The 72,089-nt window shown below is 38.5% G+C and overlaps 1 protein-coding gene across 13 annotated transcripts; it reads left to right on the forward strand.

Annotated features, from left to right (window-relative positions):
- The first annotated feature begins 6,433 nt into the window (after nt 1-6,433).
- NAB1 (NGFI-A binding protein 1) lies at nt 6,434-53,707 on the forward strand. Of its 13 annotated transcripts, none has more exons than XM_031651421.1 (10): nt 6,434-7,667; nt 7,838-8,003; nt 8,359-8,456; nt 21,373-22,210; nt 31,625-31,758; nt 34,391-34,442; nt 45,073-45,162; nt 46,826-46,988; nt 48,568-48,684; nt 51,184-53,707. In XM_031651421.1, exons 4-10 carry the CDS (start codon nt 21,392-21,394, stop codon nt 51,270-51,272), a joined length of 1,464 nt encoding a protein of 487 aa, XP_031507281.1. In that variant the 5' UTR covers nt 6,434-7,667; nt 7,838-8,003; nt 8,359-8,456; nt 21,373-21,391; the 3' UTR covers nt 51,273-53,707. The 13 variants fall into 13 exon arrangements, with proteins under 13 accessions (XP_031507281.1, XP_031507282.1, XP_031507283.1 ...); XM_031651422.1 differs by having other exon boundaries at nt 6,434-6,630; nt 7,539-8,003; XM_031651423.1 differs by having other exon boundaries at nt 6,434-6,630; nt 7,593-8,003.
- Nucleotides 53,708-72,089: the final 18,382 nt, after the last annotated feature.

Below are 72,089 nucleotides of genomic sequence, written 5' to 3' on the forward strand. Positions count from 1 at the left end.
TATGCTTGCAAAATGCCACCTTTTAAGTAAGTAACCTGCCTATTTTTGACCTTAGCATCAAAACTCCTATCCATCCATAGTATGTGAGTGGGAGTGGAAGGAGACAATGAGCCAGCCACACAGAGGGGCCTTGTGTAACTGCTTGGTGCTCAGAGGATCTGGACAGAAGCATCTGGGCAGCCTGCCACAGGAAACTTCACAGCAATGTCAACAGTCCTGACGAAAACGAACCTTGACTATTGGGCAAACTGAGAGGGTGGAAGGACAGGAATGAGCATCACTTGAAATCTACTGATGCTGGAAAAGATACTGTAAAGCAAAATTTAAAACCAAAAAGTAGTTAATAAATTTAGGCCCCTTCTACTGTATGGGTCTAAAAGAGAGCCATCACTGGTGGTTTGATACCTGGGGAAAGGGTGAAGGCAGCTTTGAGTGGAGATGATCAAGGCAGGTCTGGAGCCCACACTTGGGAGATGCTTGCATCTGCAAAATGAAGAAAGAAACTGCAGTCTCAGAGAAAGGGGGCTCTGCTATCCTCCCCTAAGGAACCATAGCAGCAGATGGGTCTCAAGCAGCACTGGACCAGTTTGGCACATGGTGGGCCAGTTTTCTGCAGCTAAACAGGGACTGGAACAAACAAACAGGGCATCAGAGGTGGCCCAGATGCCAGTTCTGTCATTGGGTGTGAAAGCCCAGTGAACGTCACATTTTGAACTGCAAAAGCTCTGGGACTGCATAGGTCCCCGGAACAGGAGGATCCTCAAGAAGATATAAAGAGATACATGCTTGAACGATTAATCAGGAAAAAAAGACTATTTGTGACATCAGATTTAAAGCCGTTCAAGCCAACTCTGTATCTATAAATATATATAAAATCAATATTAACACATTCAATTTTTTTGTAGCTAGTTGGGTGATAAGGCAACTCAGGATTGTATCTGAATCAGCATGGTGAAAGTATTTGGTGTGGTGGGGTATCTATGTCTTGAGGGTCCACCATGTGTCAGATGGTATACCCTCAAGACATGTAGTTATATAGGACAGATGACATACTAAGTGCTTGACACCTACTTTTTAGCTCCCAGTTTTTGTTGACCTCCTGGTTTTTGTTGCCCTCTGCAAACAAGTGGATAAATACATACAATTTTGTTTTCATTTTTATTTGTAAACTGCTTTTGAAGCAGAACCTTTGTTAAAAAACATTTTCTTCCTGATTTTCAAAGTAATGCAGGTTTAATGTTGTGTTTTTGTTTTTGTTTTTGTTTTTTTTAATACAGAGTCTCACTCTGTCACCCAGGCTGGAGTGCAATGGCATGATCTCGACTCACTGCAACCTCCGCCTCCTGGGTTCAAGTGATTCTCCTGCCTCAGCCTCCCAAGCAGCCAGGACTAAACATGCCACCATGCCTGGCTAAGTTTTTGTATTTTTAGTAGAGACGGGGCTTCACTGTGTTAGCCAGGATGGTCTCCATCTCCTGACCTCGTGATCCACCTACCTCGGCCTCCCAAAGTCCTAGGATTACAGGCGTGAGCCACCGCGCCTGGCCGAAATGTTTAAAAATTGAAAAAAGCATAAAGAAGAAAATAAAAATTATCTATAATACCATCACCTAGAGATAATTACTGCTAACATTTAGTAAATTTCCTTCCATGTTTATTTAGGTATAGAGATTACAGGTTGTTTTGCTCTGTTCTATTTTTACCCATAACATTATGAGCATTTCCCAATATTATTAAATATTAATTGAATATATTCCATCATATAGATGTAATACAACTTATTTAACCAATACATTATTTTTGATTTTTTCCATTTCACAAATAATGTTGTAATAAAAATGTATAAACTTAAATGTGTACAAACTTAGCATAATATCTTAGAAGTGAATTTGTTGGCTGAAATCATATAGACATGTTGAAACTCTTGGTTCGACTTGCCAAACTGCTGTTCTAAAGGTTGTTTATTTTTTTTACCAGCAATGATGAGCCCCTAACCTCTGCAACACTGTGATTATTTGGAACAGTTTATTTAAGGAATATAATTTATAGTTGGAAAAAACCCTTACTCTGCCACTATGAGAAATTATTATAGTAAGGAATGAAAAAATACAATAGATAGAAAACTTTAAAGTTCTTGACTACCACGTATTATTGCCAGTCCTGGGTAAGCTGAGTCATGATGTATACGTCCAGGTACACAACAATATAATTCAAACTGTAAAGATGTAACTTTGCAATTATATGCAAACAGAACTACGTTTGATTTATCTGTATTTCAGTAGTTTAAAAGTCTCTCATTGTAGGATACATGCATTGTCCTTTCAAAGTATCCGCTCCTAGAAGGCAGTGTTGAGTAATTTGTTGTGACAGTTCGCCAACTCATCAATATTAACACATTCAATTTTTTTTTTTTTTTTTTTTTTTGGGTAGCTAGATGGGTGATATGGCAACTCAGAATGATATCTGAATCAGCATGGTAAAGTATTTGGTGTGCTGGCGTAGTTTTTGAACCCATTCTCCTTTTCTTTCCTTTTCCTGACACTTACCTCTTGCAATCCAAGCGAAGAGAGAAGACTGGCTGCTGTTTCTCTGTCCCTTCTCCCTGCAGATCTGTCCCAACTACTCCATCCCAACACTCCCATCTGTCCCATGTCAAGAGGCTGGTGTAGAGGAGTTTATGTGAGGACGATCTCTTCTTTGCCCCCTCTGCCTTTTCTTTCCATTTCTTTTTCAGGGGAGCCCTGCACTTGGTACTTTTTCTTTGGCTTTTCACTTCTCCCAAAATAGTTATGTCTACTTTAGTCACTTTTCATAAGTACAGACACATCTTCTGTAATCTCCATTCTCTTTCCCCACTTCCTTCCAATTCTTGCCCATTTGCTTTAAGAAGGGCTCCCTTCCTTAACATGCCCTCTTCCTATTTCCTTGCTCCTTTCATGAAAAAGCCAACATCTTGGCTGACAAGTCACACACCTTTGTCAAGGAAACAAACAAAATCCTCCATCCACCCTCATGTAGAGTGCTTCACAGGGGTACTCCAGCTGCTGAGTCCTTTGGCTGCAGTCCTTTGACCTAGAAGAAGAGAGAAGCCCAGAGACTGAGCTGGGAGAGTGGGCACAGACTTGACATTGATCTCAGCAAACTGGGTGGAGAAGGGCAAAGCCAAAGCTGGGACTGTGAGGAACAAGGTGGCCAAGAATGCAGTGTGCAGTGGAAGACGGTTTGAATACATTCCAGAGATGGGGAGCAGAGGACTTTAACCTACTCTCCACCCTGGCTTGTGTTGTTAACAGACAATTATTAATGGCCAGGAATGAGCGGACAGTAGCCAGTGTGGCTGAGGCCTAAAACGGTGTTACAGATTAGTTAACTATACAAGTCCTGCACAGTGGATGCTGGGAGAAAAGGGAAGGAGTGGGAAGAGAAGATAGAGTTGCAGAGTTTTAACCACTGTTGCCAAAGATAGGGGATAGAAGAGAAAGAAAAACAAGGCTCTAATCCTTAAAAAATTTCCCAAATTTCTCTTAAGAAAGTCTTTTCAAAAGTTTCCGTTTACATTTCTTCTGTCTTAAACACAAATTTTAACCATAATTACTATTCAGTCAATTAAATGCTTGGTTGTACTTACTGCCTAATATATTTTTCTACTCTTTCTATAAGCAATGTGTAGTATAAATTTCCTTATCTATAGAAATCAATTGGATTAGATAATTTCTAGGATCCCACCTAATCCCCCAAAGTTTATAATATGATATTTTCACTTGTATTTTATAAGCACTGGTAGCCCATCCTGGGAATCTAACCATCTTGGGTTTTTTGTTGTTGTTGTTTGTTTTTTCTTACAACAGAGATTGCATTATAAGTTCAAAATAACCAACTTATAAAGAAATAAACAACTGGAAACTAAACTAGTTGCATGTTGAATTTCTGCAAGGTATTTGAATATATTTTGAACACACAAAAGAAGATGAACTAGGTAAATTTTATAATCCTTTATACCTTAAAATTCTATAGTATCTTGTAATAAAATACAATGGATGAAGGTTTGCTTATTTTTCAGAAAAGCAGATATTTTTAAAGTTGTGGCTCTTGAAATTATGAGTTATTATATATTCCTATTAACTTGTCTTTAAGAAACTTATTTATAACCTGTATATATTTTAAAATATTCAAATTTCCATGCATTTACAAGTTTATTTAGTCTACAATACACTTCCAAAGCTTTGAATTTCATATTGCAAAATAAGGGAAATTTTAATTATATTCTGGTAATATGAATATCGTACATGACTCAGTTAATTGTAGGGCTACCACCACACAGAGTGGAAAATTTGTTAAGTATAGAATTGTTCTGAGGCAATAATAGGCAAGAATTATATTGTATCTTAGATCTTGTAGGTCATAAGCCATAATGTTATTCTTCCTCTCCTCTAAGAACATTTTAAATCTATTCTTTTGTTTGGAATTACTGAAGCATTTTAAAGCAAGAAATCTTTCCAAAAGTAATAAATTAATGCTCTTTCAGTGAGATTTTCATTCAAAAGTCAAAATCACTACCAACTTCCTACATTTTTTTTCCGCTGAAAACTTTTTTTTAGTTTCACAAAGTGGAAATGTTTTTTTTTTTAAATTTGTCAAAAGAATCCCCTATTTTTGCAAATGCTAAAATAATGCACTAATCATTGAAGCAGTTTTCATAACAATTTCTTAAAACCCCTTTTAAACATATATTTACTGAATTCAATAGAAGTATAAGGCATAGTTGCTCTTTCCAAGGGGGCCTTACTGTATACTTAGGATAAATATAAATTAAGTAAAAATGCATAAATAACTATGAGCCTTCCATGTGGTACAAAAGAGAAGTGGAATGGGAGTTAGGGAAAGCAGAAGCTACAGAGGAAGGTGGAGCTCACGGTGATCTTCAAGGAAGTTAAACTGGACCTTTAAAGATGGGAGAAACACTTGTGTCAGTGTTTCTGAAACCTCCAGCACTGACTTGGCTGCTTAGAGCTATTTGTGTAATGGTCCAGACATAGGCTGTGGGACAGAGCTCTTGGCCTCAAAGCCTGGCTCTCCCATGTTACCTAAACAGGTTATTTTAGTACCCCACATTTCAGTTTCCTCAGTTCTACCAGAGAATGAAGTGAATAATACTGCATACTTTATAGCGCTGTTACGAGGATGAGATAAATTAGTACCGATAAAGTGCTACAGCACTTATTAGGCACTCAATACATGTTAGTTATTATTTTCTTGCACCACGAAAATAGCATTTACCCTTGGGAGGTGAGCTTGAACCCAGGAGTTCGAGACCAGTCTGGCTAACATGGTGAAACCCCGTTTCTATAAAAAACACAAAAATTAGCCGGGCATGGTGGTGTGCCTATAGTCTCAGCTATTTAGTAGACTGAAGTGGGAAGATCATTGGAGCCTGGGAGGTTGAGGCTGCAGTGAAAGCCGTGATTGTGCCACTGTACTCTAGCCTGGGTGACAGAGTGAGACCCTGTCTCAAAAACAAAAACAAATAAACAAAGAGTTTACTTAATAGTTCTCATTTTAAAATTAAGGGTTTTTGCTCAAGGAGATCTATTTAAAAGGTATTTTGAGATCATTGTTCTAAATGCATAATGAATCTAATTTGCCTCAATAGAAGAAAACCATAAAAACAAATACAAGGAAAACAGTGCTATTAAATTCTAGCTATATACTGAGGCCTGCCAAAGGCTCTGAGCTGAAGCCTGTTTCCTCGTTGTAAAAAAAAAAAAAACAGAATTCACCAAGTATTAGAGGGATTACAGACATACTGGCACCAATTTAAATTTCCTCCTTCAAAGGACTGAAAGAATTGAAAAGGGAATAGCTTGTTTCAGTATGTGGTTTACTGCTATTTAATGTCAACGTTCATCTTCCATATCGAATCATCTCAGCATGCTTCTGTGCTTTGACAGAGTCATCAGAGGACAAAGTGAAGGAGCAGTGTTCATTTACCATTGACTGGTCTTGTGTTCAAAGGTGTGTCATATATACTGATTGTATATTTTCAGTGGCATACGTTATATTCTATTTTCCATGAATTTCAACTTCCATTCAGAAGCAGAAAGAAATTATTCCTTTTCTTTAATTTTTAAACCTGAGAGCAGCCATAAAAAAAGAACGAGTTCATGTCTTTTGTGGGAACATGGATGGAGCTGGAGGCTGTTACCCTTAGCAAACTAACCCAGGAACAGAAAATCAAATACCTCAGGCTCTCACTTACAAGTGGGAGCTGAATAATAAGAACTCATGGACATGAAGAAGGAAACAACAGACACCGGGGTCTACTTGAGTGTGAGGGGTGGGAGGAGGGAGAGGGGGAGAGAAGACAACTATTGGGTAGTGGGCTTAATACCGGGGTGATGAAATAATCAGTACAATGAGCCCCAGTGACGTGTTTACCTATGTAACAAACCACATGTGCCCCTCAACCTAAAATAAAAGTTAAACAACAACAACTTGAGAGGGGAAATCTGGTTTTCTGAGAAGGGAAATACATCTGGTGATCTGGCTGTGTCCTGTGACACACTCCACAGTACGGATTAAAATTATGAACAGGCCTGTAAAATAAGCTTCTCCCAAATCTACTCCTAACAGGTAAAAAACAAAAACCAAGTCAACGACCTGAAAGAAGGCTTTCAAATTTTTAAAAAAGTGTTTTCAAAATTTCAAACTGTACAAGTGATATTTATTTAAGCCATCAGAAGTAGCTCTGTCTTGCCCTTACTTTTATAGATAAGGAATAAGCCTGGGATGATATTTGCAAGAGAGAGAGCTAAGAATAAACACATGAATAATAGATAAAAAACAGAATTTGATATATTTCTCAGGCCACTTTCCAAATGGTGTTAAAAATTCAGAATCTGGTGTATTTATTAACACTTTGTCATTTATTTAAAAAGAAATTCTGTACCTGAAAATCTAATATGAATTACTTTACAACATTCTAAAATTACTTCACAATTTATACACTGCTTCAAAATATATTCTAACTCTTAATATTTTATTGAAAATGTTATATATTTAATCAGAAGTAGGTATCACATATTTTAGACACTTCTATTAGGAAATACAATTCATGCTAATAACATCTACAAAATACAAAAACTGTTATTCATGTTTTCCATTTCATTTATTCAACAAATATTTATTAAGTGACTAGTATGCGTCAGCCAGTGTTCTAGCCACTGAAGCTACAGCAGTTAATAAAATGCCATAGCTAATAAAAAATTCTGCCTTCTTGGAAATTACATCCATGTCCTTTAGGCTCTTATTGAAATGTAACATGAAACGTGATTTTCCATTTATAAGAAAATTATTTTTATTTTACTGTGATTTGCATTAGGAGTATTACAAAAATAATGTAGTCTCATTCCTCAGTAATTCGTTTTTATATTCATCTTTTAGAGTGCATGAAAAGATAATAAAAACTATAAACAGAGACAAAACATTTTCCTTTGTCTTTTAGACTTCCCTTTGTTCTCCTTATTTTCACTGTTTTATAGCAAAGCCCTGGGGGCAGGGAACCATCCATGACTTACTTGTCTTTGTGTTCCAAGCATCCAGCCCTAAACCTGGCACATTCTTGATGCTCAACAAGCTGTACTGAAAAAATGAGTAACTTCAATGTACAGGTATTTATAATAAAATCACACCAGGAGAAACCAAAACTATTGCATGGACGTTTAACAAAAGATATCCAAAGTGGTCTGAATGGGAACTATTTGTGTTACCACATTCTTACACCTGTCTGGGATGCCTCCAAGAACACACTGAAGCCTTGAAACTGTTTGATCTCTTCCAGAGGGCCTTCAGAGGATAATCAGACACCATAATTGTTACCTTCCAGGATGGAATGTGCATCTCTTTGCTTTCCTCTAACAAATCCTCAGGGCGTGGGAGTGGGAGAAGACTGTGTGTGTGCTGGAGTCCAGAGGAGGTATTAGGGATGGCATGAATGACAAAAACTGGTAAGGTAGAAAAAAAGAATCCATCGTCTGACTTGTCTCACATACAGGCGATGCTTCAGTTCTTTTTGAGCTACCATATTGACTACAGTGTTGTCATATAAATATATGGAATTGGATGCTTAAAAGCTTAAAATTTTATCTTTCCTTCATTTTCCTTCCTCCCACCACTTCCCCCAGCACCATAGGGCGTTTAAGGCAAAGTAAAGTGGGCCAAAAATGCCATTCTTAATGTGGGAAGAATACACTATCTAAATGTGCCCAGAAAACAAACAAGGATAGATTCCACTGTTTAACTGTAGAAATCAGTTACAAGTCAGAAGAAAAAGTTATCTGCCCTGACACATTTCCTTTTCAGCATCATGTTCAGCCAGACACAGACAAGCTTGGGAAGAGGATTTAATGTTGTTTCTTCCAACTCTGGAAACAATTCCACTTGAAGGCTCAATAGTTCAGGTAAGACTACTAATTTTGTAACTCATGAATCAGTGATTATACATCTTTATGGAAAAAAGTTCTTTTTCTCTAGCTGTTCAGAACCAACAATGTTTGCAAAACATCAAGATTCCAGAGAGGAATTAGAAGAGAATTTTGCAGATTTCGTTGCCTGAACATTACCTTCCCCACCAGCCAAGAAATTGGCTCAATCTTCTTTAACATAACCACCTTTCTCTTTAGTAGAACAGGATCCACAGCTGCAAAAACCGCGACAATTAGGGAGACTAAGAGAAACTTCCAGCAGTGATTTCTGCAGTTGAAGAATTTCAGGAATTAAGCAGACTTACTCTTTTGAAATATCAACTCAACTACTCCAGACAAAACCTGTCACTAACATTGAAAAGATTTAACTTTAATTATATATATACCATTGTGGCATTACTCATTTCTATAACATGATTTCGCAAAAAAAAAAAAAAAAAAAAAAGAGGTTCTGTACTTTATTAAAGTCTTTTTCTTTCAATATCATCATCATCCTATCCATTGCTGCAACATAAAGATGTGGTTTGAAGAATTTCCCATCTCAAAGAATGCCTTGTATCCCCATCAGCGAAGTAGGCACACTCTGGGAGGCCAGCCAGGATGTGGGAATGGCCTCCTATAAAACTGAATTTTTATGTGTATGTTAAAATGGGATTCTACCTGTGTTTGCAGTAGTTTTATATTAACGAATGCTCTCTAATCTTCAAGAACACAATGCTAAAATTCTTTAATTTTTCCATTTTTTGCAAAGAATGGAAATATCGATTTAAAAAATAGACTTCCAAAAATTTTTTGGCAATAGCTTAAGTACTTTTTTTTTTTTTTTGAGACGGAGTTTCGCTCTTGTTGCCCAAGCTGGAGTGCAATGGCACAATCTCGGCTCACTGCAACCTCTGCCTCCCGGGTTCAAGCGATTCTCCTGCCTCAGTCTCCCGAGTAGCTGGGATTTCAGGCATGCGCCACCACGCCCGGCTAGTTTTGTATTTTTTGTAGAGAAGGGATTTCACCACGTTGGCCAGGCTGGTGTCGAACTCCTGACCTCAGGTGATCCGCCCGCCTCGGTCTCCCAAAGTGCTGGGATTACAGGCGTGAGCCCTGGCCAGCTTAAGTACATTTTTGAAGGTGCTTTAATACTCCAGTTAGCAAAGTTTATGCAAACCAAAAAATTCTATATTGTGCCTTGGGAACTCTAATTTAACACACACTAGCACTATACTAGCGCCGTAGTTTTTCTACACCGTGGACACAGAAAACATTAAACAATAAAATAAAAGGCAGATTTTCAGGAGGTTAAAAAGGCTGGAATTAAGTTACCCGGCTAGCTCGACAGTTGTCAAAGGTGTACTTCGGACTCTCTGGTTCTATTCCTCCCTCCTCCTCCGGTCCCAATGCCAGGGCGGAGGTGAGGAGGGGGCATGATGGGCGAGGCAGAGATGCTCTCCCAGCCGCCGGTTCTTCCAGCGCCGCGCACCTGCCGCCCCTTCCTCTGTGCGGTCGCTGCCACTCTCCCGCCGGATGCCTCGCCCCCGGGGCAGGGGCGCACCTGGACCACCTGCCTCCCCGCCTCCGCCCCGAGCTTGCGGGGGCGAGGGGAGCCCGGCGCGGTTTTTTTTTTTTTTTTTTTTTTTTTTAAAGTCAGCCTCCTAGGGGATGTTGGATTTGGCGGGTGTGCTCTTTGAAATACTATATCGGGAACCTCACACATAATTTTTTTTTTTTAATTGCAAATCTTCCCAGTTCACTCCGCAGCTGGAGAGCAGGCCCGAGGCGGCGTCCCCCACCCGTCTCCCTCCTGGTCGTCCCCTCCCCGCGCCCGGAGCGGGACTCGCGGGAGCCGCCCACTCCCGGCGCCCACTTGGTTCCTCCCAGCTGCCGTGTGAATGGGCCGCCCTCCGGATTCCGCGGAGGGGGCGGCGGGAAGGGGCCGAGCCCCGGGCCCAGCGGCCGCCCCCGCCCCCGCCCGGCGGCGGCCCACGCCGGGATCTGCGTCACTCGGCCGCGCGTGGGCGGGAGCCGGAGCGGCGAATGTAGCAAGAGCGGAATCTCCCAATGTGACAGCGCGGGGTGGGGGAGTGGAGGCGGCGGAGGCGGGCGGGGGAGGGGGAGGAGGGTGCAGCCCGCGCGGGGAAGGCAGGGTAGGGGAAAGCAGGGGAGGGGAGGGCAGGGCGCGGCGGGGGAGGCGCTGCCGCCGCCGCCGCCCGCGCGCCGCAGCCCGGAGGAGCCGCCGCCGCGGCCAAGCGAGCGCCGTCGGGGCGGGTGGGCGGGAAGAAGCGGCGGGCCCGAGCTAGCGGGGGGAGCGGAGAGAGCGCGCCCACCACCTTCCCTTCCCCCCTCGATGGGAGCGGGGGCGTCCCGGCTCCTGCAGCCGCCAGAGGAGGGACAGCCGGGGGCCGTCGCTTCGGAGTTGGGGCTGAGCAGTCCTCGGGGAGAGCGCGCCAAGACCGCTGCAGCCGCTGGCTGAGTACGTACCGAAGCGGACGGTCGCCACTCCCGGTCCGCCAAGTGCGGGACGCTTTCGCGGCAGAGCGGCCGCGGGCGAACTTGGGGCGGCGGAGTCGCGGGGCCGCGCGGGCACTTTGGGGGCGGTGTCCGGGGAGTGGGCTCCGCGCGGCCGCCGCCGGAAGGAGAGGGCGGCCCCGGGCTTGTGTGGGCGATTCCCGGAGACATTCGGTGTGCCAGGGCCGCGGGGAGCGCGGCCCTGACTCGTGCATTTTCCCTCCGAGAAAGCTTGGGGTGCCGAGTCCGTTCTGCTAAGGGGGCTGGGGGCGTCTCGCGGCGCTCGGAGGAACCGTGGGGCGCTGTGGGGGTGTGCGATGTGGGTTGTGAGCGCCAGCCCCAGAGTTTTGCAGTCGCCTTTGTCAGGGCGGTCTTTTTGTTTGTTTACTTTATAAAAGTGCTGCACTTACCGTCTCGATTTTCTTCTTGGGTATCCTCCCCTTCCGAATGTAGTTTTCTTTTTAAAAGCGGAAGGAGAGTTTTGCATGGAAGAGGCTTACAGAAACTTGGCACTGAGGTGCAGGGAAGCGAGAAACTCTTTGTGCCTCTAAGGCCGATGAGGAATTTGCAAACATGTGGGACGTACAAGCCTTGGATGCAGAGGTGTGTGTGTGACCTTATCATGGAGAAACCCTGAAAATACTGTCCAATCTTTGTGGTCTGCAAGCTCAGAGTTTCCAAAGCTTGAGTTAGGAAACGACACTTCTGATGAGCCTGAATGTTGAAGGATATTGGGGAAAGGGATAGTTGAGATGGAATATGCATTTGTAGATGCTGCAGACCAAGTTTTGCAGCAAGTGATCGGGAGGAATCGTAGAGTTGCATGTACTTACCCCTCGCTTCCTGAGATTCGGGAGGCACCGAAAATTTTGGGATGGCTGTTAATTTAAAATTTCATCTGAAAGAGTCGATTTGGAGTAACTTGTCACTACCAGTTGGTTTGCCAGTGACGTGTCTGCCAACTCAAGGAGTGCAAAGATCAGAAGCTGAAAGAGGAATTCTCAGATCTTGTTTAAAAATATTTTGGCAGTTTTAATAGATAATATGAGATTGCATAGGAACAGAGGAACCGAATTTAAAATAGATTAGTCACGTAGGAAATGCTTAGCTGTTGTTAAAGTATTCACGCAATGACTTACCTTCCTAGGTTTTCACTTTTTTGAAAATTTTTCCCTGAACAACATACTCAATTATGATATTTCATAATCTGTGTATTATGAGAAGTATGAGAAGAGAAGATGCATAGGATTTGCTTTTTCTGTTTTGGGTGGAAGTTGAGCTTTTCCTGAAGACCTGAAAGAGCTGCTTCTGATCTAATCTGAGTGCAAGTAAAAGTGGCTCTTAGATGAAAGGCTATCTTTTTCTCCTCCATATTTGTGTCCTTTAAGACATTTAATACTATCCTTTCATTTTTAAAAATATATTTTGTCATCGGTATTAACATACAAATAAGAATTTTCATGAGACTTTGTAGATGGCTGCCTAGGTCAGCCTTTTTTATCCCTGATTTGGTATTAGATATTGGAACATTAGGTCTTGAAAGAAAATTTCAAGGAACTTCTGGAAGAAGCGTTCTTGTTTCAATTTTATTATTTTTGCCATTTTGCACTAAAGTTAATATGCCGTTTCGCTATTAAAAAAATTTTTTTTCTTGGCTCTGATGGTCTCCTGTTACTTGTGAAGGTATCAGTAATAATAGTAATAATGAAAACGTTGAGGCACTGTAGATTTTTATTTTATTCTGCCTGCTAATTATGAATGTAATTCAAATGACAAATTCTTAGGATTACTATGGCTGTTACAAGGACGTTTAGTAAGCTTATATGTCTCGTAAATAACTTGGTCTATCTAATAAATACTTTATCTCATTTCAAAATTATTAATTCAATTGAGCAATCTCTTTTTTGTAAGTGGCAAATAACATCCACTGTCGTATGAGAAAGTTAATAGATGTTTATTCTCCTTAGAGAAACAGTGAAAGCATTAGGTATTTTCATCACGCTATAGCTAAGAGCCTATTGGTTTATTAAATATTTGGGGGGTTTGCACCGTGGATGCTTCTTTGAAAGAAAAAAATTATAAAGTGGGGGACATCTTTGACGAATTTGTTAATGAACTTTAAATATTTAAAGTTCTGGTTGGATGAAAACAGAAGTATGTCAGTTTCTAAAGAAAATATAGACACGGGGTCTCACTATGTTGCCCAGGTTGGCCTCAAACTCCTGGGCCAGGGGATTAGCCCACCTTAGCCTCCGAAGTTATGTCAGGTTTCATTGGCCTAAGACTTAGGACTCATTTCTTCCATTATAACAAGCCTGGAGCTGTTTTTTGTGAGTGCTATTTATGTGCATTTTTGGAAATGAAATCTTTGTAAAATTTACCTTTAAATGCAAAGCTGTGTTTTGGATGGAAGTGACCATTTTATAATATGTTTTGAACAGTTTAAGATCATGCTAATGTGTAATCAACCCATCTATGCATATTTCATTGTGGAATTTGCTAAACATATTATAGCATAAATAATACCCACTTGAGCATAATAGAAGGTTACTAGCCCCTTTGCTTCGAATTTATTTTTATCTTACCTGCTTGTTTTATCCTTTTCAACAATAGAATGGTACAGTTACTATATTAAATGCAAATTCCCTTTCTGATCTGATATGTTCAATAAGTCATACAACAGAATATACTCCTTAAACTTAATAATGGAACAAGTGGGAAATTTGAGAAGTTGATGCTTGGAAAAAATAGTGATCCTCGTCTTGTGAGAAATCGCAAAGCTAAAACATACCATTAAGCTTTCAAAGAGTTTGTCATTTCTCACTACATTGTATTTAGGGGTGACCCATTAATTTGCATAGTATATTAATTTAATGATTTTTACAGAGAAACTTCTGAAAAGGTGAAAAAACTTATAAATATTGCCTGCATACTCTGTACTCAGTGGGTAATTAATGTTTGTTAAATGACTTGATGGTAGGTTGGTTGAGGATTTCCAGCCATTATATGAAATGCTAGTATTTGCTTATTGTTATTATAGTTAAATGAATACATAGTTATTTAGCAAAATAAATCTGGTTTAGTTTTTTCTGATTTTGGCAAGTAAATTTAATCTCACACTGAAAATTTTTATTAAAATTTTAAGGTGTCTCTAAATTTTTTTTTTTTTTTTTTTTTTTTTGGGCGGGTCGGCTCACAGGCTGGAGTGCAGTGGCCCGATCTCGGCTGCGGCTGCAAGCTCCGCTGAGTCCGCCATTCTCCTGCTTCAACCTCTCCCGAGTAGCTGGGACTACAGGCGCCACGCCACCAGCCCGGCTAGTTTTTTTGTATTTTAGTAGAGCGGGTTTCCTGCGGTGTGCATGGGATGGTCTGATCTCTTGTTGACCCCGTGTGATCAGCGTCTCGGCCTCCCAAAGTGCTGGGATTACAGGCTTGAGCCACTGCGCCCGGCTCTAAAATTGTTTTCCAACTTCATTCGGAGTTTAGAAACAAATCAGTAAGAGATGACATTTTAAGTTTCCCAAATTACCCTCAATTCACTAGAAGGTATATATTTAATTCATAGCTAAGGTCCAAAAGTGTCTTGATTTATATGGTACACCGCTTACTAATATGTGCCTAGGTAAATCATTTGGAACTTGAAACACACATGGGAGTTAGTACTTAGGCCAACCTTGCAATCTTAAGTAACCCATAAAGTGTAGCTGAACTCCATTTAATCATTTTAGCTTGAGTTCTGGGTTCTAGGATGAGAATAAAAGCAAAAATAATTAATTGCATAGAGCAAGCTTGTCCAACCTGAGGCCTGTGGTTGCACGCAGCCCAGGAGGGCTTTGAATGCGGCCCAATGCAAATGCGTAAACTTTTTTAAAACATTATGAGGCTTTTTTGCCATTTTTTTTTAAAAGCTCATCAGCTATCATTAGTGTATTTTTTGTGTGGCCCAAGACAATTCCTCTTCCAATGTGGCTCAGGGAAGCCAAAAGATTGGACACCCCTGACATAGAGGCTCATCCTTCCCTGAGTCAGATTCTTGCTTTTTATAAACCTTTTCAGTTTCAGCCTCTGGTGTACCCATTTCACCCTTCTCCTTCTCCCAGGCCCCTGTACGTTCAAGCTATACTCTCCTAAACTTGGACTACTTCAGAGGCTCTAAGTGTAGTCTTTCTGTCCTCAGATTTCCTATTTTCATTGTCCCCATTTCCCATCTCAATATTTCATTAACGTGCATCAGATCTTGTCTAGATGTTAAGAGGAAAACAATCTGGTGGAACTAATTTACCTTAATCTGTAAATGACTCATGAGCTCTTAACTCTTTCCAAGGTTTTTCACATTTTTTGTAAGTCTGTAAGAGGTTGCTATTGACTCAGATAATTTTAAAGTAAAAATTGCAGGCTGCGTTGGGGGAAGGACTTTCTAGTCTTCTGCATAAATAAGTCAAGCCTTACTAGGATTTTGCCCTTGGTTTCTTCCCACTCCTGGAGGCGTGTGCATATGTGTATTGCTATATATGTTTGTGTATGTGTATATAATAATGATTCCCATAGCATGGAGGGGAGAAGATGCAAGAACAGTGATTATAAATCCCTTTGACTATATGGATTATTAATGAGATAGATATTTGATGATGATTTACACCGTGTTTATAGGAACAGAGAAGCAAAGACCTAGGATCTCATGACTGAACTTGAATTCTTAAAAGGCAGGTGTTGGGGCCGGACTTGATCCATGATGTATAACACTAACCACTTGTAGTTCCTGTATTGGGAGAGCATCTTTTGCTTTCTTGGGAGAATAGCCATGTTATAGGAGTGCACCATATAGCTTTTTAAGAAAGAACAAGTATTAAGGATGAGAGAATGAAAAGGGTTGTAGCTAAAGTAACAGGATGCCCTGTTACTGGATTGGCAATTCATTGAGATACCGGTTTACACAGATGGCCTCCGTTTTGGAATATGAAAGGTTGCTGATCAGATTCTGACTCAGACATTGGGTTTCATTGCACAGCAACCTTTCCAGAGATGTTATTTATCATAGAAACTTTGCTAGGAATAAAGGGGGACAAAAGAGTAATGAAACCTAATTCTGCCCTCGGGGTGCTTATAACCTAACAGTGACTTGTTCTGCAGAGCCAGGCAGGTTGACTTCCTTGGGCCATGACTCCTTCACAGCTGCACAGCATTTACCACATCATGTAAGTCTCTGCTGCTTGTCTTTCTCCTTGCTGTTAACTGACTCTCCATGAAGAGCTGTCTTTCCTCTGTTCCCCGGAACTGGCTTAGTTCATGGTGTATTTGAATAAGTTCAAAATATAAGAGAGAGAGACAAAGTGTTGTGGAGTTGGGAGAAGGGCGAGGACAGTGGCAGCCAGGGGTAGTGGGAAGGACATTTTGGGAAAGGCTGTGGAGGTTGGAGGGAGAGAGGATACCTGGCACAGGAGCAGGGAAGTGGAATGCATATTTGAGGAACGCCTAATGTATCTGCTTGGAACAAGTATATGGGCATGTTAAGAAACAGAGAAAGGCTGGAAAGAGATAGGCTTGGGTCTGGGATGCCTATATGAGTAGTTTGGATTTCTTTATGCACTAGTGGAGAAGTTTGCAACTTTGTAAACTTAGCATTGCAGTGCGGGATCTATTGAAGGTGAAGGAGCTTTTTTCAAAGTTGAATCTGGTGCTTTTGAGGCAGAGAAAGAAGTGGTGTAGCCTAAGGACATGTAGATTTGAGGAAGAAAGAACCAAAAGCAAAAACGGAATCCAAACTTACTTAAATCCTGGAAACTGAAAGACTCGCGGTGCAACTGAAAGAACTAAGAGAGTTGGAAAGAAGTGGACTTGGGAATCTGGAAGAGGGGAAGAAAATGAGAGAATGTACTTGCTTTCAGACACATCAGATTTGAGGTGTTGACAGTGCCCAGGTGGAACGCCAAATTACGGTTTAGAAGAACAATTTGGGCTGATGGTTCTGAACTTTTCAGGTGTGAGGATAGCTTTTTAAATAAATAATAGCAAATATTCATGACTACTTTTATTATTTGTTTTTTGAGAGTACATATAAAGACAAAACAAAACTTCAGTTACACTTTTAAGTGGGTTTTATTTTACTACATAACAGAAGTGTCTATTTACCTTCATTTGCAAAGTAGACGTGTGTGAGGCATCTTTTTCACTCAGCAGTCAGTGCTTTGTGTGCATTTGGATTTGAGAACACTTGGAGCCACTCCATGGCCCTGGTCCAAGCTACAAATACAGATTTGGAGGTCATCTGCCTATAGGGATAATTAAAGCCTGGAAATGGGTGAGATCATCAAAAGAAAATTATGGGCACACAATAGAAAAGAGATGCAATATTAAAATTTGGAGAATTCTTAGAATATAATGAGAGAAAGAAGGAAAAACAAATAATGCAGCATTACCAAAGTAAGGCGAAGAGCATCTCAAGGAGTGATACCATGTATCAGAGAGATTAATGAGAGAGAGGCCCAGAGTTTGGATAGAATGGTGAGCCCAGAAAACAAGCTGGCCTGAGTCAGGTTCGAAGGAATGGTTCTTCTTTTCCCTAGTGACAAAGGCCTCTGTCCTATCAAAAAATCCTCACATCTCAGCTTGGAGACTGTTAGGGAAATTTTGTTTTCCATAGCAAAATAGCAGTTGACCAGTACTTTGTGGGCCAGACTAGCTCCTTCCTTCACTTAGCACAGTTGGAATCTGGCAGGTGACTGATGCTACCCTGTAAGGAGCCAAAGTGAGTTTTTAAAAAAGTTTTGTAACAAATGATTACTGTGTAAAAGATCAGTGAATAACAACAACAAATGGTCTTAATGCATTGTTTAATTCCTCTTCCCCTGACATCATTGGGATTCTTTTCATTGGACTGAGCAGGGGGAGGAACATTTAAGCTAGTGGAAGTAGAAGTTTGCTGTACATTGGCAGCAAGGCCTCAGAGTTTACTTTTGAATGCAGTTAACTGGTTTCTCTTAACTGGAATTCGTTGAAAAATCAGACTCAGAGTGGTCGTTCCAGGATATCTTGAAAAGGTCAGGTAACAGTAGTTTTCAGCTGAGTAGATTTACAATACTATAAGCTACCTGTATGTAACATGTTAAGGACCCATTTTATATTTACTTCAGGTTGGAGGGATACAGGTAGAAGCTTTCTTTTGACTTATTTGACCTTCATGTTGAAGCATTAATGGTTACACATTTTGTGAAAACAGAAAATCTCTTAAAAGTTTTCTTTCAAATCACATCAAGTTAATGTATGAAGGGGTGGGTGTTTAAATTACCACAGCAGGCTTTGGAAGGAAACTGAAACATTCTCTTAAAGCAAAAGCTTAGTAGGAAAACTCCTTTCCCAGTAGTAAGTGTGGGCCTCTAGAAAGCCTCCAGGACCAAATCGGTTACTTAGTTATCTTGCATCTGTTATCTTGGCTTTGGAAATGTACACTTGGTCCTATCAGTCTTTATGGAGATATTATATTCATAACTTCTTTCTTACCCATACAGAGGGCTTTCCCTTAAGAACTAGGGGGTTTCATTTTTTTTAAATCGGTAAAGATGAAAAAGGATAAAACTTGAAAATTGTTTTCTAAAATCATTGCCTTATCTCAGAAGAACAAAATATAAGCTTGGGTGTTTTCGTTCTTAAGTTTCTCTTTTGTATTTGTCTAACATAGATATTTTTTTCTTATTGCTCATAAAAAGATTAAAAAGTATTTTTCTAGATTTCCTCATGTAATCTCTTCTCTATTCCATAATGTGAGAAGTACATATGGTGAGTTAATTGATCACCGTGTAAACCTTGCAAAGTTACAGTCCTCTTATTTAAAAAAAAAAAAAGGCTGTGTGTGTACTACTGGGAAGCCCCATGTCTTGGAACTTCTGTGTCTTACACAGTCTATTTTGATCATGTGTATGTATATACACGTCCTTTTTTTTTTTTTTTTTTTTTTTTGTATTCTTGCATCGAAAGCCTGTGGAGGAATTGCATGAGGTATATGATAGGAAAGTAAGTTTCCTTTCTTCCACTTCCAACACTTTATAGCAGGCCTTCTATTTGGTATAGTGTAGTTTAATATAGCCCTAAACTTGGGTCTGTAACTCCTGAAAGCTCTGTTGTTGTGAGTTAGTGCCCAGGTGGATGACAGACTCTCCCTGGAGTGGAAGGACACGCAGAGCCTCCTTTAGGTGATTTAGAAGATGCAAGAACGTTTTTTTATCAAGAGTACTGAGGTGGCATGAATGTGAAGGTTGACCTAAAGAATTACCTGGATCATCACAGGACCTGTAGGAGTTTGTGGTGCCTGGAGGATTTATTAAGTAGGAATCTTGTGCAGTTTGTCAGATTTGCCTAATCATGGGAGTCTCCTGAGATGCATCTCAGGCACCTGGGAAACTGTATTTTTCAAAAGCACCCCAAGTGATTTCCTGGATGTTAGTAGAAGCTACTGGGCCCTAATTCAGCCTTTGTTGTCTTTTGGGAAGTCATCAGGTAACCTGGTTATGCCCATACTCGCCCTTGCAAAGAAAGAGACATAAAATTTGAGGAAGTCAAAACAGATTGTGGATGACACACAGGTTCCAGGAGATAGGGCTTCCAGTAGTCAGTGCTTAGAGTGGTAGGGACACCTATTCTCCTGGCTTGGAGTGGCTGAGACTAGAATTTTGTGTAGCATTCTGATTGGTGGCAAAAAACAAAAGTCCCAAGTTCGGTGACTTCTTGGCTTCCAGGGATGTCCCCGTTAACTGTTACTGCATACTGTCAGAGTTGAGAGTGGGCCTTCCATTTTTCTCTGATGCACATGTTCTTTTAGCCTTCTGTTATTTTCTCCATAGAGGGCTACAGGGTACTTTTAATCCTAAGGGTGCGTTTGATTACAAGTTTATTTGTTTCTCTTAAATGGAAGTACTTGGCCAACTCCTCTTTGTATGTGGGAGGTCTCCAGGCAACTGTGAACAACTTTTAAAGGCTGCTAAGAGGTCAAGAAGTACTTTGCTGAGTCTTGTTCTGTCTCTTTAAAAACAGACTTCTTTGTCTTGCTTGAGCTCTAAAAGTATGTTTCGTCTTTGACTCTGTCTTAGGCTTTCTGCTGCTGCTTTGGAGGGATCACCCACCCTCCTTATTTTATCCTACAGCCCTCTCCCTAATACATAGTTAGATTCTAGTCTATTATTTTGCATGCAGGGCCATTCTACATAAGCATTCTACCCTGTGCCATGTGCGAGTGCCATGTGTTTGAAAGGGAATCCCATCATCCTTATTTTTCTGTGTCCCTAATGCCTGTTAGATTTCTGAACTCTCAGATGTAATCTCATAGTCACCTGTAACTCTCCTTAAACCACAGAGTGCAAATAAACGGTAACTGTTTTCTTCATCAATAAATGTCAATAAAGGGAAACTTCCTTCCTCACTTAGATCTAAGTGATCACCAAGTCTTTTCACTTACTTGTTTGACTTTTCTCTACCTCTTCTTTCTTGATTCCTAAATATACCACCTTCTATTTCTCACCTCCAATTCATACTGAAAGCTATCTTCCTCTGCCTGCCAGACTCATCTTGCTCATTTTTTCTCTATAAAATGGGAATAACTGGCCGGGTGCGGTGGCTCAAGCCTGTAATCCCAGCACTTTGGGAGGCCGAGATGGGCGGATCACGAGGTCAGGAGATTGAGACCATCCTGGCGAACACGGTGAAACCCCGTCTCTACTAAAAAATACAAAAAAACTAGCCGGGCGAGGTGGCAGGCGCCTGTAGTCCCAGCTACTCGGGAGGCTGAGGCAGGAGAATGGCGTAAACCCGGGAGGCGGAGCTTGCAGTGAGCTGAGATCCGGCCACTGCACTCCAGCCTGGGCGACAGAGCCAGACTCCATCTCAAAAAAAAAAAATAAAAAATAAAATAAAAAAATAAAATGGGAATAACTGTACCTGTGTCACAGGGCCCTTGTGAGAATTAAGACATGTGTAATGTAAAGTGTTTATTGTATTGCTTGGTGCAAAATAAGTATTCAGCAAATGGTAGCATCCTCTGCTTCTTACCTCCTGCTAAATTTGATTGTCTTTCACTCCACCTGCGTCCATACCTTGGCAGTAGCAAAGTATGTAGCCAAAAATACGGGACATGGAACCCTTGGTTTGAGCCTTGGTTTGAACCTCCAGATTCCCGCTTACCAGTTATTCTCTTTTGGGAAAATACGTCAGTTTAGTTACTGACCTATAAGATTGTTAGGAGTGCAGAATGAGATAAAGTATGTAGAGAGAATGCTGCCTTCACAGGCAGTCACGATGCAGATGCTTCTTGTTTTTGTTCTTAAAACCTGTAGTCTAACCTATTTGGTATAAGAAGTTTGAAGCAAGTATGATGAGTTTTTACTTTTTTTTTTTTTTTTTTTTTTGGCAGGTTAAACCCATCCAGAGTAATGGCTGCGGCCTTACCCAGGACCCTGGGGGAGTTGCAGCTGTATAGAATATTACAAAAAGCCAATCTACTTTCTTATTTCGATGCCTTTATCCAACAAGGTGGTGATGATGTCCAGCAACTCTGTGAAGCAGGAGAAGAGGAGTTTTTGGAAATCATGGCACTCGTGGGCATGGCTAGCAAGCCCCTTCATGTTAGAAGGCTGCAGAAGGCTTTGAGAGACTGGGTCACAAACCCTGGGCTTTTCAATCAGCCGCTGACTTCCCTTCCTGTCAGTAGCATACCCATCTATAAATTACCAGAGGGATCACCGACATGGCTGGGAATATCCTGCAGTAGTTATGAAAGGAGTAGCAATGCCCGGGAACCTCATTTAAAAATCCCCAAATGTGCTGCTACCACCTGTGTGCAGAGCTTGGGACAGGGGAAGTCAGATGTGGTCGGGAGCCTAGCACTGCAGAGTGTTGGTGAGTCCAGACTCTGGCAAGGGCACCATGCCACCGAGAGTGAGCACAGCCTCTCCCCGGCAGACCTGGGCTCCCCCGCGTCCCCAAAGGAGAGCAGCGAGGCGCTGGATGCTGCCGCTGCGCTCTCTGTGGCCGAGTGTGTGGAGCGGATGGCCCCCACACTGCCGAAAAGTGACTTGAACGAAGTGAAAGAGCTGCTAAAAACCAACAAGAAGTTGGCCAAAATGATAGGTCACATCTTTGAGATGAACGATGATGATCCACACAAAGAGGAGGAAATTCGGAAATACAGTGCAATATACGGCAGATTTGACTCAAAGAGGAAGGATGGGAAACATCTCACGCTCCATGAGGTACAAAGCCCGCGTTGTTCTTTCTCTGTGTGTGTGGCATGTTGCTAGTCATTAGAGATAAATTTGGTAATAGTTTGCCGCAAATGTGATACACTCCCTGAAAGCAGTATTAAAAACACTGAGGTGTTAGCAACACGTAGCTCTTTTGTGAAAATAGACCGTGTTTATTGTGTTAGGGGTATATTTGTATTGAACTTGAACACGTTTGAGCTTTGGAACTACAGTATGAGGTGACTTTTAGAAAAATGTCAGAATTTAAGCAGTGAAAGCATAAAGTCTTTGCAATTGAAAGGCAGTTTGTTTTTTAATTAAGAAAACTAGGTTTTAAATATAACTTTTAAAAAACATTTTTGTAGGCTTTTTTTAAAGAAAATAATTTTGTAAAAATAGCGAGAACTTAAAGCAATTCTCAGCTTGCATAGAAAACAATTTGATGAATGCTGGAAGAATTCTTGCTTTGAACATCGTTTTGGTTTGATGTTTGGCATTAAACATTTTTATCTTTATAGTAAGTACTGTAGACATAGTCTGCTTAAGTTCATGTGTGTATATATGTGTGTATAGACACAACATTTTCTGCATATAACATACATACTTTATGTGTGTGTATAAACTTTAACATTTACTCCTTTTCTTCTCGTCTATCTGGTTGACACATCATCTTTAAAACTCAGCCCAGAATAAGCTTAAGTGTTTTCTGTTATCTTTTCCTTCAGATAGAATGACCTTTCCTTTCCATTTTTATCCCTGCATATACTTCTGTCACAATAACTTCAACTTCTTATTGTACTTATTTGTGTACTGGTCTGTGCTTCACAGTATACTCTGGGTTTCTTCAAGGCAGAGATAATGTCTCCATCTTTATATTCACAGAGTCTAATGTACACAGTAAGTGCTTGGAAAATAAATGTGTTTTCAAAAATTAAAAAGACTATTTCATAGCTTATTATTATTATTATTATTATTTTGAGTTGGGGATCTCGCTCTGTCACCCAGGCTGGAGTGCAGTGAGCGCAGCCTCGACCTCCAGGGCTCAAGCAGTCCTCCCTGCTCAGCCTCTTGAGTAGCTTCAACAACAGGTGTGTGCCACCACACCCAGTTAATTTTTTTTTTTAAGTTTTTTATAGAGATGGGAGTCTCTCCATGTTGCCCAGGCTGGTCTCAAACTCCTGGGCTCAAGTGATATGACTGCCTTAGCCTCCCAAAGTGCTGGAATTACAGGTGTGAGCCACTGTACCTAGCCTGATCTTTTTAAATAAATGATTTTAGACGTGAATGTTGGAGCTTGAGATCAGATAATTGGTTAGCAGAATGACTTAAGTCATAGCCAGTCTGTGACTTGATCTATTTTGGGAGTATCCTTTGAACCAGTAGAGGAATCCACTAAAAGGGCTATATGGCTGTCATTAGTAGAAAAACAAAAGGCAAAATGTGTTGGCAATTTTAGTTTCATGCTTTAATCTAGTTTTCTTATAATTTTTAAAACATAGCAATGAAACTCAACAAAGTTGAGTCAAAAATACCTGTATTTTTATCAAAGTAAAAGTATTTCTAAAAGATTAACAAACCTAGTTAACCTGACTTTTAAAAAATCACACCCAACTTTTAAAAAATCTAAAAAGAATTATTTTACACTTAGCTTTCGCTGACGGGCTCTTTGCCTCTTTAGATAAGTAGGTACATATGGTATTTAAGTAATGAGACCGTGGGTTTCCCAAAATAAGGAAATACTCAAAATGAATGCCAGTAGGCTGAAATGTGGGGGTGGGGGCTTTGGAAGTTGTGGCTTGTGTTTTTGAAACTTAACTTAGGCCTACTTGTTACTTGTAACTCCAGTATGTGAATCTGGTCCGATAATATAGTTTAGGATAAATGTTTATGAATCAGGAAGCTTTCTTAAAACTAGTAGATATCTAAGATCTTAGAAGAAATGACAGAATCCTGAGGGAATTGAAAGAAGGTACTATTAGGTATATCTTTTAGGTATTATGAGAATTTTACTTTTTTTCTCCTGATTATTTACAATTAGCAGAAGTTTTTTTAGTTCTTCTAAGTTCCTGAGATTAAAGAATGTTGCTAGTTTGTACTCAATTTCCACATAAGGAATATATGACTTATTCTTAATTCATTGTTGGCTTCATCTCACTGTTCTGAGGGTTTTCTTCATATAAATTGTGTGGATACTGTTCTTTTAATCTTTCAAGATATAGAGCTATATGTAGGTCACTAGTGGATGAAATTCAGGAAGCTATCTATACCTGTGAGTTTTTTTCAACTGTTCAGTACATAAGATTATTTTTCTTGTAATAAGAAAAAAATATTTGTTTATATATTTATAATAACATAATTTGTTTCCAAATGTATACCATAAAGAATTATGGAATGACTTATTGTGAAGCCCCCCCCCCTTTTTTTTTTAAGCTAAAGAATCAGTGGTAGTCCTACAACCTGGCTAAGTCCGGTCTGTTATATAGGTGTCAGATTGTGAAGAGAGTGAGTTCTGAGGCTTAGAACCACTCACGTTGCTGGTGTTCAGCAGGTGCTAAGGGACAAACCCAGAAGCAATATCAGAAAAAAAGCCAGCAGGCAGCGTTGCATCTATCATAAAGGGTGTTAACAGATAGTAGGTGGTAAACTAGGCAAGCAGTGTGCCCCCAATCTTAAATCAGTGAATGGATGAGGAGAGAGCAACTAAAACTTGGGAACAGCAAGGCAATAGAGAATGTAGTAACTTGTAATACTCAGAAATGTAAGCAGGTAGATAATTTGGCATTACAGAATATTTGTCAGCAGATAGCAGCTTCTAGTCAAAGAGCTCTAGAAAGATAGGAAGGAGAAGAGGAGAATGTAGTCAGCGGTAACTGTAGACTGAGCAGAAGAAATTCTGCAGGCATTGGGGTGCTAAGCAGGTTACCAAGATAAGGACCCAGGCCTATAGAATAAACAGTGATGCCAAGCTTTGGTCAGTTTCCATTGTAGTGCTGAGAAGTCAAGGCTGAGTGTGTCAGAGGAGGCCAGCAATTTCACCTTTGAAAGAGGAGGAATGCTGAATCTGAGAACACCGTATACTTGGACACATTATTAAGTTAGCTTGTTTTATTCTGAACTCTCAATCTCAGAATTCATAGATTTCAGCATCTAACAATTGAAATGTTGGACTTTTCCTCCTGGTGATTTTTAAAAACGAATTATGGTAGTCTATTTCTTGAGTCAGTTTTGGTAAGTTACATTTTTCTAAGAATGTCCATTTCATCTAAGTTTTCAAACTTAGTGGCATAAAATTATTTATAGTTTTTTAAGACCTAATATTGGTTGTACACTTATCTCTCCTTTGCCCCAAACAACCTTGCCAAAGGTTTGCCAATTTTATTCTTTTTCAGAGATCTGCAAACTAGAGTCTGTGTGCCCAGTCTCACTCACCTCCTGGTTTTATAAATAAACTTTTATTGGCACACAGCTGGGCCTATTTATTTATGTACTGTTTGTGGCTGGTTTTGAGCTACAATGGTGAGTTAAGTAGTTGTGACACAGGCTGTTTGACCCGTAAAGCCTGAAATATTTACTCTCTGGCCTTTTACAGAAAAAACTTGCCCACCTCTGATCTTTTTGAAGAAGCCGCTGTGGGCTTAGTTGCTATTCTTGCTTGTGCTGTGCGCATGTATATATGTGTCTCCTCTTAGTTATTTTATTGTTCTTATCTAACTTAATTTGGGTGCTTAGTTCATTAATTTTTAGTCATTCTTTTTCTAATATGAGCAATTAAAGTATAAATTTTCACTATGTATTGATTCAGTGTTATTCCCAAAGTTTTGTTATGAGGTTATTATTTTTCTATTTTAATTTTATGATTTATTTTCTGACCATGAGTTATTTAAAAGTGTTTCTTTATTTCCAAATATGAGTAATTTTTTTCCTTAATTATTTTTCCTAATGATTTCTGACTTAATTACATTGAGGGCAACAGTACATGGTTTGTGTGATGCCAACCCTTTAAAATTTGTTGAGAGTTTAGTTATGGTTCACTTTGTGGTCTGTGTTTTTTACGTTTGGAAATGATATCTTAAGCGGTTGTTAGTAGAGTGTTCTGTATGTGTCTGTTCTAACAAGCTTACTAACTCTGTTCTTCAAATCTTAGGTTCTTAACTATTTTGTCTGCTTGCTCTGTCAGTAAAAAAAGAGTTGTGTGCTAAACTTTTACTGTGATTGTAGCGTCTGTTTCTCTTTGTATCATGCAGTAATCTTATCTTTAATAATGAATTTTGCTTTAAAAAGCTGTTTTCTTTAATGTTAATATAAATACCTGAGTTCTCTTTTTGTTAGTCATTGCCTATTATTGCCTATTACATCTTTACATCTCTTTTTTTTTTTTTTTTTTGGAGACAGGATTCACTTTGTCACCCAAGCTGGAGTGCAGTGGTGAGATCACAGCTCACTGTATCCTCGACCTCCCAGGCTTAGGTGTTTCTCCCACTCAGCCTCCTAGGTAGCTGGGACCACAGGCATGTGCCACCACACCTAGCTAATTCCTCCCTCCCTCCCTCTCTCTCTCTCTCTCTCTTTCTCTCTCTCTGTCTCTCCCCCCCATCTCTCTCTCTCTCTCTCTCTTTCTCTCTCTCTCTCCCCCCTTCTCTCTCTCTCTCTGTTTCTCTCTTTCTCTCTCTCCCCTTCTCTCTCTCTCTCTCTCTCTGTTTCTCTCTTTCTCTCTTCTCTCATTCTCTCTTTCTTTCTTTGTCTCTCTTTTTGTAGGGACGGGGTTTCCGTGTTGCCCAGGCTGTTCTCGAATTCCTGGGCTCAAGCGATCTATCTGCTTCAGCCTCCCAAAGTGTTGGGATTACAGGCGTGAGCCACCATACCTGGCCTGTTGCTTATTATATCTTTATGTCATCCTTTTATTTTCAGCCTTTCTAATCCATGTTTTATATATATCTTTTATAAATACTGATCAGTTGGATTTTAAAGAACCCAGTCAGACATTCTTTGTTTTTTAACTGGAACATGTGGTCCATTTACATTTATTATATGACTAATATTTTGGATTTTTTCCCATTATTTTATTTGTATCTCCCCTCTAGCCCTGATATACTTTAGTTTTTTTTCTGAGAGGGGCCAGTAATGGTACCCTAGCCTTCCCAGTGCTGGAAAAGAAAGTCCTGATTGCCTTTTGAGCCTCCCTAACACACAGTTGTTCACAGTGTTTTTGTGCCAACAGTACTTAAAGTCACAATCATTTAATTGTTGGAGATTATAATTTTAACAACCTGTAAAGAAAGTTTTTTTAGGAATCAGTAAATCACTCTTTTTAAGAATAAAGATAAGTGTAGTGAGGCCACTTTTTAAGTCCAGTTATAAAAGATAGAAAGCTAACTTTAAGAGGCCGTGCGTGGTGGGTCACACCTGTAATCCCGGCACTTTGGGAAGCCAAGGTGGGCGAATTGCTTGAGGTCAGGAGTTCGAGACCAGCCTGGCCAACATGATGTAACCCCGTCTGTACTAAAAGTACAAAAAAATTATCCGGGCATGGTGGTGCATGCCTGTAGTCCCAGCAATTTGGGAGGCTGAAACAGGAGAATCGCTTGAACCCGGGAGACTGAGTCCGCACCACTGCATTCCAGCCTGGGTGACAGAGTGAGACTCCATCTCAAAAACAAAAAGGAAGCAAACTTTGAGAAATCTTTCAGATAAAGAAATGAGTGGAATTTTGGTGTTTTGGGCCACAAAAAGAGGAAATGGAGGAAATAAGTAAACCAGGAAGGGAGAATATCTTGTTACTTTATCCTTTAAACAAAATTAGATTATTGGCATTCAGAAAAAGCTAACAGTGCTGCAGCAAGTGACGAGTTGTTTGGGAATATTTTCATTTTTCTTTTGTAATTATATCATAATCGTTATTGATTTCATTATTAGCAACTAGGGAGCATGAAATCTAGGTAACACTGACAGAACACATGTTTTTAAGGGAGAGTTATTGATTTGTTCATTATTAGCAACTAGGGAGCATGAAATCTGGGTAACACTGACAGAACACATGTTTTTAAGGGAGAGTTATTGATTTGTTCATTATTAGCAACTAGGGAGCATGAAATCTGGGTAACACTGACAGAACACATGTTTTTAAGGGAGAGGCTTCATGAATCAGCTTTTTATTACAACTCGGGGGTGAGCTAGAGTTATTTCTCCAGCCTCAGTTTTTTACCAGGTTCCCTGAGGGCCTGGAGTTTAGTCTACTTCTTTGGTTTGTGGGAGCCTGAATTCAGTGACAATGAATGCATTGTGTTTATTTTTCTTGGTTTCTGGAAAGGTAATAGAAGGAATACTAGAATATTGTTTTCAATTTGTGTTGAAAAGTTACTTGCTGTGGTTGTGCATAAGCTAGTACCTCTGAAACGTTGTCAGTTAAAACACCTTACTGAAAATCAAGCGTTTCCTTAGTAATGTAGATTTATTAATATGAAAAAGAAATTGCTACATAAAAAGGTATTTGAGAATCCTCTTCAAGGTCATTTAGCTACTGCCATGCTGAAACTGAAGTTGATTTGTTTTGAAAATCATTATTTAAAGTATACATTTCACTTTTAACTCCAATAACATTGTGCCTTTCAAAGGCACTTAGGGGAGGAATTTATCTATTGATGACTCTTTAGGAGGAGGGGAGAAGGCTGAAAATAAATTCTTCCTTCAATTATGCTTTCATATTCAGCTATGGGTTTAAAATAGGAAACTTGGGTTTATTATTATAACTTGCTGTCAGTGGCCAAATTAATTGTTTCAGAACAATATAAATTACAGTTATAAATTTGGGGAGGAGGATGTTAGATGTCTACATCATACCATATACCATAACACATTCTAGATGGTTTAAAAACTTAGGTGGGAAAAGTAAAACGATTAGACTAAATTATGGAACATTTATATATTATTAGAGTAGAAAGAGTTTTTCTGTGCCTGTCACCCACAGCATAGAAACTGTATGGCTGATGACAAACTTTAAAAAAAAAAAATCCCATTACATATGATGAAGAGTTGACGCTGTCAATAAAGAATTCCTGAAGTTCTAAGAGAACAAAACATTGTAATGAGTCAAAGATGTAAGAAAAAACTTTAGTTTCATAGTCAAAGAGATGCAAATTATAACCAAATGCTGTTTTAGAAATGTAAAATTGGTAAAGTTTTAAAAAGATAATAACTAGTGTTGGTCAAGATTGTAGGAAATGTACTCATGATATAATCGTTGTAACAGCGTTATGATTTAGAGCAACTTCTCTGAGGGTAGTTTGGTGGAATGTATAAATTTCTTAAAATTTAGTATACCCTGTGACCTAACAGGTCTATTTGTAGGAATGTATTGCAAAGAAATAGTTGGATATGTGTGCAAAGGTGCACATTTAAGAATCTCTTATGCAGCTTTTTTTAAAATAGTACATGGAAAACTGGAGGTAGTTCGATGTCCAGGGCGATGGTAGTTTAAATAATATATTGCTGTTTTCTACAGTGGAATATTGTATGTGTGGGTAGTAAAAGTGATATTATAAAGGATTTTTCAATTCATTCATCAGTCAACAGATTTATATTGAACTTCCAACCCATGCCAGATGCTAATGTAAACAAGCCGTGTCTCTGCCTTAATACATTGGTAGAAATAAAAAATATACTGAAAAAAGTAGATTACAAATTTGTATGTACATATATATTTAATGTTTATAAGTACACCGAAATATTGGAATAATGTATATTAGAATATCGTCATTCTGGATGGAAAGATTGCATGCTATTTATTTTTGTTTTCAAAAATTTTAAGTAAGAAAAATTATTCTAAATAAAGATGAGATGCCTGGCTGGGAGAAAGGGTGACTACAGTAGTCCCCTCTTATCTGTGAGGGACACATTCCAAGACCCCCAGCAGGATGCCTGAAACTGCAAATGGTACCAAACCTCATATACATTGTTCGTCTCTATACATGCATACCTATGATAAAATTTAACTTATAAATTAGACACAGCAAGAGATTAACAACAATAACTGTTAATAATAATAAAGTAGGACAATTAGAACAATATGCCAGCATTACTGCTCTTGCACTTTGGGGCCACCGTTGAGTAAAATAAGGATAACTGGAACATGAGCACTGAGATATCAGAAGAGTCCATCTGATGACTGAGATGGCCACCAAGTGACTGACGGCCAGGAGTGTAGACAGTGTAGACAGTGTAGATGTACTAGACAAAGGGATGATTCATCACTCGGACGAGACAGAGTGAGATGGCACACAGTTTAAAACTTACGAATTGTTTATTTGTATAATTTTTCATTTAATATTTTTGGGTCACAGTTGACCACAGGTAACTGAAACCTCAGACAGCAAAACTGTGGGTAAGGGGGTACTGCTGTACCTGATTTCTTATGAAAAGGAAACAAGAACTAACACTAACCACAACCTTGTGCCAGGTGTGTCTCCTCATCTATTCTTGTTAGAGCCTTTTGGGATAGTGATATTATCCCATTTTGCCTCTCAGAATACCAAATACCAAGCCTCTCAAAAGTTTTGCATGTCCAGAGTCATAGCTGGTAAATGATGGAGCAGGACTCTTCTCAGGTCTGTCTGCCATCACGTCCCATTTTCTTTTTGCTAATCATCGTGCCTTGGTTAAGTTCATCTTTTGCATATTAAAAAAATTTGATATACCTCTTGACAATTTCCTGTATCTATTTATATTGACAAAATTATGTGAAAAATTTTCTACTTTGTTAAACAATTAAGATTTTGTGTTTATGATAACAGAATTTTAGTACAAAGTGTTTGGTCAACTAGCAACTCTATATTGGCAATATTTAATAATTATTGAATTATGAAAGCGTGGTAGAATTAGATGGATCTTAGAGATTAGTCCAAGACCTTGATTTTCCAATATAGCCCTAGTACGTGATAACTCTATTTTTTACTAAGTGATTTGATAAATGTTTAAAATCATATGGTCTTGATTCCTTTTTAAGAATTTTCATGTCAGTTCTTAAAAAATCTGTCAGACTATCTGCATTGATTTTTGGTTAGAGAAGTGGTGTCAGCAAATCCTGTATTCTGATATTTTGGGTTTTTTTTATAAGCAAGATGCAGAATATTTTTCACTTTTTATTTTCCTTGTTGTCTATAAACTCTCCTACCTAACCAAAAAAAGCATATAAATAAATAAAATCAAGATGACTATCATGATTAATTTGGGCTCTGTGAGATGGCAGATTGGTTGATTTTCTTCAGAAATTTGGCATTAGGAATAATTAGGAATAAATACTACTCTGATTTTTATGAATTATGATTTCATTATATAATGGTGTGACATTCTTATATTTTAAGTGAAATCTTTTGCATTTTGATGAAATTAAAATGTTCTTAATTTTGAAACTCTGTTTTGGATGTCCAGCTCACTGTTAATGAAGCAGCTGCTCAACTCTGTGTGAAGGATAATGCCCTGCTGACAAGAAGAGATGAGCTTTTTGCCTTGGCTCGGCAGATTTCTCGAGAAGTCACCTATAAATATACTTACAGAACCACCAAGTAAGTATTTAACTAACTGTCAATATTTTTCCGTTGCTTGATAGAAGTAGAGTTTGAAACACTTGTTGATAGAATAAGCATTTCTGAAAAAGTAGAAGTATGATTATTGTTCTAGGAAACTAAACGATGCAGTGACTTTTGAAAACATTGCTAAGGTGATTTTTGTTGTTTAATCCTCCTCTTTCTCTTTTAAAAGGCATCATTCTCTGGGTTACTATAGCATTGTTCTGGTAGTGGTTTTAGACATTCGTCTCTCACACACACACACTTTGGTTTTGAGCGTGATGAGGGGATTTAGTCAGCATTATAGATGTATTTGTACGCCTGCTAACTACATGAACTTGTTGAACTCTGAGGAAATAGAATGGTCCTTTTTGCAAGGTGTTTGCAATCTGATGAGATTAGCTGGACATGTAAAACTACTCTATTGACTAATATCAAGGGAAAATTGAAAGATACTTCTATTACTAGCAAATGGGTTATGGAACACAAGTTTGAAATTTAAAAAACGTGATGTTAGAAAGCAATGGTGGTTTCAAAATTTAATGTAAACACAGCATATTTTTCTTCACCTTATCCTTACTTGAGCCATAAGCATTTTCTACAGGATAGGACCATTTGATTTTGTTCACTTGATTCCACACAGACCCCGATTTCCAGCCCACATTGTGTTGTGCCTGCCACTGCCTCTCTGGATGCAGATGACCACTGCATTAGAGTAACTCTAAGTTTTTGTTGAAAAGTCACATTCTGAGCACCCTCTGCAGCCCTAATAAATCACATTCTTTGGGGATGGATCCCTGGAATCTGAACTTTCACAAGCATCCCAGAGCATTCTTGTGTATCCTAAGTTTGAAAACCAGCACTATAGGCATTTGCCATCATTACCATTATTTTTCCTAACTCACAGCAGTTTTATTTTCTGCCCTACGTCAGTACCTACGTATTTATAACTGACAAGTGAAATCATGTAGACTAAATGAACAGGGTAGGAATATACAGCACATTCTATGGGATTATTTATGAGGTTTTTTTTTTTGGAGTTGGATAATCAAGAGCTGATTCACTGATTTTTAATTTTCTTCATTGTATTATACACCATTTTCTTTCTGAGTATTTAAATAATTTTCTTTAATCAAAGTGATACATGTCCACAATTTAAGAAGTCATACAATACGTAAGGCTTTCAGTGAAACTCGACGATTCCTGTGCTCTGCCTTCCCGCTTCTCAGTTCCACGTTCCAGAGGCAACTGCCTTCAGTGATTTTTAGCTGTTTCTTCTAGTAGTTACCTTCACCTTTCTTTTTTTTTTCTTTTTCTTTATTTTTTTGAGATGGAGTCTTGCTCTGTTGCCAGGCTGGAGTGCAATAGCTCAATCTCAGCTCACTACAACCTCCACCTCCTGGGTTCAAGTGATTCTCTTGTCTCAGCCTCCCAGGTAGCTGGGACTACAGGTGTGCACCACCATGCCCAGCTAATTTTTGTATTTTTAGTAGAGACGGGGTTTCACCATGTTGGCCAGGATGGTCTCCATCTCTTGACCTTGTAATCCGCCCACCTCAGCCTCCCAAAGTGCTGGAATTACAGGCATGAGCCACCGTGCCGGGCCTAATCTATCCTTTTAAAGTTAAATGTACTTTAAAATATATTAACACTTTTACATAATTTAGAAGCCACCTTGGACTCCTAAGGTGCCCTCATTATTTTTTACGACTGCATGGTATTGAATTGTGTGGATGTGCCGTGATTCATTTAGCCCCACACCCTATTGATGGCTACTGGGGTGGTGTCTAGTCTTTCACTGTAAATAATACAATAAATAACATCATACATTGTATGTTTTGTTGATTCTGAGGTGTACTTTTTCACATTTTGACATATTTTATATTGAAGTATAATGTAGTTGATGGCTTGTCGTAGTCTAATTTCATAGTGGTACATGAAATGATTATGTGTCTTACCATTGATGGAACATCATTTTATATATGTATAGGTACCTCTGGGATACGTTTTCCCAGCAGAGAAATTGCTGGGTCAGGGTAAATACATCTGTAGTTTCTGTAGATAGACAAAATGCATTTTAATCTCATGTAGCCATAAACATACATCTTAAATGGTCATTTTAGTCATTTTATCGTAAATTATTCCTACTGAACCATAAAGGGATATCCTCCTTGATTTTTTTTTTCATTATGTGATGATCATTAAATATTTATTAAGTGCTAGGTTGGGCACAGTGGCTCATGCCTGTAATCCCAGCAATTTGGGAGGCTGAGGTGGGAGGATCATTTGAGCCTAGGACTTTGTGGCTAGTCTGGGTAACACAGCGAGACCCCGTCTTAAAAAAAAAAAAAATTATTGAGTGGCTTTCATACCAAAGCCAGAGGTGGGGAGTTCTTAGGTAGTGGCCTTTTAAAATGTATAATTGTATCTGTACATTCCCCTAGTGCTAATTTGGAAATGATGAAAGATATTTTCTTCATTATTTTAATGTTCATTATGAATATGTCATTTCTGGTGTTGGAGTTTCAGGGTATATATTTTGGTGGAAGATTATAGGCTGAGATGCCTTTGGAATAAAATCTGTTACTTTCTCAAGTTTTTGGTTTTTTCCCTCTCCCCTTTCCCTTAGGTCAAAATGTGGAGAAAGAGATGAATTATCCCCAAAGAGAATTAAAGTGGAGGTATGGTCATATGTTACATTTTCTTATGCTAATAATGTTTGTTTTTGTTTTAAGATCAAGCAAAATCTTAACTAGCTCAGACAAAACAAAAAAGATGGTCCCATAAACTGGTGAAAAATGGCTTTCAATCTTTAAAAAATATAGAATTTTGTAACTTTGAAATACAATATTTACAGTAATTTGAATTAGCAGACCAAGGAAAATTTTTTTAAACTTTTTTTTCTTGTAGAGATGTGGTCTCGCTATGTTGCCCAGGCTGGTCCTGCACTCGAACTCCTGGGTTCAAGTGATCTTCCTTCCTTGGCCTCCCAAAGCTCTGGGATTACAGGTGTCAACCACCATGCCCAATCCAAGGAAATTCTTAAATTTGGTGACTAGTCCAGTCAGTTTATCAAAGGTTGATTTGTAGTTGGTGTTTCTTACAGATTTAAAACTTTACTGGTTAAACCATTCCTTTTATAGTCTTCTTTACATCATTAGTCATCAAATACAGAGGAGCTAACTTTTCGTTTCTTTATATTAACTATCTAAGGGAAATGATAATTTAGTAACTATAAATTACAGAGACTTTAACTAAAGCCTCTTTTAGAGGGTCACGGTTGAGCCTGCTCTTTTGATTTTAGATTTGCAAGTGGTAAGATGGGAGTTAAGAAAAGCATACTTTTCTTAGGACTCTCAGAACTATAGAATGGTTTCAGAACTATTATTTCTTACAAATACTTTTTTAAAAGTCTAGGTCGCAGCAGAGTGGAAATCTGGTCAGGCGGCTCCTTTCTTTCTTTCTTTTTCTTTTAGGCAGGAGATGGAGATCAGTGTTCTCTTAACCATCCTATTATTTAATTTCAAGTTAAAGCAAATGGCTTATATTTGACCACCCTAAATTTCTATAATCAGTTATATCTACAGAGTATATATTTGTATGGCAGTAATCCTTTATTCATACCTAAGCCAGAGTTATCTTATAAAAACATAAATCCCTTTCTTTCTTAAATCTTTTCAGTGACTTTCTACTGTACCTGGAATAAAATCTAAGCTTTTTTTTTTTTAAGGATCTAAGACCCCACATGCTCTGACTGCAGCTTGCATCTCCTACCTTGTCTGCTGCCACACTCTCCATTCTTACTGTGTTCCAGCCACACTGACTGACTTTCTGTTCCTGAACTTGCCAAACTCATTTATGCCTCAACACTCACTATTTTCCCCCTACCTAGACTTCTATTTCTTTAGATGGCTTCAAGTTACAGCTGTGTTTCCCCTGACTTCCCTGCCTCTCTTTCTAAAGGGGAACCCTCTCCCCATAATCACACTCAGGCTTATTCTCCTGGTTTGTTTTCTTAGCATTTGCCAGTATTTGAAACTATTAGATACTTGTTTTAAATTTATTATCAGTCTGCCCCATTGGATGAGAATAGATCTCTTATCTGTGAATCTGCTGCTGTATACTTAGAGTTTATAACTGTCTTGCACCTAATAGGCATTTAATAAAATCTATAGAATGAATAATGAATGGCTGCAGATAAGCATCTTTGACTTAACACTTTATCCTAAAGCAGTGGCTCTCAAGGAAGAAAAGTATTTTGTCAAAAACAAAAAGCCACATTAAAAAAAGAAATGTGGGCTAGGTATGGTGGCTCACACCTATAATCCCAACACTTTAGGAGGCCAAGACAGAAGGATTGCTTGAGCTCAGGAGGTCGAGACCAGCCTGGGCAACATGGGGAGACCCCGTCTCTACCGAAAAAAAATAAAAAATAAACTACTTATATTTGTAACCTACCTCACTGTTAGCTCTGGAGTAATGTTTAAGATGGTTAACTCAGAAAATGTTGAAATTATCTAAAAGGCTACATTGAAAGATGATACTGAGGTGTGTTATCTCTTGCTCCGCCAGATAACAGGTTACAGAGGGTCCCTGTGGAGTTGGCTGTTAGTGACTCACTGCTACTTAAAGGGAAAGGCAGGTGAATATAGAAACTGCTAAGAAGGCATGTGCCATTGGAGGGTTGAGAGGAAAGAAAACACAGAAACTACCCAAGGGCCAAAAAATTAGTCAGTTGCTAGGCTAGAAATACGTCTATATCTGTTTTTCACTATTGGCCCTAAGTGTGATCATGATTCAGGCTGCTCACATTTAAGCCACACTTGTCTAGCTTTAGAGGTCACTATTCAATATTGAAATTTGTGATCATGAATCTCATGGACTGTTTGAGCTGCAGTTGTTTCTTGATGAGCTTTATTGGTAAGTCTGATCCTCTCAGAGGCCTTGTATTTCATTACAGTGCTTTCAGTTTCTTATTAGAAGCCCAGAGTATTGGGCTGTGACATTAGATGTGGCCTTTCTGTTCCTTTAAATATACTCCTCTAGAGATACTTGAATTATAGTTCTATATGGTTAGTTTATTGGTTTACTGCAGTTCACAAAGCCACTTGAACAGCTCTGGATTCAAAATTAAGATAATCAGTGTTTCTTTTTCCTGTGAATAGCTCTTCTAACCCTTCCTAAAGATGACAAGCGACAATCGGCCTCAGGCTTCTTTAAATGCCTTTATAGACACTAGACTCTTGATTTTGTTTCCCAGAAATAAATAGTAACTATACCTTTGAATTTAGGACAGTGGCTCACTTTTTTGTTGTTGGTTTGTTTTTAATTTTGTTTTGTTTCTCTGTGGTTTCTTAAAAAGCACTTGTGTATTGCAGGTCATCAGTATCTCTTGAACATGTGTGTGTCTTGTGTGTATGTATACCTACACATGTAGATGTTGGTATGAATCCTTGTCTGTGCTGTACTATAAGTCAAATTTGAAATACCAGAACTATTGCTGGAAGCTGTTATGAGGTAGATAGTACCGGCTGTATAAAGTTACCACTCCCTTAAAACTTTTCACCAAGTACTGGTGCTTTATGTCTACCTTCTATATGACTTCTGGGGAGTGGGAGAATTTCTGGTATGAGAAGAGATCAGGGGAGACTATTGGGAAGGTGTAATTTGAGCTCAGTTTTTTAAAGAAGGGTAGAATTTCAAAAGGTAGGGATGTGGGGAGGGGATTGGGGTGGTATTATAAAGATAGACTAGCATGGGCAAAGACAGAGATAAGAAAATACTAAGCATGTTTAGAGAACATTAAGTTTGTCTAGGGAATGTGATTGACAAAAAGAACCTCATAAATAAAACTAGAAAGAATTTAGAATACTTTTAACATACTTTTTCTCTTATTTCATTTGAATCTTTCTATTGTGATTCTCAGCTTATTATTTTCTATTTAAAGAAAGTAATATACAAGACTGGGCATAGTGGCTTACGCCTGTAATCCCAGCACTTTGGGAGGCTGAGGCAGGTGGATTGTTTGAGTCCAGGAGTTCGAGAGCAGCCTGGGCAACGTGGCAAAACCCCATCCATACAAAAATTAGCCAGGCTTGATGGCATGCACCTGTAGTCCCAGCTTCTCAGGAGGCTGAGGTGGGAGGATCACTGCGCCACTGCACTCCAGTCCGGGCAACAGAGCACCCCTGTCTCAAAGAAAAAAAGTTTTAAGTAATGTACAAATAAACTTCAGCTTAGCCCATTTCAGCTTAGCCCATTTTAAAGTGTAACAGATTTCTCCTTACAGGACCCAAACTAATGAGACAAGTTTTTCTCTTTTTTTAAATCTTTAGGCGTTCTGAAATCCTTTATAACAAACAATAAGCATACGTGCCGAATTGCTGGCTTTTTCCATCTTAAAAAGATAATTTTTACAGTGAACAAAAAGAAATGTAATGTTGAGCAGATGAATTGACATCAAAATAATTTGACCTGTAAAGGAAAGAGAAACATTTTCTTGCTTGTCATTATTAATGCATTAGGGTACACTAATACGAGTAGTGCTTTGTTCAAGCTCAATAAGATCTTTCGTTGCTCAATACTGTATTTTCCTGATCTATACCTGAAGGCTTGGGTGGAATGAAGTTTTAACTCATTCACTTGTCTGATTTTTCTACCTGGAAAGCTCTTATTTATGTAGTAGGTTGTTCTCCCTTAAAGGATAGTTACTTATTTGATTTAAGCAACATAGCAGCATACACATTACATAGAAGAACTCAAGATAATCTGTTGTCCTTAAATAGTGTTCTTCCTTACAGGATATGTTGAGCATTAAAAAACAGACTTTGAACTTTAATTCCTAGAATATATGAAATGGACATGGAGAAAAAGATCACCTGCTAGCTTAGGTGTGCCTTAGGGAACCTACCATTTGAAATGAAATCTCTAGGGAAATGTGTCTTCAGCCCTTTATGCTACTTAGTAAGTGAGGCTGGGAATCCTTCTGCTTAGCCTGGATGAATAACATGTCCGCTGGAACACAGCCCTCTGTGAGTCCACTTTCAGGTGAAATGAAAATATATTTTGTTTATTCTTACTTATCTTTTTAATTAGATCTTCTAATTAAATCTCGTTCTGGGGCAGTTGTAAAAATCACTACTTTGTATTGCTTTTATTTTGTGTCAGTCCCTACTAGGCATTTGGAATTCATTATCACAAACATTCTTGTCTAACCTATGTGGAGGCTTTATGATTTCCATTTTACAGCCAAAGAGAGACCCAGACAGGCTCAGTATCTTCGCCCGTGTTGCCAAATTACTATCCAGTAGCAGAGCCAGGGCTTCCTATCTATGTCTGATTCCTGAATGTCAAAGCAGTACCACCTTCCTAGGTGCTAATGATCATTCACAAAGCATCTTACCTGTGAAAAAAACACTATTGGGATTATACCTTTCCTCCTAGTGCCGTGTGAAGGGCGAAATGTGTGCAGAACTGGTAGTCTTTGGAAAGGGTGGATAGTGGCAGTTATTATTTTCTAATGCAAGAAATTTTATCTAGTAAACAGTTATAAGTTTTGAGTAGAAAATTTAGCAATGTAAGTTACAAAATATTTAAATATAAGAAATTTTCATTTGATATGCCGATTGTTTACATCAGAAAAATTAGTTTGATTTCCTTATGTCCTACCTATGAAAGGACATATTTAAGGTGGCTTGACAGCTCATTCAAGGAGATGAAAAATCAAGAGCCGAAGTCCCTAGCTCTCTTGTCTTCTCCTAAATTTTTTTAAATGTTAGTTAAAAGTGAATTCAATTGGTAACCTTTCTTTTTCATTAAGAACACACTGAGGTTCATGAATGAATTAGTCATTAACTCCAATGTTATAAGTAACATCTTAGAAGAGAGGAAGGATATATAAAGCTACAGTCTCCGAGCTGGTGATGGCAGCTGACTAACTGGACTGAGTGCTATATCTCACTTGAGTTTTCTTCATTCGCTGAAATTGCTGGAGACTGGGCAGAGATGGGAAATGACAGCATTCTTGACCCTGTGGGAGTCAGAGGTGCAAAACATTCAGACATAAGTGGATGAAAGAAATGAGGTTTGTTAATAGAGCCCAGGAAGTCAGAGAATTGGGGCTTGAAGAAGAAAGACCTAAAGGAAACATCTGCTAACAGTTCCAGCAGGTGGGGATGGGAGAGCGAGGAAGGGGGAGGAAAGAGGGTCAGAATATCCACCTACGCTGCTACTAAGCTTGTTGAAAAGAAAGCTGGTCTAATTTGACGTAGACTCTTCCCCTCTGGATCAGAAAAACAGAAGCATTACAATGTGCTATTCATACAGAAAGTGTGATTAGAAAAAAGGAAAATGCACGTGTGGGGTTGAGAACATCTGCTGTAACAAGTCATCTAGAGACAGCTAAGCAGTGGCTTTAAAGCAGCTTGCTAGTGTTCAGCAGAAAGGTTGAGGAGGAATGGGGATGGAGACCAATGGGAAGAGAGTAATTAGGTCATGCACCAGCCTCCGTCCTATATCTTTTATTTTCTCAGTGACAGACCCAGAGTCTCGTCAGCAAGGAAAGACTGTGATTAATGGCATCAGCCAAAAATATGACATGGAGATAGATCGCTCATAGCATGGCGCAGCTAGCTGGTGCCTGGGAAACAAGCTTACGAGACATATAACAAAAGTTGTGCACCAAACATAATGTGAAAAAGACCGGTTTCTTGGGAATGTTCTCACTTTTATTTCTAAGTCATGTATTTTGGGGACCTTAAATCTACTTTATGTGACATGCAGTGATAGCTACTCGATTTCGTAGTTTTTCCATCCACAATGAACTGTCAAGACTGTGGGAGTAAATAATGACTAACATACTCAGTTGCAGAGAGATCACTGATTACTTTGGATATTGTTATTTATTACTTATTTTAGGCTTTTATTTATTAATGATGGGATACTGTCCATTTTCCAGCAAGTTTCACATGTAGAGTTTGAGGTTCCCCATCCAGCTTTTTCAGTATTCTCATGGTTGAATAATCCTGACTTTGGTGCTACCATATATTTATATGGCAATGTGTACTCTTCCAAGGTTCACTTATTTGCATTACTTTATTTAATCCCCACAAACTTCCAAAGGGCAGATACACAGTGGTGTAATCCTAATTTAAAAATTTGGATCACTAGAAATAATGAGGTTTACTTTTTTGCCTGAGGTCACGCAGCTGGTTCCTAATGTAAAATGACTAGATCATACCTTTCTCCTGCGAGCTCTTCCAGAAACAGTATTGAGGTGTTGGGGCTCATGGGGATTCTGACTGGTGCACTCCACACCCCACTCAGATTCTACTGATGAACTGATAACCCTCTAATCTGGGTCTCCAGCCCTGATTTTACCCCAAGCTCCAAACTCACTGCTCCTGCTTACCTGGCTTATCTACACACGGAGATCTCACTAGCAAATGAGCTCAACCGAATTTATTAGCTTTTGGGCCCCTCCCAGACCTCGTGATCGTGAGTTCTTTATTCTAGTAAATGTCATAACCAGACTCTCAGTTGCCTTATTTCTGCGGCACCTGCCACTGTCCGGGTCTGGGCCTTCACCAGCAGCCCTCTAATGGGTGTCCCTGTCACCACCCTGAACTCCCCTCCTCCACGTGCATTCTCCCCATCACATTCACATGTGCTTTCTGAAATGCAAATCCGATCAGTCTCTTTCCTGAGACTTTCAATGGCTTCTCTTTGTATTTAAGATAAAATCTAAAATTCTTAACATAGCTTACAAGGGCTTACAGAATCTGGCCCTATGTTTCCACCTTCCCTCGCCACTCCCTCTTTTTCAGTATATATTGAATATTTTCTGGCTTCCCAGAGTGTGCCCTGTTCCTTTTGCCTCCAGGGGTCTGTACCAGCTGCTTTCTTTTAGAACTCAGCCTAGACACCCTGGCCTCTGGGACACCTGCTCTGCCACAGCGCCCTCTGCTGTGCTCTGGATCTCCGTCCATTTCCCTCCCTGGACTGTGTTGTCAGGAGCGCCTGAGGCATGGCCATCTCGTTTGCCATTGTATTCCCATATTGAGTGCAGTGTATGAATCAGCTGGGTGGACATGACATTTTTGTTGAATGTATAAACACATGTTTCTAGATTTCCAGTGTTCTTTTCACTGAGATAGTTCCCCAACAATGTGCTCAATATTCTCTGGTTGATTTTAGTAGTAAATTTTGAGTTCTTCTCTAAGATGTCTATACTTTGTAATTGTCCATAAAATTTCTTCTTTCCCCAGTATCGTGCTTTACTCTGATTAAATCTGGTAGCTTTTTGGATGAACTTAACAGATATCAGTAACAAACATTTATCAAGTAGTTCCTATGTGCCAGGCACTGTGTTAAGTATTTTTCATGAATTTTCTACTTCCTTAAAATGATTCTGTAAGTTAAGTACTATTGTTATCCCCAGTTTATAGATGAGAAAATAGATACAGAGAGATGAAGTAATTTACCCAGTATCACAGCAAATAAGTAGTAGAGTTGAGTTTTGAACTCAGTGCAAGTCATACAGTTAAAGCCTGTTCAGCTTATGAAAAACAGAGCTATAATTTCTGTTTATAGAAATACCTGTATTCTTGTGAGTTTCAGAAAGGTTGTAACTGTTTGAATTTATGGACTGAGTGTAGGCTTTGAAGCTAGTGTTGTAGCTGTAAAAAAAAAAAAAAAAAAAAGGGAAACCCAGTCTTGAATGTGATGAAGATTAAATGAAATAATGAACATAAAATATAGAACATAGGGACTGGTACATTGTAGATTCCTGGAAAGTGATAACCGCTCATATTGAAGTTGTTCTAACTCTTCTTCTAGCTTACCTCACTGAACTTGAGAACTTAAGCAGTTCCAGTGGGGTGGGGGTATGCTAAAGAGAAAGTTGGATTTTTCAGTCTAAATAAATAAGAAAACTTATTTATAAGAAAACTGAAATGGCTAAGAAAAAGTGAACTTTGGATTTAGCTTGGACTGTGTACACTTGTATGAAGTTCATTTTAGCTTGTTTTGTGATTATGTTCCATATACATCTGTGAGCCAACATGGAAACCTAGCAGAGTGGCTATTTTCAGCACTTCAGAAGTGCTAATTACATACTGGCCCACGATAAAGCTATATAGGACCATCTTAAGACGTTAAGTTTATTAGCTCTTGGCTGTATATCATGTCTTTGAATTTTAAAAATAGCAAATTAATTATTACTTGAGGAATGTATTTTGATAGATAAAATATTTGAAAATGTGAAATCTGCAGTGGAGAAATAATTTATTGAAAAGACCCTGATGGGGGAAAATTTTTGAACCACTATCTTATATCCCAAATAAGGTAAAATAGTTTGTTATTATTACATCATTGCATCTTTTTCTGCTGTGTATTGTAAGAACTTTGGTTTTTAAGGATTTGCCCTCTACTGCAAATATATAGTTTATCAAAGAAGGGGAGAAATAATGTTTTGGAGTTTAATTGTTAATGCTAATTTCTGTGAGGAGTCCTTTAGGTGGTTTCACTAAAGTTACTAAAACCATGCTGTCATGATATTTTGTAGTTATAATGTTAATGAACAATAAACAGCAGAAAAAGAAAACTTTGAAAAAAGTAGTAGGTGGAATACCAAGTATAAAATGGAAGTAATTTAAGTTGAAGTATTGTCCACTGCCCCCTAGATAGGCCCTGTTTATTATAGAAATTTAGTATGTATTGATATACCTGTTTAGTAGTTATTTCATGTTGAAGGCATTATCTCACTTGCTTTATCTCATGTGGTCCTCACAACAATCCTAATAGATAAGTTCTCCTGTCCTCAATTTTCCTATGAGGAAACTGAAGTTCAGAAAGGTTAAGTCACTCATCCGGTGTCACATAGCTAGTGAGTGGTGGAATTGGAACACAAATACAGGCCTTTCGAATTCCAAAACTCCATTTCCTGTGATAGGATATGATAAAGGAGAAATCACAAGCCAACATGAAGGAATCCTTGAGCAATTCAGGTTGGGATTATTGCTTAGCACTTTAAAGAAAATTTAGTTTGGATCGTTAGCCACGTTTCATGTAACAAAATTAATTTCAGATAGGTTAGATGGTTAAATTTTAAAAACAAATCAAAGTTTTAGAAAAACTAGAGGGTAGATTTGAGTACTTACCAAATTTCTGAAGCAGAATTTCTCTAAACTTTATAGCAGCAGTTGAAATCACAAAATAAAAGTATGTACAACTATAGCGTATACAACAGGCATATAAAAATTAAATGATTTTTAGTATCAAAAGTATAGATAAATTGGCATAAATTAAGAAAACAAGAATACTTAGTGCTGACAAGGAAATTGTCATATATTGCTTGTGGTATGATAAACTAGTAAAGGCCCTCTATAGGTTTAGCAAAAGTACATAAGCACAAAAATATCATCTCTGCAGTAATTCTGCTTCTGGGAATCTTTTGTAGTAGATAATCTAAGCTATCGAAAATGCTATCTCCTTGAAAATATTTTTGCAGTGTTTTTCATAAAACCAAAAATTAGGAAAAGAATAAAAAATGTCCAGTGCGAGGATAGTGGCTAGTCAAACGCCCCACTGGGTTAAATGTTTTTTATTATGTTATGTTATGTTATGTTATGTTATGTTATGTTATGTTATGTTATGTTATGTTATGTTATGTTATTTTTTTGAGACAGAATCTCACTTTGTCACCCAGGCTGGAGTGCAGTGGTGGTGCAGTCTCGGCTCACTGCAACCTCCACCTCCTGGGTTCAAGTGATTCTCATGCCTCAGCCTCCCAAGTAGCTGCCCAGCCTCCCTAGTAGCTGGGATTTCTGGCATGTGCTACCATTCCCAGCTAATTTTTGTTTGTTTGTTTGTTTGTTTTAGTAGAGATGGGGTTTTACCATGTTAGGCTGGTCTCGAACTCCTGACCTCAGGTGATCTGCCCACCTTGGCCTCCCAAAGTGCTGGGATTACAGGCGTGAGCCACTGCACCCAGCCTAGGTGAAATGTTATATAACCATTATTATCAATGATCATAAAGCCTACTTTCCAGTGTAAAACAATGGGTATGATGACATTTTTCATCTTATTTATGTTTCTACTAAGGTTACAGCTGTAGAAAATAATGTATGTTTCATAAAAGGCTGAAATGAAATATTAATATTTTATAACCAATGAAAGATTTTATAACCATTAAAATCTTAATCATGATTATTCAGGTAGTGAGATTAAGAGTTTGCTTTATTTTCCAAGTTTTTGATAATATTTTATTATTTACAAACTCTAAACATAAAGGACTTCTTATTTGACCCACAGGATGGGTTTCCAGATTTCCAGGATTCTGTGCAAACGCTCTTCCAGCAGGCTAGAGCTAAGAGTGAAGAACTTGCAGCTCTTAGTTCACAGGTAACATAAACTCCCAATTATTATTTCATAATAGTATCTGAAGGTTAAAAAATAAATGACTACTTCAGCTAGCTTCAGTTTTAAGTGTTTGAGGACTGACTTTTTATTTCCGGTTGTTTTTTAAAACGTCATCTGAGCCACAGCTGTATCAACATGAGAGCAATAACAACTTGGTTTGATTCAGTTTATGAACGGAATCTGATATGATACTACTTATTTATTCTTGTAGTTTTGTAGGAAGTGAGACAGATTCTGTACTCAAGAAAACTTAAACAGTTTGATAATCAGGAAAACCAGCCATGTTGACCCTGGCTGTGTGTAATACAACTCTGAGATAAAATAATACTAGTTCTCAGTAAAATATCAATAAAATATTAATATGAACATGGTAATTATTGTTAAATCTTTTACATTCATATTTATTGAAAAACTGTTAAATGAATATGTGGCTTCAGGTGCTTTTGCCATTAAGTTATTTAATTGTGTCTGTATACTGAAATTAAAATTTTAAAATGCTTTCTGCAAACATCATCTTTTAGAAAGCACTGTAAGCTTTTATTCCTGTTGAACAACTTTCTTGTAATAACTTGCTTTTGGTCAAATTTAGTACTGCTAAGTTTTGTTTTTTTCATGTTAGAATGAAAAATACATTTTTTACCTCAGATATGCTTATTTAAATTTTGTCAATTTAGTAACAATTTCAAATGAAATGAAGCTGTAGTTACTTTTGATTTGGTTTATATCTCCATCTGCATTCAGAAAAATAGTATAAGTGTTTATCATGTTTATTCTGTAAATTAATATATTTTACCTAGTGATTTTTACATTGTGAATCAGGGCTTTTTGTAACCAATTTTATATAGAAGCTTTCTTGTCCTACACTTTTATATAGCATGGTAGTGATTCATATCTGTGCATTTTGACTATTATCTCCTTGGCAAAATACCACAACAAATACACTGCTCTGAATATCACATATAAGTAATTTAGAGCATTGAAAAGGAACTTATAAAACACATGCAGAGATAAATTTATATGTCAGTTGACTAATTGTGTATTTAAAATATGCCTTTTTATGATTGGTTGGGAAATACTGCAGTTTCATGATGAAGGTGAAAATGCCTATTGGCACTGATGTTTTTCTGCATAATTTACATTGTTTAATTTTAGTGGGAGGTGTGTTTGTCTTGTTCTTCTAGACAGCCATTTTACACCTTTTCTCCCCCAAACATATTGTCATCATATCAGAGTCTGTGTCCTGCCAGATCCTAAAATAAAAATGCCAAGATTTCGCCCCAAGTGTTAGAAGTAGTTTATAGCAGATGTTGCTGTTGCTTTTAGATTTCTTTTTTATAAAATCCTTTAAAGGACTTAGTACCTTGGAAAACAAAGGTAAGGTTATGTTGCTTTTGAACTGACATGGAATTCTCTTGAAAGAATTGAGAAGAAAGCTTTTATCTTTTGTACAATATCCAGCCTTTTATGTTTTAACATGATGATATAGACATCTGTGCATATTTATGGAATTTGTATACCACATGAAGTATGAACTAATTTTAATGAATACTAAATATATTTGCTGGAGTCTGAAATTGGCATCTTTAAACCATTAAAAAATCTAGAATGTTTCAGTTACTGATGTGATTTTTGCTTTACTTACTAGCAGCCTGAAAAGGTGATGGCAAAGCAGATGGAGTTCCTTTGCAACCAAGCTGGCTATGAGAGACTGCAGCATGCCGAGAGGAGGTTGTCTGCAGGGCTTTACAGGCAGGGCTCAGAAGAGCACAGTCCTAACGGCTTGACTTCCGATAACTCAGATGGACAAGGTACATCTTTAGAATATCCTAGGCCTTTAGGGCCACTATGTGCACTTCAAAGAGAAACAGAAGACAGTGGCTGATTTTTGAATTATGATATTTTGTAGAGATTATTTTACAGGTTCTCTTATCAAAGTTAATTTTTAAATTCTTCATTTTCTTAAAAGGAAATAATTTATCCTGCAGATTTTAATTTGTAAATGTTTTAATCTTTAAGCAGTTGGCACCTGAGATTGACATGTATTATTTTGTAAGAAGTTGATGGGAATGTGAGATGTCAGCAGTACAGATTATTTTCCCCAAAGAAACGATTCCAGGAGAGATGTTTATCCTTTTTAAATGACCAAAACTTCGTATTTTTTTAGACTTCAAAAACAAGTTTGTGAAATTTACAACATTTGCATCTTAAAAGAATATGGTAACTGCTTCTAAAGTATTATGACAGAGTACAGCTCAGGTTTAGAAAGTCATGTGATTCGTGTTTTTACCATTCTACGAAGTACTTCATTCTTTTCACATCCTCACATAGAGAAAATCCCAAGCCATTGTTATTCGCTCATTCAACAGGCATTTTATTAGCATTTCCTACGTGCCAGGCACTCTCCTAGGCACTGAAGATGCAGCAGAGAACAAATCCCTGTTTACCTGGAGCTTACCTAGAGGGAGATGTACAGGTTATAAGTATATACATGTATCCCTTAGTTTCAAATAGTAATAACTGTTTGAAGAAAAAAATAATTTTATAGTGCCTTCTTTTTATATGTTATTGTTATGCTTTTCTAGAGAATGGTTATTATTGTTAAAAAAAAAAAAAGGATTTCTAGGTAAGAATACCATCTTACCAAGGATTCTCAAGCCATGGAGTGAAATATTACATGTGTCAACAGATCAGAGTACTGAAAGAGAAGAAAGTTCTTCCTTTTAAAAATAGTACAGGAACCTTTGAGTTGAGGTCTTGTTTAACTTCTCCAGTTGTCCTTAACATGTTAAGAAGCAAAGGCGGTTATTAAAGATTTGGTGACTCTAATTTGTGACACCAGGATAATTCAGTGTGGGGTGACAGTTTGCTAATGTGGTGGATTTCAGTACACGACAACATGATTGGGTGTATAATTTTTTCCCATATTTGTGCTAAATCTGTTTTTTCATGGATTTTGCTGTCATTTTGTTTTCTTTTTTTTTTAATCTGTGATTGGCTTGAAGCCTTCTCTGTCTTTCTAGTACTTGTTATTATATGATTAATGACATGCCTTGGTAAAATGGTTGCACTAGTAAGAAAATGTCTTATAGAGGAGATGTATTATATGCCAAAACTGGAATGCTCACTGGAATTCTCAGTCTTTTGTTTAGCTCTTAAAAATATCCTGGCAGAATTGTAAACCTTGGGACTAGCATGAAATGACTTGCCATTTTCCTCTTAAATTATTATTTAAAATGTTTTTTCCAAGTCTTATTAAATTCTTCAGTGCTCGTTGACTTTCCTCACTTTTTTCCTAAGGAGTGTTCAGGCAATTTTTGAAAATTTATTTTTCAGGAAAACCATGGTGTGTTTTTAATATTATGCATATTTCTTTTTTCTTTTCATTAGGAGAAAGACCTTTGAATCTCCGAATGCCTAATTTACAGAACAGACAACCCCATCATTTTGTAGTGGATGGGGAGCTGAGCAGACTTTACCCCAGTGAGGCAAAGTCCCACTCATCAGGTGAGAATGTGCTATATGATGAGAGGGTAACACTTGAATAAAAGGATCTTTAAATTCTGTTCTCCTATTCCCTCCCCCACCAAAAAAAAATGTCATCACTGAGAGTGTTCCTACAGGTTGAATATCCCCAGTTGGAAAATTCAAAATGCTCCAGGATCCAAAACTTTTTGAGTGTCAGAATGACACTCAAAGGGAACCCCCATTAGAACATTCCAGATTTGGGATGCTGAACCTTTAATATAATGCAAATAGTCCAAAATCTGAAAAAACTTGAAATCCAAAGCACTTCCTGGTCCCAGGCATTTTGGATAAGGGATGCTCAGTTGTCAGTTTTTCTCCCCTTGGAAGTGATAGATTGCCATAACACTGGCTGCTCTAGCTAGTCTTTTTGCAAACTTCATATTCCGAACAATGACAGGGAAAACTCATAAAAGTTGAGATTACTTTGATTCACCATTACATGAATGGTGATGTTTATATGAAAGTTTAATAATAAATAGCTGGTTTGAGTTGTGTTACTACCTTTTTTGGCAATAACATAATATGAAATTGATGGACTACATGTTTGCTTTGACACTGAGAAAACCTTGTGTATCAAAATCTAGACTTTTCATGCAGATGCATTTTGGAGGTGATACTCATATTTCAGAAGTAAACTGAATTCCATAAAAGGATGAGCAGCTCCTTATCATAGTTAGATATTTACCTATTTTTACCCAAGTAAAGTGAGTTAGACCTAGTTAAAGCATTAGAGACCAGCACCATTTGAAAGAATCTGTTATCATTCCAAGTCTTAAAGTCGCTTTAAGAGTCACTTAATCACAGTCACTGATTTTATAGATGAGGTAGCTAAAGTCAAATAAATAGCTCCAAATTTGCGTTGTAAGTCAGCGGGAAATGTAGTTTTATAAGCATTAGGATTAAACCTGACTTTACATTAATTCTATCTAGATAGAATGAATTATGTATTTACTAGAAAAAAAGTTATCAAGAGCATTTATGTCTTTCAATTTTAGATCATACTCTTGGTAGCAGATGCTAAAAAGACGAGTTCTAAATAATGTTCTGGTGCTGTGACTTTATAGCATGCTATTGCATACTTGATTGTAGCCACTTTAATAATGTCAGAGGGAGGTTGAGAAATTGAAATTATCCTAAAAAGCTGACATCTTGGTCTCATGTTTTCCACAGCACAAAAAAAGTGATATATTCTTTAAAGTTTTTTAAAAATGAACAAAAAACCACGTTTTACCAATTTATATTCCTTAGAATATATAACAGGAATACTCCAATTACATTGATCATGTGTCTCGTCATGGGGCATATTTACATATTTCATGGAGATACATTACATAGAGATAGAATTGATCTAGGTCTTTATGTGGAACCAAATGAAGAAATGCCTGAAAACGCCTTTTTCTTTATTTTTAACTGAATAGAAATAATAGAAACAGGTTTCATATAGTGCAAGCCTGGGTCCAGATCTTAGCACCGATACTTGACTGAGTGACCTTGACTGAGTTACTTAAATACCCTGTCCTTCAGTTGCTTCATCTGTAAAAGCGAAGTAATTTCTACCTCATTGGGTAGTTATGAGGATTAAACAATATAGTGTACCTGCATCGTACACTATCTATTCCAGCCAGCAGGAATTCAATAGATAGAAGCTACTTTTTTTATTACTCTTACACAGAATTTAAAATCCCCTTCTGTTTAGAGAGGATTCATAAATTGAACTATTTAATTTCAGATAAGCTGTTAGTATTGATTACTTTCTAGAATCCAAGGTGTGAGTGTATGTGATATGGATGTTTGCATGTATATGTGTGTGGACATATCTCCCAGTATTTGTACTTTACATAAAGGTTACATTTGATTGTTATTATGTAGTGTTTGTGTATGGTTGAAATAACTATACACATAGAACTCCATGGAATGATTTCTTATGAAAATAGTGTTCATTATTTTATCCCTATTTCTCCCACCTTAATATGTCATTGTCAGAAGAACTTTAAAAAATAGTTCCAAGGTTATGAAGATATTTTTCAGTCTGATTCCTTCATTGATGGTAAATATTTAACCAGTAACAGTTATATATGAATAATCAGCTTCCTTTTATATATTTATCATGTTGGATCAAGCATTAGATAAAAATTAATGTGTTCTGTATGCTAAATGTTTTATGTGCATTTCATTATTTAACTTTCATGCCACTTTATGTAGATACTATTCCTATTTTATAGATGAAGACAGTAAGGCTTAGAGAGGTGTATAACTTGCCCAGAGATGTATACACCTAGTAATTGGCAGAGTTGAAATTTAAATCCAGAATCCAAGCTCTTAATAGCTCTATGAACAGAAATTTTATGTGGAATTGCAGAATCATGAATAGTTGATACTCTGTGGTATGGAGTTTGGGGGTTTGTTTTAAAACTTTGTTTGATTTTTGTAGTCCATTGATTTAAAATATCAACTCACTTTGTTTCCATTTTTATGTAGAGAGCCTTGGGATTTTAAAAGACTACCCTCACTCAGCTTTTACCTTAGAAAAGAAAGTCATCAAAACAGAGCCTGAAGATTCAAGATAGCTGTGATTTCTCTCACCGTTTTCTGGAAATGGCATCAGATTTAAGGATAATACTCCATCATAGAAATAAGCCTTAATAACCAGTGTTGCCTCATTCAGCTCAAACAGATTTCATAGCCAAAGCAAAAGGACTGGTACGGTAGTCTGTGGAAACTGGGAAGATAAAACAACAGCCACAAAAGAGAAAATCAAAAGAGTGTTGCAATCTATAATAGTAATATTGATTCATTCACATTCCTGTGTTGTCATTTTATATGGAAAGGCTTACAGATCAATATTGTAAGCATTCATTATTTAAGAATGTACGATGTATTTGTGTAATTTATAGAAGTAAAATCTAGATGTTGAGACCTGTTTGGTCCAATAGATGTGGATACAGTTTATTTTACTTGAAATTTTGTTGTCTACTTTGTGTGTTCAACGTAAATATATGTCAGAGTTTAAAATCTTTGCCTGCAGTTGTGAAAAAGAAAGCTTAAGTGATGTAGTTATTGGCAAGATTGCAATGATTATGGAAAAATAGAAAGCAAATACTCAGTTTAAGCCAAGGAAAATATTGTGGATTTAGTATTTGATAAAACTGATTTTGTTTAACAGGAAATGTTTAGCATTCACTCATATAACATCTGGTTATCAGTGCACGTTTACACAATAAATACTTGAGTGGAGGAAAGTTAAAAAGATGAGCAATAGAGTAGAAAATATCTTTTAAACTAGTTGACCTAGATTGTATTAATAACTACTTGAGATGTTTCAAAGATAGGAAGCTATTACTTGGACAGAGAACTTGAAATAAGTGGACCCATGTATAAAACCTTTGACTTAAACATTGATATTTCAGAATGTGTTAAATAGATTAAGACATAGTAAGTTAACCCTACATGTTAGAAAGATGGCGACTGTTAACAAAGGCTGTAACAGATTAAGTACTATTTTATATCCAGAAAGTCTTCTCTATGTAGAGAAGTCAGACTAGATGCTTTCACTAGGGAATATCTTCCCACCCAGCCATCACAAGTGTGGACAATCACTGCATCCACATCTGTAGGCATATTTCCATGGAAGTTTAGTTGACAACTATATTCATTATTTATTTTACGATTTCATTTTTCTACACCTTTAAGATTTATGAATGCAGTTTTTTCTTAAAATGTATTTTAACTTGACAGTATGTTTTTAGTTCCCCCAATTTAACTAATGGACCATATGCATATATATGGGAGTATGCTTACATGTTAATAATATACTTGCATACTTACGAGAATTTCACATTGGAATTCATAATGGTAAAAAAACATACATCTGCCAATATACGTTTTTTCTGTTGGTTTAAGAGAAGATAACTGACAGCTTTACCTGCTTCCTACAGATGCATCTAAACCCAGATATTGCTGAGAAGAGTGTATTGACTCTAAGACTGAGTGTAAGAGAGTATGTGTTTTTTTGTTTTTAGTTCTGCTCTAGATCATAACTGTAAAAAATATTAAGTCATAATCTGTTACACTAAAATTTGTCAGCCAAATGTTAGATGAAATGTCTGCACTATAGTCTCAGATCACTGTCACATATATAAATTGCTTCTTCATTTTAATTTGTAGAAGTACTTTACAGTAGGAAACACCAGTAAACAACTTTTATACTGTTAAAAGGCTTTTTTCCCCTTCCTAAATGTTTTAATTGTATCATAGTGTTTTGCTCACTGAAGAAGCTTCTTATGGACCTTGCAACCTTGTTGCTAGCTTGAGGTTGATTATTGTGGTTGTATTGTTCACTGTGTGTAGAAATAGTATGAGTACGATTTCAATAGACTGTTCAGTTTTTAATATTAGCCATAGCACTGGTTAGTATCTCAGTAGTTTCATGAAACGTTTCCTGTATTCTAATCTATTTTGAAACTTTTTGTTTTTTTAAAATTGTGTCTTACAGTCAAGTTTGTAGATTTTCATAAGCCACAATTTTAAAAGATGCAGTAATCTTCCAACCTCCAATATTTATCCATTCATTGTGGACCCACACATTGCATCTTTAAATTCATAATAAGTTTCCTTAACTATCTCATGTTTCTGGTCTTTTAAGCTTAGTGATAAGGTGGAAGCACAAGAAAAATTTCAGTAGAATACAGTTTTTATTTTGTAAACACTAATGTATTAAACTTGCTATACATTAAAGCAAATAATATATATTTTTATTTGAATTGTATATGTGAATTGGAAGTTATAACTAGTTGATTTTTTCATTTTGTTAGAGGTATTTTCACTGAACAAGGTCAATTGGTTACCTCAGTATTACAGCCAATATAGTCCAAGGGACCATTTCTCCCCGAGTCTCTTACACTTTATTGTGCAATGTCCACGTTTTTGTGACTCTTCAAGCTGTTGGTGAGGTGGGACGAGTGCATTTGCTTCCTGTGGCAATAAAGATTTTCTGTGCCTCACACATTTATGTTTATAGCATTTTCTACATAGCAGTTTTCCAGTGACTAATATTAACCCACTCTGCCTCGCTTATCTGCTTATTTAAGCTGGGTTTCAGTATTAGGGGACAAGAACTTATGTCTTAAGTTGGAACTAAGTATTGTCAGCTACCGTCATTTCTAAGAAGTCATTTGGTAAACAGGTTCTCAGTAGACTCTGGTCTGGCAGAGAGAGGTCAATTTATATTGTTCTCATTTATGAGAAGTTTATGAAGACATTTTTAAAACTCCGCCATTTCTAACTATGAATAAAAGGAGGAACATTAGGATTTAACATCTATAATACATATTTGTAAAATATTAATCTGATTTGGGTTCAGTATTATGGGCTAATTATATGAAATAGAGCTAACCTGTAGTAAAGAACCAGAAAGAGCCTTTCAACAAGTATTGATGAGTTCTGTAGATTAATGAAGATCATCAATGTGCCAAGCACTGTGCTAGGTGCCAGGGAAGAGGTAAAGGCCCCAGATGAAATACATGATCCTTGCCCAAAACCTAGTTGGATGGGAACTAATACTACTCACATAAAAATAAAAATTTCAGTGCCTTACATATTGGGATGAGGAGCTGACATTTAAGTGCATTCTGTATTAGGCAGACATTATGGTAGCAGGCACTTTACAGGTGAGAGAAAGCACTTTTAGTGAGTGAGATTCAGAAGAGATCGGCCAGGACTGAAAACATTTAGAGGTGGAATTTGATAAAAAGCCATAGTGGCAGCACATTTGTCTTTGAGGCTGCCTTTTTTTTTTTCCTTGGTTGAATTACTGCACTTTTATTTTGAAACTGCATGGCAGATCTGCTTGCCTGGTAATACTTCCTTTGACGATCTATTGAATCTGTCAAAAGGTAGTGGGGAAAGGTGCTTTTCATCTGTCCTTAATTAGTGAAACCACTTGGGTAAAAGCTTTAGGCTTTGGTAATTATGATACTACTAGCACCTCGTGTACCTTTACAACTATAGTTGACACTATTTAAGACTTAAAAGCTAAATAAGTATGCAGGGAATTTCCTAAGGTCTGCCCACTTGGGTCTCAAATGGTTAAGTATTACTAACACAATGCCCATTTTGCTTGTGACTTCACTTAATATACTACATCGAGTCTTCAAAAGAAAACCAAGGTATTAACCAACCTGATGAAGCCAGAAGGTCTGCCTCTTTTAGGAAGTGAATTCAGTTGGTAAGTAGCTGAAGTTAGAATTGAACAAACCTTGTATGTTTGTAACAGCTTGAATGACCAAATACGGTAGTTGTTCTTTTACTAAAAGCCACCATATGGTCCAGCTGTGCATGGGTGGTGTTTCAGGGAATGCAAGCTTGTTATCTGTGGGTGTCCTCATAAATGAAATTTGTAAGCAGACCTCCAAAGTTAAAAAAAGAATGATCCAATGTCCTGACATTTTTATTGTAAATACAATTTAATATCAAAAACCTTACTGTTAACTATGTCCATAGTGATCCAGTAAGACAATTTTTATTTCACGTAGAAGTGATCAAAAGCAAAATGCTGGAGCTAGGATTTTTTTTACTGAGTATGCAACAGTTAAACCTTTAAAATATCTTTGGGAGGCCAAGGTGGCTGGATCATGAGGTCAGGAGATCAAGATCATCCTGGCTAACGGTGAAACCCCGTCTCTACTAAAAAGAAAATACAAAAAAATTAGCCAGGCCTGGTGGCGGGCGCCTGTACTCCCAACTACTCAGGAGGGTGAGGCAGGAGAATGGCGTAAACCTGGGAGGCGGAACTTGGAGTGAGCTGAGATCGTGCCACTGCGCTCCAGCCTGGGCGACAGTGCAAGTCTCCGTCTCAAAAACAAAAAAACCACAAACATCTTTTGGGATCTGTTTCTGCTGACCTATGACTTTTTTTTGTGGTCACCTCGAAGGTGTTTTTTATTTTTTGTGCAGAAAAACCTAATCAGAAATTTATTTTTTAAGTTCATAATCAACTTATTAGAGTTAGAATGCAAAAATGTGTTGTGCTTAAGGTTAAGTTCAGCTTACAAATCTTATACTAAGTTTAGCAAATCTTAATCACTTTTAAGGGAACTGTGAACTGGTTCTGTTTACAAAGTTGGTTAATTAAGCCTTATTCTTCTATAGTCTTCCCATCTGTTAGGTCACACAATTCTTAAGTGTTAAAAAGATGTCCTGTTGAATTCTAGGTCTCCCAGCTGTGTTTGACTATTTGGTCACAATTTCCAAATTGTTATTCTGACTGCTAAGCGATTTACTTTCAAAGTATTGCTTCAATAATGTTAAAGGTCTAACTTCTAGCACTTCATCTTAAAGGAATGTTTAATGAGTTTTTTGGGTTTTTTTTTTTTTTTTTTTTTTTCAATTGGGATAAAACCCTCAAGGAACATCAGATTCACATAAAATAGTAATCAGTTCTTATTTTAACATCCATATGAAATCCTTAGTTACCATTATTTTTCCATTTTATTCTTTTAATTTTAAAATATTTGACAAAAAGATATTAAAGTATACAGTGTGATGGTTTTTTATACAAGTACATTGTATACTGATTACCACAATCAAGTTAAGACACTAAAGTGGGAAATTACCTCTCGAATTTTTGTTGACTTTGTATTTAGTGCACTCTAGTCAATTTAGTTATTAAATATCTTAATAAAGAATAACTTTCAGTAAAATGTTTAAAAAACTTCCTCTGCACAGAGCATTATTCTACATTTATGTAAACTGAGAAACCCACCTAAATACAGTTGTAAGTTTTAGAAGTTTCTATTGAAATGTTTGCTTTATTATACAATTCTTTAAGTTTTCCATTCTAACTTATTAAAAGAATCGGCTTCTTCACAGTCTCTGAGAAGTAGTGATAGTTGAATGTTGCCATCAAAACATAATGTTGCAAAATGTCGATTAAGTACATCACATTGGTTCAAGATGGTAGTGCCACATATGTTAAAATCATGAACCCAATAATTTTTCTCACTTATTAAGAGTGACAAATTTTGTGAATTTCCTGTTAGTCCAAACAATTTTGTAATCAACCTAGCCTAGTTTTGCTGTGGGTGAGCACTAGTGATGGTATAAATTAGAATGTGCTTCATATGTACACATTCTGAAACCTTGTGAGTCATCTTTGCATTAAAAGTTTGCACCTCATAAATTTGTTTTTTAAAGTGCCATGTTCAACACCCACACATAATCCCAAGCAAGCATGGCCATTCTCTTGTAACTGTCACAGACACCCTATATTGGCAGGTCACTTAGGCTGCAGTATGTAGGAAGCTAGTTAAGTAGTGCACACGTAGGTGGAATCTTACTGGTAACTGTTTCAGCAGAGACATTTTATAATTTTCTGAGACTACCTATCGTCTTCAACTGAACTGTTAAACCAAACATCTGTGGTCTAGCACCGACCATACCCTGCTATTATCCTTCCCAAAAGACAAAGTGGTTTTTTTGGTAGCATGTTCTTACACTGTAGGCTCTTCAGAGTTTCATCGTTTTCATTATTTCCCCCCCAAAAAATATGTATTTTCCATCCCCAGATCCCTGACAACATAATGTAAGCATGTTTTTCATCAGCGGTTAAAATGGACTAGGTCATTCATTTTCTTTCTGAATTCAACCAATGTTTCCATCATCAGAAAATGCTCATATATTGACTTTTCTTTTGTGAGTTTCTTTTGCATATATTGGCTAACTTTCTTTTTTTTTTTTTCAAACCATCTCTTCATTTATTTTTTCTTTTTTTTTATTATTATACTTTAAGTTCTAGGGTACATGTGCATAACGTGCAGGTTTGTTACATATGTATACTTGTGCCATGTTGGTGTGCTGCACCCATCAACTCGTCAGCACCCATCAACTCGTCATTTACATCAGGTATAACTCCCAATGCAAACCCTCCCCCTCCCCTTTCCCCCCTCCCCGTGATAGGCCCCGGTGTGTGATGTTCCCCTTCCCGAGTCCAGGTGATCTCACTGTTCAGTTCCCACCTATAAGTGAGAACATGCTGTGTTTGGTTTTCTGTTCTTGAGATAGTTTGCTGAGAATGATGGTTTCCAGCTGCATCCATGTCCCTACAAAGGACACAAACTCATCCTTTTTTATGGCTGCATAGTATTCCATGGTGTATATGTGCCACATTTTCTTAATCCAGTCTGTCACTGATGGACATTTGGGTTGATTCCAAGTCTTTGCTATTGTGAATAGTGCCGCAATAAACATACGTGTGCATGTGTCTTTATAGCAGCATGATTTATAATCCTTTGGGTATATACCCAGTAATGGGATGGCTGGGTCATATGGTACTTCTAGTTCTAGATCCTTGAGGAATCGCCATACTGTTTAGAATGGCGATCATTAAAAAGTCAGGAAACAACAGGTGCTGGAGAGGATGTGGAGAAATAGGAACACTTTTACACTGTTGGTGGGATTGTAAGCTAGTTCAACCATATTGGCTAACTTTCAAGTTGGACCACATCTTTCTGATTTTTACTGATGAGAAGGCAACAGAAAAATTTGTATACTGAGATAGGGACATCGCAGATACAGCCAGGTACTTAATTCCAATTCTTAGGATAATAAAAGGCAATTTCCACTTTAAAAATTAACATTAAAGGAGAAATTAATTAGAGGTTATGTAATTTATTCAAAGAAGAACAACTTTAATATATTTTAATATTTTAAAGTGAGAAGAGAGGATTCCATTTCTCAAGACTTTTCCATTTCATGTCACAGGTATGTGACAGCTGGCTTATAAGTGAAGTCACTTTTTCTGTGATTCCTTATTTAAAAGACAGGATCTAGTTCTGCCTTGCAAAGCAAAAGATTTAAAACTCAGGCTTATATTCTTAATCTAGTAGGTAGTGCTATATAACAAATCCACCATTTCTAGCACTGGGCCAACTGCTTTACATGTAATCCTCTGCAACTCCAGGAGCTACTTATCACCCCCATTTCGCAGATGAGAAAACAGACATCTCAAGAGACAATAGTTACTTCACAACTAGTAGTAGGAACTTGGGCCGGTCACTTGTCCATGAGTGCCCGATCCTGTCAAATATCCTTTGAACTGAGTGGCCTGTACTATGTGTAGACATTTTACATGGTAAACACTTTTAAAAATATAGATAAAGCTTGAATACACACATGTAGAAAAAACTAGGCCTTATGTGAGTACTGATCAGCTGGCTGTTAGTGGTGGCTAGACTGCAGCAGAGGCTTCCCAAAGGAAGTAAACATCAAGCCATTCTGAAGGTAGCTACTGAGGCGGAGAACTGAAAGGGCATTGCATGGTTTTGGGATTAGCATGTCTGAAAGGCCCAGGTTGGGAAGCAGAAAAAGACACATTCCAATACCACTGGAAAATGTAATGCACTAAAGCAGAACATTCAAATAAAAGTTTAATTAGATATAAAACATCTAGAAAAGAGTGCCTACTAAAGGAAACCCTTTGAAACTCATACAAAGTTCTCATTCAATCTGGGAAGCAATTAGAAGTTGTTTTGTTTGTTTTTGTTTTTTGAGACAGGGTATTGTTCTCTTGCCCAGGCTCGAGTGTAGTGGTGCAATGTTGGCTCATGGTAACCTCTGCCTCCTAGGCCCAAGCAATCCTCTCACCTCAGCCTCCTGAATAGCTGGGACTATAGGTGTGCGCTACCATGCTCAGCTAATATTTTAAGGTTTATAAGCTGTTCCAAGATGCCCCCAAAGGGCTTAATTCTGGCTATGTTATGTGGAGGTAGTGACTAGGAAGCTGTTGCGGTTGTTCACTCTTCAGGTGGTCAAACTTGAGCAGTGACAATAAAGACCAAGGGGAAAAAGGGTGAAGGATATGCAATTATTCAATCGTTCATTCATTCAGCAAGCATTTGTTAAGCCACCTGCTTAAAAATGCCCAGGTACAGTGTCAGGAACTGCCCTTGAGGGACACTCACGTCTAATAAAGGAAGACAGAAATTATTGATGATGAAGTGGCAGGATTTGATGACAGATTAATTGTCCAGCTCATGAGAAAGGAACACATTGACCAATTGGAGAAAAAGAATTCATGGTTGTGACCCTAGTTAAAAGAATAGTAGCATCACTTTCCAAAAAAGAATTTAGGAAAGAAAGGGAGTTTGGTGCTCAATAATACTTTGTGTCAGCTCAGTTTTGGGGTCGTTGGTATGTGTGAGTAGGGCTGTCCTGCAGGCAGCAACAAATAACAGACCAAAGAGAGTATACAAGATTAAAGCTGGAGTGGAGGAATTTTGAGAATTCAAAGTCATTTTCCTAGAGAGCTCCACCAAGAGCAAAGTTAGTTATAGATACATGATAACCCTTTTTTTTTTTTTTTTTTTTTCTTTTTTTGAGACAGAGTCTCACTCTTGCCCAGGCTGGAGTGCGGTGGTGTGATCTTGGCTCACTGCAACCTCTGTCTCCTGAATTCAACCAATTCTCCTGCCTCAGCCTCTTAAGTAGCTGGAATTACAGGTACATGCCACCACGCCTGGCTAATTTTTGTATTTTCAGTAGAGACAAGGCTTCACCATGTTGGCCAGGCTGGTCAAACTCCTGACCTCAGGTGATCCACCTGCCTCAGCCTCCCAAAGTGCTGGGATTACAGGCGTGAGCCACCGTGCCTAGCCTAAAGAAACCTTAAAGAACCCCATGATTAACGGTTGAGGTGTCTTTTGTATGTGTTATTTAGAGGGCAAGGAGGAAGGGGAATTAAATGAAGGAAACAAACAAATTAGCTAGGTTTCAAACTATGGTTTAACTTAATTTGCATCTCCAAATTTCATGCACAAATTAGTTATTAATTGTGCATGGAGACAAGTCAATTTTACAATTGTGAAGTCTAGACTATTTTCCTTTCTTGTGCTAAGTGGAAAATTCTATAAATAACACCTTTATTTAAAAGTTGCAAGGCTATCTTTATCATTAGTTGTAACCTAATTAGTCCTTTACACAAACCAACAAATTTGGTACTATTATCCTCATTTTAAGAGAGATTTAGGAACTCACTGATACCTAGAGAAGAAATCAGTTTGCAGGTGATAAGTATTATTTCTGCTCTGGTTTCTGTCTGTAATGAGAAGGAAAAATCAGATTGTGCATTTTAAAAATACAGGTTTTCTCCAGTTCCTTGATGTGGGCCAGTGTGACGGCCCTAATGAGACAGTTGTGCAGGGACTGAGGAATCAGCAGCACAGCAGCATAGATACTGATGACTTGAGAGAATTTCAAAATTAAATATAAATATTGTATTTTGCTTGTTTCTTAAATTGAGGGTTTGTTTGTTTGTTTGTTTTTTGAGACAGGCTTTTACTGTCACCCAGGCTGAGGAGTGCAGTGGTGCAACCACGGCTCATTGCGACCCCAACCTCAACAGCTGGGACTGCAGGCGCTCATGCCACCATGCCTGGCTAATTTTTTGAATTTTTTTAGAGATGGAGTCTCACTATGTTGCCCAGGCTGGCCTTGAACTCCTGGGTTCAAGCAGTCCTCCCACCTTGGCCTCCCAAATTGCTGGGATTACAGTTGGGAGCCATTGTGCCTGGCCATTAGAGGTCTGTTTTTAAGATGGAGAAATGTTTTTAAAAACTCAAGAGTTTCCTAAACACAACAAAAAATTATCCTCATTAACATTTTTAGGCACATCTAAGGACAAGGTGACCAGAAGAACAAGTTAAAATATGATTGTTGAGCTTGAAACAGTTGTAATCTAAAACAGACAAGCACTATCCTGAACAAATACAAAGAATGTAATAAAGCATTATAAGCTGCCCACTACTCAGACTCATTCTCTGCTTCCACTCCAGGACATGAATGCGTACCAGGAAATGGGTGCCATTGGGGGCCACCCGGGAGACTGCCTTCCACAGTGAGGGAGACAATGAATTCTATTTGGGACCTGTGGAGTTTGAGAGGCCTTCAGTTTATTTCAGTGGAGCTATTTAGGATTCACTTGGAGACAAAAGTCTGGAGATCAGGAAAGCCTTGAATTCAGGTCAAGACCAGGATCTTAGATTTGATAGTCATTGGAGTCTCCTAATTGGCAGCTGAAACCATGGGAGTGAATGAGACAACAGGAAAATAAAAGAGAAGATGGATAAGGCTAGGTGTCTGGGAAATATTAACTATATGGGATAGGTGGAACAACAGCTAAAACCATCAAGGATATCAAGAAAGAGCAGTCAGAGAAATGGGAGGACAACCGAGAGAGAAAAACATCCTAGAAGAACACACACGAAGTCACAGAATAGAGGGTATTGGGAATGTCAAACTAGGTAAGAGTCAAGCAGGATGAGAACAGGCTGTGGAAGTGGATTATTAAAGGGGCTACAGGTAACTTTAAGAATGTTAAGAGAGTGCTACCAAACAGGGTAACTGGGAAGAATAATTGATGCAATAGTTTAATTTACTAAAGTAAAACACAGCATACTGAGAGAAGTAAAAAGGAAGAATATGAAAATGAGTAATGGACTCACTATATGGCATCTTTTATTCAAATGTAAGGGTTGCCTATTCCTCAACAAACACCACATTCCTCCTTTATACAGAGAAGGTTGGAGAGATGTTCTTACAGCTGTTTGACACATCCAAGCTCACTAGGCATGCCACCTTTGCACTGTCTGTACCTAAAAAGGTCAAAGAAGAATCCCATAGAACAACTGATCAGGCAACACCTAAACTTTACAGCACAGGGAATTAGTGTAAAAGGAAACATTTGTTTTTATTTTCTTTGTTTTTCCATAAATTTCAGTAAAATGACTTTTTAACCGCAATCTGTTAATGACTCTTGACCCGTGACACCAGGAAACCTTCACTGACATCTGGCTGTTTGTACTAGCCTGTGTTTCTTTGGTTTAAAACACTTTGCTCATCTTATTACTGCGTACCTGCAGTTGTTATGGCTTCAAAAATATGTAGTAAAAATCAAGGCATGAAGAGAAGTTTTAGAAGGCAACACTAACAATTCACCATTGATTTTTTAAAAAAGGACTTGAAATATGTTTAAGCCTCTAAAGTAGACTTGTTTTTCTCCTGTTAAGAGCAGGTTTGACTTATGATCAGAACACTTTAATAGCAGTAGTTCAACCTAAACATATTCTTCCTGATCTCACAGAAATGATGAATTTTTATGACATTTATTCCATGAAAGTAAACTACATCTGCTTCTAGCTTCTCCCATCAAAGAGAGTGAATGTATACATGACAAACCCTAGAAAACAGTATGTGCCCAACCACATATTTGGGGAAGAAAAAACCCACTAAAACTCAAAGAATGTTGGAATTGGAAGTAAAGAGCTATCAAATTTTAAAATTTTAGTAGCCTACGATACACTATTCTTGAACTAAGTTGCAAGGGAATTAACTCATGAAGACTCCTGAGTTAAAGAAATTAGACTGATTGTTCTCATCCTTCATAGTTTGCTACTTTTAACTTAATAAAAATGGCTTTCAAAATTCACTTCATTCTCTCAAAAATATCTCACAACGTGTCCATTTTGTTTGTTTGACTGCAGATAGGGCACCAGAATGCGAATTCTGCCACATTATCACATGGGTGATGATACACCCACAGAAGAATCAAAAAAGCCTTTCCTATTGAAAGAGTGTAGAATGTTGAGGTCACCTGTCCCATTTCCCAAAGCAAATCCAGGCCCAGCTATTAAGTGACTTGTCAAAGGTCTCACACAGTCAACAAGTGACACAGCCAGAGACCCCAGGTCCCTGCTTCCCTAGTACAGGTCTTGTTTCCCTGCAGCACCCTTCTTCTCCGATAGGTGAGATTTTTATTACTTAAGAAACAACAACAATATAAACACAAACTTTTTACTATTAGTGGTTAGAGATAATTTAGGAAACAGGAGTTTGAGTCCTGGCTCATCTACTATTTATTTGCTATCAAATCATTTTGTATCCCCATATCTACAGCTGCATTTTTCTTGTCCAGAGAGGAGCACTTTGGAAGTTCAAAGCCATGTGCTACAGATCAAAGGACGGGGAGTCAAAAAACCTTCATTTTACAAGTAGTTTTATCTTCAGATCATGAGACCTGTAAGCAAGTCATTCAAGTTTTTTGAGCTTCAGTTATCTCATTTGTAAGATGTGAATCATAAAAGATGCCCTCTAAATTCTGAGATTGTGGTGAGATCGTGGCATATACAAGACATAAAGATGCTATAAAATTGTAACCGCCTTTTAGGGGGTGCAGATACTTTCTCATCTGATTCCATGCATATCCCCAAGAATCCATGAGATGAATCTTATAAACGTTTAAGTTGTTGCTAATATTTATTGAGGAAAACAAATTCTTGGAGTCAGCAAGCTTTGTCTTGCCATTGAAGAGCATGCTTTCCCTGCTCGTTACAATCCCACGTTAAAGAGGCTTTTATTTGAGCACTCAGGAGGCACTTCCATGCAGCAGAAGAACCCTGGATAATGTTCTGGATGTGTGGATTTCAGTCTTTGACTCGGCCATTGTATTTATGTGTGACTTATCAAGTCGCATTTTTGCCGTGCCTCAGTTTTCTGTTAAAAAGAGATTGGGCTTTAACTGGTTGTTAACTCTTGTGTCACGTACCCTGTTGGTTAGGTGATGAAACACATTACTCCCTTCCTTATAACAGTGCATGCACTTAAGCCTCAACTTTTGCATAAATTTCACCCAAAACATAATAAAATCCAGGTTAAGAGGCCCTGTTTGATCTCTTCTATCTTTAATTGTCTAGGAAAGCTATAGTCAAACTGTCTGTATCTACTTTGGACAAAGATGACATTCCATTTTCAGTTAGCTTTTTCTTCATTAAAGTTCAGCCCAACTCCTACAGTTGTCAGGAGCTTTCTGAAACACTACTAAGCACAGGGTCACTCCACAAATACCTGATATTTGTGAGAGAAAGGATCTGATGGCCTCAATATTATTTAAAATCAGAACTGCTGAATCTGTCATCCCATACTTTAAGCACTGATAATTTTTTGGTTCTCACATTTATGCCTACAACTAATATATAATGCTACTTTTTTTTTCTCACTATGTCACCCAGGCTGGAGTGCAGTGGCACAATCTCAGCTCACGGCAACCTCCGCCTCCTAAGCTCAAGCGATTCTCCTGCCTCAGACTCCCTAATAGCTGGAATTACAGGTCCACGCCACTACCACCTGGCTAATTTTTGTATTTTTAGTAGAGACGGGGTTTCACCATGTTGGCCAAGCTGGTCTTGAACTCCTGACCTCAAATGATCCACCCGCCTTGGCCTCCCAAAGTGCTGGGATTACAAGCATGAGCCACTGTGCCTGGCCATATAATACAACTTTGTAAAATGAATTCTAAAGTCTCTGTTCATATTAAAAAGGAAAGTCAGTACATCCAGATGCCATTTTCTACTCTGAAGAGATACATGGAAAGGGAAGAAATTAACTTAAATTGTGTTCTTTTTCTCTCTTTAATGTTACCTGTTTTGAGAATCACGTGAATGAGTGACAGTCACATACTCTATCAATTATAGAATGACTGACCCCTATAGTGAGCTATTGGCAAGACTCTGTGATTGAATGGCATAGAGCCCACTCAAACGAGCTTATGCACAGGGAAGTTTTTGAGAAGAATAGGGCATCTTAAGGAACCCCAGGGCAGAAAGTACAGCCCAGCCTCAGGAGGAACTGGAGTCCAAGAAGCTGGGGAATTCAGAAGCAAAGGTCCTCTGCATACCTCTCTGAGAGGCAGAGTGGTTCCTCATTCTCCCTTCCCTTTGCACACTTGCTTTGTCTCTCTCAGACCAGCAATGTCTGCTGCAAGACACTCACGGTTGCCCAGTCCAGCCTGACAATAACTTTCTATCCAAACCCCGATCAACACTGACCAGAGTCTCTAAAACCCAATTCCAAATTCTCTGCAGGGAGAATTTGACTGCTCCAGTTTAAGGCAGGAATAGGTTTCAGTGAGCTGGGAGAAATTTGGCTGCATCACTGCCTGCTAGCGATTAGTAGGAGCCATGGGAGCAAAATTCCCAAGAAGGAGGCTTGCACTGGTTCCCTAAAACGAAAGCGTCGGGGCAGAGTGAAAATAATAAAGAGGGAAATTACTTTCCTCCCTAGCATGTGGCAGACCTCGAATTAAAGCGAGAGAGTCAATGGCATCAGAAGCGTCATGGCGGCCGGCTAAGCACGGACCTCTGATGCTTGCTCCCGTGGTCCCAACACACAGAGAGGAAGACTTTACCTGGGGAAGACGTCCATAGCATAGCAACTACCATTTAACAAGAGGGGCAGAGAGAGTCTGTCTTTGTCATAGCTCTTTCCAGGTGGATACCAACATGTAAGACTAATTACAACCACATTCTGAAATCTTCATCAGGGAAATGTTAACTAGAGGGGCAATAAATACCCACTTTTATAACAAAAGTTATAGGACCATTTAACTATTAGTGTTCATCTCTATAGCGATATTTAAAGATAGTTGGGAAAATGTAGCTTAGCTTTGCAACCATGAAACTGTATTAATTAGCACTGTTCCGGTTGCTAAAAGTATAAACTCGAGTTAGCTTAAGAAAAATTATAAATTTATTTTAAGAATAGAATGATGTTTAAGGATCTGGGGATAAAGGACAGCTCTACTTAGACTGAAGTTGGGAATTTAAAAAGTGTCAGGAACCCAGACAGTTCTCTTTCCACTGTTTCCTCTGGTTTTGCTTGTTTGTTTGTTTTTGTTTTGTTTTGTTTTGTTTTGTTTTGTTTGTCTCACTCTATCGCCTAGGCTGCAGGGTTGTGGCATGATCTCAGCTCACTGCAGCCTCGACCTCCCAGGCTTAAGGGCTCCTTCCACCTTAGCCTCCCAAGTAGCTGGGACTACAGGCACACGCCGCCATGTCTGGATGATTTTTGTATTTTTTTGTAGAGACAGAGGTCTCACCACGTTACTGAGGCAGGTCTCGAACTCCTAAGCTCAAGCGATGTGCCCACCTCAGTCTTCCAAAGTGCTAGGATTATAGGCATGAGCCACTATTCTTGGCCTCACCATCTCCTCTGTTTGTCTTTGTGAGTCAGCTTCATGATCATCTCTGTAAACTGGCTTATACCCTCTCCCTAATTTACAAGGTGAAATATGACTGCCAACCATAGTGAGTTCACCCACATAGCGAAGTAATTTCTTAAAATATTAATGTGTGTGTGTGCATGTGTGCGCTTCTGTTTTGCATTTCCTTGTGCTCACCCAGAGCCGTCCACACTGACTTAAAGGGAATTAGAGTGGTTAGCTAGAGCTGGTATGCAAAAATAAAGAAACAGCCAATGCTTTTTTGTTGTTGTTGGCAGGCGCCTGTTACAAAATAGGCTTTTTTTTTTTTTTTTTTTCCCTGAGACGAAGTCTCACTCTGTCGCCCAGGCTGGAGTGCAGTGGTGCGATCTTGGCTCACTGCAACCTCTGCCTCCTGGGTTCAAGTGATTCTCCTGCCTCACTCTCCTGAGTAGCTGGAACTACTGGTATGAACCACCAGGCCCTGCTAATTTTTGTATTTTTAGTAGAGATGGGGTTTCACCAGGCTGGTCTCAAACTCCTGACCTCAAGTGATCCACCCACCTTGGCCTCCTAACGTGCTGGGTTCACAGACATAAGCCACTGCACACGGCCAAAACAGACTCTTTTCTGAGAACCTATCAGAAACAATAGTTCTGAAAGCCAAAGCTTTTGATTTAAAGAATGAGGTGGGTTTTGCTGAAAGGATTGTGAATTGAAAGGAAAGACCTTGAAGGAAACAAGGTATACAATTTCCGTCCTAACAATAATACATTAGAAAGAGGCTGCAAGAGGACCCTGACTATGACCATCCTCTCCCCAGGGGGTAGGAGAGGTGAGGTCAGTGGAGTCCTGGGGATAAAGGAACAGGATCTTGGGGAAGCCATATGGATGAAGACAGAGTTGGCACCCAGAGACTATGAGTACCTCACTCCCCAGGGCTGGGAGCCACACCGGGGCGCCTAGCCAGACCTACAGATCAAGGAGCACCTGTGGAGTGAGCCCACACTGCCCCGGTCCTTTTGGCCAAAGTGCCACAGTTAGCTGGGTTTTGTTGCTTTGTGACCTATGGAAGTTATTCCACAGGCAGCAGCCAGCACATTCCCTTGGCCTATCCAGCAAAAAAGGGCTTCCTGGACTCAGGAATTAGCGGATCTCCATCTGTTCAGGCCATTGAGGACAAGCAGTCTTTTGAACAGAGCAGGACATTCCTAAGCCTTACCCAACAGAGGGCAAGTCTCATCCCAGAGTAGGGCTAGTGTTGTGGGGAAAGAGTGCCACTGCCCCGTGCTTGGGTACCATTGGACAGTGGCGAATCTGACCTTGTCACTGGGTCTAGCTACATCAATTGCCACTGTCTATCTCCAAGTCTAATTCCAAATTCCCTGAGAAGGGACTCTGATTGCCTTATCCTAGGCCAGGTGTCCAGTCCAGTTCAGCCAACTGTGGAAAGCAGAATGGAGATTCATCCACTTTGGGCATGGGAAGAGGGAACTTTAAGGAAGATGCTATGAACTGGACAGATACTCCAATGCACAGTTTCTTTTCTTTTCTTGAGACAGGGTCTCACTCTGTCACCCAGGCTGGAGTGCAGTGGCACAATCATGGCTCACTGCAGCCTCAACCTCCTAGGCTCAAGTGATCCTACCACCTCAGCTTCCTGCGTAGCTGGGACTACAGGTGTGCACCACCATGCCCAGCTAATTTTTTATATTTTTTTGTAGAGAGTGGGTTTTACCATGTTGCCCAGGCTGGTCTCAAACTCCTGGCCTCAAGCGGTCCACCCACCTCGGCCTCCCAAAGTACTAGAATAACAGGCATGAGCCACCGTGCCCAGCCCCAATGCAATTTCATATGGAACTCTTTTCACAGTTTTAGTTTGTAGTATCAGATCATTGCATGTCTTAGCTTTTAGACTTAGAGTATTCAATCTTTTATAAACTATGACGTAAACTTGGACACAATATTTCTGTGTCCCAGTTTCTTTACTTAAACTATAAAGATACTGGTAAAAGTATCTCTAGGATTTCTTATAACTCTATTTCAGATTCTGTGATTCTCTTCATTTCACCATATCTGTAGATGATGAAGGAGTTAAAAATATGCCACTCTCACATGTTGACTATTTTGAATTAAAGACACTTGAAAATCAGCAGGTGCAAGTAGATCATTCTGACTTCGTTTCTGTTTTTACAAAGCAGGAGATGAAATTCCCACTTGAAAGACACCCTCCTATACGAAAAGAAAAGGCAACATTCTTATCATCAAAGATGAGAAGTTGAGACCAGAAGACCTTGTTAAAGTAACTCTTATTTTTTAAGTCTTCCCAGAAATCTAGTTGCTTCTTCACAACTTGCTTGGTCCAATCTTTTGTCCAATTCAGTATATAAGTAATTGACTCTAATTTCTTCTTTGGGTCTTCATTTCATTACAAGTTTCCCGTGCCATGTAAAACATCTGTTACATTCATTGGTATGCTTTTCTCCAGTTGATCTGTCTTGTGTGAATTTAATTCTCAGGCCCAGACAAAAAGGAACTTAAGAGGGAGCCTCCCTCCCCTACATGGCTACAGGCTGACCTAAATTCTGTTCTAAAATGACCTTTTATACCTGCAAACATGCCACACACCTCCTCACCACACAGCACGCCCCCACCCACCCATACTGTCTCCCACTCCCACCCCGACATAGATTCACATACCAGAAGTTGCTTGTCTCTACTGCTCAGGATTCGAGTCTCTGTCTTGAACTTGAGAGGAAAGAGGGTGTTTTGTAGGATGGACAGGCTGTGGTAGAGGGAGGAGAGGTTAGACAGGGCAGAATGGAGTCTTCCTTTTCCAAGTCTAGGCAGGTTTGGGGTCCTCTGTGCAGTGGGGGGTTGGAGCTTGGAGCTGGACGAGTTATTCAGAGAACTTTGTGAGGCTTGAGGACAGGCCAAGTTGATGCAGGAGCTCAGGTGACAGGTGTGGTTGGGAGCATGGCTGTGACACCCCCAGGACCAGCAACCATGAGCATGGGCCCTGCACCCTGGACAAGGACTCTGGAGGTCTTGGAGGCTGGTGGCCACAGCAAGCCTTCTTCTCCCAGCAGCTTTGTGAGGAGCTGATGCAACGAAGCGAAGCTGAAGTAAAGGTAGAAGAAAGGCTAGGGGGCATGTCGGGCAGTACTGTTGTGATGTGGGAACACATTTAGGACTCATTTTTCCCTATAGGACAAGGTCCTGCAGTAACTCAAACAGGGACTAAAAGTGAGTAGATCTTTAAGATCCACAGAAATTTGTGTCCAGATGTTATGGGCTCAATTGCGTCCCTCTCCAAATTCATATATTGAAGTCCTAACTCCAAGGACCTCAGGATGTGACTATATTTGGAGACAGGGTCTTCAAGGAGGTGATCAATTCAAAATGAGGTCATTAGGATGGGTCCTAATCCAATATGACTGATATCCTTAGAAGACGAGACAATTTGGACATAGATACATACACAGAGAAGACAATGTGAAGACACAAGGAGAAGACCATCTACAAGCCAAGGAAAGAGACCTGGAACAGACCTTTCCCTCACAGCTCTCAGAAATTACCAACACTGCTGACACCTTCATCTCAGACTTCTGGTTTCTAGAACTGTGAGAAAATAAGTTTCTGTTTAAGTCACCCAGTCTGTGGTACTTGGTTTCAGCAGTCTTAGCAAACTAACTCGCCAGAACACTGTTTTCTGAAGGAACTTTCTTGATATCTGCATTTTATGGATTTCCCAATATCAGGGACTAAAAGATTCACTGAGTTACAACTGTAGTTTCTTAGGGACAGAGAGAAGATACTGGTTTTATCCATGTAAAGCTACAGAACAGAAGAAAAACTCCACCTTCAGCTCAGCTGGTGACCAGTGGCCTCACAGGTAGTGCACTGGCCACATTTTCATGCGATTTCCTAACAAAGTTATCTGAAACAAACCAACTAACTGTTTAATTTTTGAGGATTTCCCACAAAAGACATTATTTTAAACTCAGAGCTGGTTTAAAAGGTAAATAGCTTCTTTACTCTGTTGGGACCCCAGTCTTTAAGAATTCATATGGACACACCATAACAAATTGAGAATATTGTGCTAGTTAATGAATTCCTTGCATAATGGGAAAAATGTTAGCTATCCTGTTCCTTTGTGTTCTTGAGAAGAAATACCAAACAAAAATCTCTGAGGAGTATCTTTCAACATATACATGCATGTTGCAGACTGCAACTATAAGATGGGTCTCAATCACGATATATTAGTCCATTTTCATGCTGCTAATAAAGACATACCTGAGACTGAGCAATTTATAAAAGAAATAAGTTTAATGGGCTTATAGTTCCACATGGCTGGGGAGTCCTTACAATCATGGCGGAAGGCAACGAGAAGCAAGTCACGTCTTACATGGATGGCAGCAGGCAAAGAGAGAGAGCTTGTGCAGGGAAACTCCCATTTTTAAAACCATCAGTCTCGTGAGACTTATTCACTACCAGAGAACAGCATGGGAGAGACCCAACCCCATGATTCAACTATCTCCTACTGAGTCCCTCTCACAACACCTGGGAATTATGGGAACTACAAGATGAGGTTTGGGTGGGGGCACCGAGCCAAACCATATCATGTGAGATCAGCTGACAGTCTTCTGAGGTCTCAATCAGCTACAGTGGCAACACTGTGCCATATACGCAAAACAAGTAATTTGTTTCAGTCTACAATTTAAACCTGTAATAGAACTCCCAAGAAGTTTCCTACTAAAAAAAAAAAAAAAAAAAAAAAATACCACAGAAGAAGACTAATGAGAGAGGGGAAAAATCTATAGAAAAATTAGATAATTTTTGCCTTTTTTTTTTTTTTTTTTAAGTTTTGACATTGGGCTACAGGAGTAAAGCACTAAATGAATGTATTTTTTCCTGTTTCTCCAAAAGTTTCCTTTACAGGCCAGGCATGGTGGCCCATACCTGCAATCCCAGGGCTTTGGGAGGCTGAGGTGGAAAAACTGATTGAGTCTAAGAGTTCAAGACCAGCCTTGGCAACATGACAAAATCCTGTCTCTACAAAATAAAAATAAAAATCAGCTGGGTGTGGTGGCAAGTGCCTGTAGTCTCAGTTATTTGAAAGGATCACTTGAGCCCAGGAGTTAAATGCTACAGTGAGCCATGATTGTGCCACTGTACTCCAGCTTGGGTGACAGAGCAAGGCTCTGTCTAAAAAACAAGTTTCCTATACAAAATGTGTTTTATTTCCTGATTATGATATGGAAAAATCAAATAAAGCAGTGTTGGATATCTGTTGGGTCAAATAATTAATTTTACGGCTGAGTAACTGAAAGCTGATTGAAATTGGAAATGTTCTTTTCTA

The sequence above is a fragment of the Papio anubis genome, chromosome 10 (assembly GCF_008728515.1).
Source record: "Papio anubis isolate 15944 chromosome 10, Panubis1.0, whole genome shotgun sequence".
Classification (NCBI taxonomy): Eukaryota; Metazoa; Chordata; class Mammalia; order Primates; family Cercopithecidae; genus Papio; species Papio anubis.

Excerpts from the sequence above, each read along its gene's own strand:
- NAB1 (XM_021923810.2), top strand. The coding sequence starts at position 11,533 with ATGAGGAATTTGCAAACATGTGGGACGTACAAGCCTTGGATGCAGAG. Across the intron at positions 45,163-46,825 it reads TTGCAGCTCTTAGTTCACAG|CAGCCTGAAAAGGTGATGGC; the intron begins GTAACATAAACT and ends TTTACTTACTAG. Across the intron at positions 48,685-51,183 it reads GGCAAAGTCCCACTCATCAG|AGAGCCTTGGGATTTTAAAA; the intron begins GTGAGAATGTGC and ends ATTTTTATGTAG.